Raw genomic sequence first — 60,147 nt, 5'->3', positions numbered from 1 at the left:
CGACGGATGACCAGAGAGTGAAACGCTAAACCCGCTCCCGCTCGATTGCGGAATCGATACGGTACCCCTTCTGAGGGGCGCGCGAGCCAATCGGGCGCGAGCTTGCAAGCCCGCGGTGTCCCGGCGCAGTGCTGTCGATACGAGATCCTTCGGGGGCGGGCAACGGTCCCTCGGCGGCGTGCGACTCCTCAAAATTTTGTCCTTAGCGGCGGACGGAACTTCGCTCGTGCCGGTGTGCCTCCGGTTTGACCCTGGGGTGGTGATCAGTCACCCCGTAGGTCGATGTTTTGTGGAGATCATTTGCTGAAGCGGGGTGTTTACCCAGCGCTCGGGGCCCCGCTATCGGCGGTCTCGTCCGTCGCTGCCGCATGTGCCGCCCGCCTGCCGCGTTGCTCTCGCCAGCCCGCGATCTCTGCTGCTTCCGCGTTTGCCACCCCTCCTTGGTTATCGATCGTCCTTGATTTCCTTCGCCAAATACTCCCTCGAAGGTTTGCCGTGGTGTGGGTGAGGTGCCGCGCGTATTACATTGCAAAAAGAAACAAAAAAAAGTAATCAAAATGCGGAAACGCGATTAAATACGACCCCTGGAGATCTCGTCGTTGCCTCCCTGGTCCGTCCCTGGGCGCGAAATTCCGCGCCTTGTGACGGCGGCGGGGCGCCGCGACGATGCGGCGAGCCGCAACGTCACAATATATATATATATATATATATATATATATATATATATATATATATATATATATATATATATGTATAATGCATAAGAGCTTTCCAGCAATTAAGTGACACAAGTCGACACAAACATATACCTATCTATTTCTCTTTTGGCAATGCTCGAGTAAAGCCTTGTGTCCACGATGCTATAGAAATCGCTCCGAGATCTTGGACGGAGAAAGAATCGCATTGGTCAATTGCCGAATTGTTTAAATGTGATTAGATAATCAATTTCTCTCGAGTTCTCTAGCTGTCTGAGATCTCGGTACGATTTATTCTAGTATCGTGAACACAAGGATTAACAAAGATAAAACGATACTTAATTGTGTCGACTTGTGTCGCTTGCTGGAAAGCTCCCAATATGTATATCTACATATCAAATATCAAATATATATATTGAAAAAGGAATGTGAGTTCTCACGCACATTCTCTGAGAAAAAAATTTGTACCACAATTTGCATTTAATTATAATAAATTATTTAAAAATAAACTACTTTTTAATATATTTTCAAATATAAATATGTTATATATATTAATTATATGTATGAAAAAAATCATGAGAAAAGTAAAAAAGACGTTCTTTTGTGACGTCACAAAATCGTTGCGAGGAACCACAATGACGTCATCATGACTATAGAATTATGACTTTTGATTTTGCACAATACTATTTTGATAATAGGTGCGAACACAGCGCTCCTTTTTTACCTTTTTTTTTTAATTTTGTACGGTATATATTTTTAATACGTCAAAACAATTCTGATGCAACATCCAACCGATATGTGATATAAACGACAAAGCCGATAATACGGAAGCACAGCTCAACTATATTCCTTATCGAAGGAAAAATACGTGAACCGAGACAATCATTTCGAATAGAGATTCTCAAACTCAAAGACTGTGGTATCGTTGAGAATCCCTGCAGGAATTAATAATCTACACATCTGCTTTCCCAAAAGTGCCCTTAACTCTTATCATCAAAGTATCCAATTTTCGTCGCATTTACAGTAAAATTTCGTTCGTTTCACTTCTTTTAAATCCAATCCACGAGAGAATGCGCAGAGAGAGGCAGAGAGGTCCGTGATTTGAGAACCCTGGATGACGCATGAAGTTAGTCGCATCGAGCGAGTGAACAGACTGGCGGTGATTGGCGAGCGGGTACTCACGCTCGACCAATCGTGGCGTAACACGTGCCTGGGTGGCAGTGGGTGGTGATGGTGGCAACCAAGCGTCCTCACTTCACGTCTGTTTATTGCGTCAGTTTATTTCAGTTTATTTGCGTCTGTCACATCGTACAGATGATGTTCGAGTTCGTTCGGGCGATTCGTTTGGGTTGATCGGTCGATATCCGGGCCGAATTCGAATTTGTCACGCGGAGGATCCTGACGCGGTCGAACACACGGCGCGATCGTGTGGCTAGCGCTGGCTAGCGCGAGAAGGTAGAAATCGAGCAGGATCTCGAGAAAGTAGGACGCTTCGCGTTACGTCGCATGGCGGATTATGAGCTCCGTTAAGAGTGTCATCATCACCCTGCCTAAGGGAGTGCCCAAGGCGATCCCGAGGAACGAACCGCGCAACGCGGTGTCCAAACTCAACTTCACGACGTCGATCCTGGTGGACAAGACGAGGATGGACGGCAGGAAGACCGCCCCCGGCGGTCAGCAAGAGGAGACGTGCGACGACGACGTCACGACGCTCCTCGAACCCGTGGACATCCGTGTACGCGGAAAGAAACGCCGACTGGATCATCTAACGTGGGAGGAAAAGCTGCAACGAAAGTAAGCGAGAGAACTCTTATCAGGATTCACCATCTATGTACCGATCTTTAATTGGAGATCGTCCTCTCGGTCCTCAGGAAAGAGAATGGGAAGAGGAAGAACTAAGTTTTTTTTTCTCCAATAGAAATTGTCGCTCGGATATTTCATATTTTGTGATCCTGTAACGGATGATGTGATGGATTCCGTACACATCTTTATTATTTGCTGAAAGACTTTAAAAGACTCTGAGTTTCTTTTTTAAACAATTTTCAGAGGATCAAGATGGATCAAGATAGAAAAGGCAATTTTAACTGTCATGCCATGCACATTTTTCTATAATTCTACCAACTGACGCTTGTTTAACATTGATCTAATTTAAATTGTTAATGGCAATAAAACGCATTTCACAAGCACAAGCTATTGTATTAATTAATTAAATTTGGTCGAATCTGTATAAGATATAGAAATTCTTTTCGAAAGTTCACCCTACAGAGAATTACATCAGCCAATGATTTTTATCAGTCTTGCTCATGGCACTAATTGACGCGTATCAGTTTAGCTTATCCAACAACAAAAGTTGTCTTTTTCGATAACCTGACAGTCTCATGTTTAATGTTCAGCAGGTGTGATCTCTTTACTCAGCTTGTAGATGAACCCTATCTCGCTTATCAGCGTGTGTAATATCAACGCGAACAGTTTGCCTCAACGAATTTATTCTCGGAATCAAGATTCTGAAAGAGCAATTTACGTAAGAGACTTAAGCTGGTTCTACAATACGTCGCAAACGATGGCAACTGCCAGTAGAAAAGTGTTATTTCTGATTGCCGATTGCCCAGTTACTGTCGCCAAAAAAATTAAAAGTTCGCCAACTCTCTTTTGACAACCGTAATTGACAAGCGCAACATGGAAATAACACTTTTCAACTAGCAGTTGCCATCGTTTGCGATGTATCGTAGAATGGCTCTTAAGGATGCACGAGATGCGTGTTCCGCGAATTACAAGGGTATTCCGCGAATTACATCCTCGCGAGGCATTTTTCGCATATCTAATGAACGCCATCTGCTCGTTACGCGTCACTTTGGCGATTCATTTCTACTGACGTAAATGCGATTACGTGATAGTCGCTATATGTATAGCGATAGATCCGGTTAATGCCTGTAAAATGAGTTTGTGGAGTAATCACCGGTAGCAGTTGTTGCGTCATTTTTCTTGTTATCAACTGGAAATGACTTGCCCATAAAAGGTACAATGAAACGAGAAACACTGTTGCATCATACATCGGGAAATAAAATAGATTAACACAAAGAAATGGTAATTCTTTCGAGAATACTAATACACATAATATCTACAGTTTTATCTGAATTTTATGAAAATAATAAAAGAAGGGAATGCATAAATTTTTAATTTTTTATCAAAATTCTTAAATTTTTTAATTTCTGCCATTATAAGTTTGTATCGAAATAATTCGTCTTCCCGTTCTTTTCCCGCGAGATAGAACTTAACTGTTTAAACAGATGATCATTTTAATTATTATTTTTTTGTTCGATTTAACATTGATAGAAAACTGAAGAATCGTGTGGCCGCTCAAACTTCGCGGGACCGCAAGAAGGCGAAACTGGACGAACTTGAGGAGACGGTGAAGACACAAAAGGAAAGAAACGAGCTGCTTACGCAGGAGTGCGCAATGCTGAGATCACAGAATGAATTGCTGACGTCACAGAACGAATGGCTGTTGAATGAAAATAAGAGGCTTAGAAACGAGAGAGACGCAGTGAGGAACACGATCACAGATCAGCAGCAAACGATCTGCTCCACCTGTCGGACCCGTGTCGACGGTGCTGTACCTTCGCTGGGATCTGCAGTATCCCCCAATGACCCTCTGCCGCAGGGTGGGACAGCACAGTCGGCATCGCGCCCGACACGGACGCTACGGGCAACGCTGCTGCTGAAATTTCTGATCTACTTCCTCTGGAAGACTTCCTGTTCAGCACCTTCCAAAGCGCCGAGCAATTCGAAGAGCTGGCAGAAAGCCTCCTACGAAATGTCAGCCCAGAAGTTGAAGCAAATCCTCAGAGATCAAATGAACAAGTGAGTCTTGGGAGTTGCAGTTTATATATAATTGCACCTCATGTTGTATTTTTACTTATTGTCACTCTTATGTTGTATTCCATTTCCTATTTGTCTCGCACCTTTTTGATTGTATCTTTTACTCACAATCGGAGCGAATAACTCATAAATAATGATAGTCGGTATGCATCCTTCCAATAAAGTGATAATTTTCTTTTTGATAAATATAGACGTATATTAGTAGTTTTTAACATTATAATTACATCGTTCGTTATTCTTTCTTGATTCCAATTTTCTGTTCTTTTTCTTCTTTGAAAAAAATTGCATGCTTACGTGTAGTAAGTTGGATATGATGTAGAGATGGATGAAATATTCCGAAGTTGAACGGAGTTCTGATCTGAGTGATGCAAATGCAAGTTTTAATCTCCGGTGAAAATCCGAACGTTTCATTCATTTCCTCTGCAATCGCGCGTCCTCATGATGTAGTCGTTCTCCCTTAATGACCTGCCGATTGCGCTCCATTCCACAGGTGTCCGTCAACGAAGCTCCCGTTAAAAAATCTAACCATCCAGAAGCATTGGTGGGGCAGACATCAGAAAATGTGGAAGCCAATAGAACTGGTGGAAGCGTAAATAGCACATCCTCCTGTCTACAAACTACATCTAATTGGTTTCTCGCCGATTGCGACACAAGAAGCATGACATCATCGATCAAGACCGAGATTAAACAAGAATCAGAGACAGCATCGGATCTCGACACTCTCTACGGTACATACGACGAAACCACTAACTCCATCACAATTATGTATCCAGGCGAAGAAAACGACGGTTGCATGGGTATCCAGGAGTGCGTACAGGAGGTAGTCAGTACCGAGAACAACGTCGTCAACCAGATCACGGACGACGCTACGCATCTCACCGTTCCCTCTTCGGGCGTTCATCTGTGCTACCCGACGCAATTCTCGCCGGCGTACACCAATTCCATGTCACCTGCTATGAGCGATGTGGACAGCTGTGGCGTCAGTTCTTCGGCGAAGCAGCTAGACTGCGCCAGTTTATCGGATGGTGGATACGAGTCTCACGACTCTCCGCAATCACACGTGTCAGACGCCTTGTTCGACCTCTGGTCTGAGAGCTTCAGCGAGCTGTTTCCCACGTTGGGCTGACAGTTCCAGATAAGGCGTGCTGCCAAGGCGAGCGCCAGATCGATGTCGAATCGTTACATCTGTGATATGGAGAATTTTAGCGAAAGTAGGATACAAAAGAGAAAGGAGAGAGAGGCTAGCTTTCAGAAAAGATCATTATAATACGCAGTCTATCATTCATTTGACATTTGATAAAAACTTTCAAGCTTCGATTAGACTTTCGCACATTTCTTTTTATCAATATTGAGCAATTTAGCTTCGTAATAAACGTTTTGAATGAAATGGGTAATCTTGGAAATGTAACTTGTTGCAAGTTATGTAAATATTTTGTAATAAAGACATATGTACTTAAGTTCACACTCAACGTGTGCGTTAATTATATCTGTATAATTAAATTCTTTTACATTATGTAAATGATAGCTATAGGAAGAGACAGAGTATAACTAATTTAAAAAGGCTTTCTAATAAAAGTTATTATAAAATAGCAGAGAGACGGTTCAGGCCTCTATGAAGAGATAAATTTGTTTCCTCTCTCTCTCTTTTGTCATAAGTTTTGGATAGTAGCTTTATGCAGCACAAATAATTAGCACTATACGTATTGTCACGTATTGTCTAATTTGGTTTAAATTAACAGTATATCAAATTATTTGCAATGCAAAATTAATGACATTAAGACGAGTGACTTTAGTAAAAAGAATATATTTTTGTATATATATCCAAGATTATAAATTTTCTTTAATTTATTTGATGTTGTAAGAAGATAAGTAAAATAGTTTTCCATAGACACAACCAGTTAATTTTTTTTACATATACACACGTACACAGATGCCTCTATTTAAGAAATTTATTAATGTTACATGTCTATACATATTATATATAGTGTGTATATATATATTGATTTTTCGATCTTCGCTGTGCAACAGAAATAAATCTGAAACTAATGGTATATCTTTTGTTTTCCAATTCTGTGCGCTAAAGCGTCGTTTGTACATGGTGACGCGAATTTGTTCTACTATATGCGATTCAATATAGCAGGCATGGTAAACTTGTAGCGCTGTTTGCGCGGTAATGTTAAACTGATTATTATATTAGTGCTATTTAAATATCTTATAAATATACGAAATCTTTCTAACGCACGGGAAAAGCTTTCATTAGGGAGATATTTGGTGGCAAAGATACGGTTATACAAATATTACTAGATATCGATACAAATTATTAATAAAGATAAACTATAGCACCCTTTTCTCGTTAATCGTTAAACGGCATGACAAACTCAAACTGAGCGGTTTGAGAATACGTGCGCGATTTATTATATAAAATTAAATAGTTTACAAAACGCACAAAGATCAGAATGTTTTATCGTATTTATTAAATTTTCAACCAATTTAAATTTTTTAATGGAAATTTGATAAGAGAGAAGGTTTATCACGATTTTTTAATTTCAATTTTCAAATATATCCATAAATTAAGTTTCTATTAAAATTTATTCGATATTAATCGAAGGATGGGATTTGAATTGTACTTATATCCATTCAGATATAACAACTTTACAATTTCCTTGAAAGAAGAAATTGTGTAAGATAATACGATCTCATCGATTAAAAAATGGTGACAGGATAATAAATTCTTTAATCTTTTTACAATAATCTGTAACAATCAAAATTCTTATAATAAACGAAAATTAGGCGACCTAACTGGCCAAAAAATTCCTCTATATTAAAACTCACGATGTTTCTTCGACCATAATCTAGTCCTTTTCAAGTGAGAGATATTTAAAAAGGACTCGTGAGTTTTAATATAGAGGAATTTTTTGGCTAGTTAGGTCGCCTAATTTTTTATTATTAAATATTTACTGGCGAAGAAAAGGTCTTTGTCATTGTAATCAAAATTCTACTCTTTTTGCATGCATTCGTTAGTCAATATTGATTAAAAAAATTGAAATTCTAGAAGGCTACTTTAGACAATGTGAGTCCGTCTCGCGCTTTTATATAGACAATCAAAGCAAGTAAGTGTTTATGTCGTATACGTATTTCGTCAAGTATAATAAAACATTGCCAAGAGAAACAGCCTCTCGTTTCGTTATGTTACAAAAAAAGTATTCCGAAAAATATGAATTATTTATCCGAAGAGTTTGTCAAAGCAACCATGGCAGTAAGGCTTGTCGTTTTGCTCCTTGAACGTGCCCTTGTTCAACTGTTTTAGGCAAAACGCGCACACAAAGTGCTCGGGATGGAATTTGCGGAACATTGCTGTTATACAACGACCTGAAAAAAGTGAAATGCAAAAGAGACATGTTAGCATCATATTAAAAATCTTAAATTTCAAATTTGGTGTATTTACCGGTAATGGGCTTGTGACATCCTGCACACAAGGATCCTCTCTTGGCATGATAATGTGTCTCGCAATACGGCAATCCTTCATGATCGAAGAAGGAGCCTCCCTGAAACTTTTGTCTGCAATCCTGCAAAATAAATAACATAGACGTGTTTTGAGAGCATCATATAAAATAAGTTTGATATATACACACACGTACGCGAGAAAATATTGCAAAATTCTATAAATCTTAGAAAAAATCCATTTCAAAATCTATTTAAAAATAAATATATCATGTCCTATAGAAAAAACATTGGAAAAATATACGAGATTTTACATCGTAAACTGGATGTTTTCAATGAAATCTATATCATTAATATCATGACATGACAGAATCCATAGTTCCTGAGAAAAAAATATTTGCAAAAATTTAAAAATTACAAGAAATCAATAGTAATTTGAAAACATCCTGTACGCATATATTCTGTACTATTATTCCTCGTCTCTTATTCATATCTTGGCCTCGTCTTGAATAAAACGAGATACATATGAATTTAAACAAAACTAAATAAAAACGACTAGAGATCGACATTTTGTGTTTATCACTTATAGATAATAATAAAATGTATAGTATTACCAAAAGAATCGAATTTTTAATTACTATGTATTTTTTTTTATTCGCTTTAGTTAGCTTCCTTGACGCAAAAGAAGCTATTATATCTATTCATGTGATATTTAATTATTTAGAAAATTTTTTCAAAGAGAGATAAAACATTCGATCGAGAGAAATTAATCGTCTTACTTTTCCCAAGATAAATTTTTTATATCAATTCGATTCATCTGCTGCTACTATACAACCTAAGGAATGAAAACATCCATCTGTGACGACGGCATCGTCCACACTACAGCATTTAGTTTGGCTCTTCCCCATATCTGTTGCCACAAGACGCACATCTCCAAGTCGCTATATGTGTAGATGCCCTAGTCGACTCTTGGTGTCGTGTGTGTCTTTTTGTTTTAGGGGTTTGTTTTCTTTTTTTGGGGGAGTGGGGATAGAGTGAGGGAGGGATAGTTTATTTCTTTACTTCTCATAAACAATACTAATTCGCGCGGCTCGACAGAATTCCTCTCCATTGTCAAGAGCTCGGCACAATGTCAAGACGCGAGCTTGAAAACGAAAGCAGCTAGCTCGTACTTGTGCTTGCCGAGAGTATGCCCTGTGATGCAAGAGGTGTTGCGTCCGATGCGTGTGCAAAGTGTGTGTTTCCGATGTGTGTGTGTGTGTGTGTTTCACGATGCGGAATTTAGACGACGGTGATTTGCAGTCAGCGTTTCTCCACTCTTGGTTTCCCTCAGCGTCAAGCTAAATCACCTGTCAAAGGATCAGGGGGGGGGGGTGGCTCCGCATTCATAGAGCCAGAGGGCATACAGGGGGCAACATATCGTGCGGGGGTAACTGGGCAATAGTGACAAAGAAAATCAGCGTGAGGAATTGGCATGATGTGAGGCGGCGGGATCGAGCAATGTCCTACGCCTCTTGCTCTTGCTCTTCCTCTTCCTCGTCGTCGTCTACCCCGACACATTTGGGGCACACCGGTTGTCCTTCCATCGCGTAAAAGGACTTTCCGGAGACTGGCTTCTTGCAATCCTGTAATTGTCAAAGTTTAATGTGTCTGCGTTTCTTACGACATTTCTTCCGCGATTTTTCGAGATTTTTAAGATAGCATGAAGGAAACAAAGATGTTGGCGATCTCGTGAAGCTTGAGCTGAAAATAAAATTTGGTGATGAGACAGATAAATTTTGCGAGCATGATACCTACCCTGCACACGAAGCAGTCCGGATGCCACTGACTGTTGAGAGCAGATATATAATTCTCCATGATAGCACGGTTGCAGCCGCCGCACTTGGGCGCGAACATGTCGAAATAGTCCTCGCGGCAGTAGGGCTTGCCGTCCCGTTCATGGAAGCCCTCCTCGCCGAACTGCTTACCGCACTGGGCACAGAAGAAGTGTTCGGTGTGCCAAGTCTTCTCCAGGGCGGTCACGCATTTCTGGAAGAAAAACATTTTTCTCGCATCCGTGAGCGAATTTACAAGATGAAAATTTTGAGGCATTTAGGAAAAAAGTATAGATTGACCCAGAGATGATTGATTGATATTTCTCACTTTATGTTTTATACTTTATGACCAGTATAATTATGTTGTAGTTCGAATTGATGATTTTTAAATTTTAATTTAATAGAGTTATTTTTTCAGCTATAAGTGAAAAAAAGAGTTTATAGAGTTAAATTAAAATTTAAAGTTTATCTTCGAACTATAAATGTTATCAATTTGTGTTAAGAATATTAAAGTTCAGACATTCCATGAATGCCAAGGGATAAAAATTTCAAGTGAAACGACAGTTTATGTCGGGTCCTTTTTATTATTTTCTTCACGAGACATTCTTCGTCTCAGTTGCACTTAGATAGAAACCAACATAAGCTAAGAGGCTTATACTCTTTCCCTCAAAAGCCCCGAGAATGTTCCCGCGATCCTTACATCGAGAATAGGCCCGTTGCAGTAAGCGCAACGAGGCGAGAACAAGTTATGGTAGTCCGTCTCGCAGTAAGGATGACCCTCCCTCTCAAAGAAATTCCGCGTGCCCAATTCCTGGTTGCAGTGGGTACATGTAAAGTGTTCTGGATGCCACGTCTTCCCTAAGGCCGTTATCACCTGTGTAGCAAGAACATTATTAAGTGAAGGAGGATATCCAATCGCCAGATATTAAGATCAAGCTTTCAAAAATCATGATGCAGTTGAGGGCTACCTGGCCCACGATGGGCTTCTCACAAGCGTTGCAGCATCCCTTCTGGGTTGTGTTGACTCCTTGGCGGCTCATGTCGGCCTGGAGATTACCAAGCATAGAATCCAACTGGTTCTGCTTGAGAGGTTGGCTCTCTCCCGGATGGTAGAGATGGGTCGTGTGGGTCTCGGTGATGTGGACGCGAGTTTGCGTGCTCTCGGTGGGTAAAGGGCTCTGCGAACTCTTGGTGGCCTTGTTGGGCTTCGCGTATGGAGAATCGGTCACCGTCTGGTGCTGATGGGTGCCGCTATTGATCTGCAAAGACACGCGAATCGTAGGATCGAGCGCGTAAAAATCCGGGTAACAACTCTCTATCCGAGAGATTGAGACTGAATCCGAAGTGCGACGTAAGCGCTTCGGTCTCGATCTTGTGGTTGAGAAAATGAGGCGATAAGGAATTTAAAGAAAATATTATTTTCCTTGTAGCTTCTCTGACATCCCATCGTTTGCTATTCTAAAGTGTGAAAAGGATTTCCTCAACCTCGAGATCGATAATCTCAATTTCTCGAAGAGCTGAGATAGTTGCACTCGTTGCACTGAACCCTCGAAAAAGGAGGATGTACAATTCTCTGCGTAATTCTACGAATCTGTATCAATCGTGCACGTGTCTGTATGCGTATGTACGTGTCGAGGTGTCGAATGAAAGGGATTGGGATGCGAAAGTTGTTCAAGGGTGAGTATCGGCGTGACTGATTTGACGGACAAGGTGAGAGAAAAGGGTCAGATCGAGATGTCAAGGGTGCGAGTCCGTGAGGTGTCGAGTGAAGAGAAATTAAAACCCACGGGCGAGATGGATGAGGTAAAAGTAGGAGATGTAGATCGCCACGGGCGAGCTTGCAGACTAGCCGAAAGCTCCGGGCATTCCGGCGGGTCGTACCGACGCGCGGGTGCCCCACCTCTCCGTGGCTTCGTCTGCTTGGTCCCCCTTCTTTCGCAGCCGCGGGAAACAGGGGGAGATCGTCGGGAAGGAATATGTAGTGCGGCTCCGGTAAGAGGTAGTCCCCGGCTCCACGGTTGTGGCGAGGTGGTTATTTTCGTAACGTGGGGAGCCAAGAATGGGCAGGAGTGGATTTAACGCCCCAGTGTTTTCCGATTCCACGGCAAATCAAAGCGGCGAACAGTCGGGGGCAGTGGGACAGCCTGTACTTGTTTCGTCGACAGCTACACGTGGATCCGTTTACGGAAAAATGGAACTTATGCGAAAAAAACAATTGTATACCTTCAAGTTCTTTATCTTGGAACGGTAGAGATCTTCTAGATGTTTGAATGTTACCTTCAGACTTAGTTATGTACACAATGCAGACGAGAAGCAACATATGCTTACTCTTTCGGTATGAGATTAAACGTGCGTAAAAAAGTCCATTCGGCTTCCAGCCAACAACAAACCCTAGAGTTTAATTTAGTTTATTTGGTGATTTTTCATGCTCATTGGCAACGTATGAAGGCTGAAAGCCGACGTGGATACCGAAAGAGCTATTTAACCCTTTAGAAACGGCGGCATTCTCTTCAATCTACAACTTTCTCACATTTTTTTACGAATTTCTCAATTTGTCAATATTTACAACATATATTTTAAACATTCGAACGATTTGTCAATTCGTATATCTTCCTTTTAATCAATTAAAATTATACATTTAAATTCTCTCAAAAACAAAATATATATTAACAATAAGATATTGGCCGCTCCGCAAGGGTCATCGCGTTATGTACGCAATTATGTGATTATGTTATGGATGGATGGATACCTTAAATTCGGAAAGCGAAGCCATTAGGTCGTCCAGCTCCTTGGTAGCGTTACTCGCGGTATGACCGTTAGGGTAACTCCGGTGAACTTCGGTTCGACTCAGTGAGCCATGTTGACTGGAGGGATAGCCGTCGTAGACCGGCTGTATCTCCGTAGACGTCTCTTGTATGGTGACTCTCACTTTTCCATCAGTGGGGTAGTCTCTGCTCGAGGGGGAGGGAGGGACAACAGTCCGTTTTACCGAATGCGAATCATCTTGGGGATCAACACCCCCATTAATCGCCGGCGAGTTTGATTTTCTACGATCGCACGAATCGAGCGACAATCGTTGAAGTCTGAATTCGCCGGTTTACAATCAACTCAATCTCGAAATTATTAATCACAAGAGTCAGATATTTAAAAGCAGCCTGCTTGATATACAACTCTTACATTGTTTTGGGATTAATTTGCGGCGACATAGAAAGCTCACCCGTTAGGCACTGCGGTGCTTAATTCCTCGAGCAATGAGTCGACGGTGGGTCGAGAGGCTGACATGCTACTTGGAGAATGAAGCATGGGACTGGTCGCACCTCCGTTCACGCCTGTCGTGGACGCGCGGCTGTCTATAATCATCGAGCAACTCTGTACGATAAACTGCTCCTGTGAAACTGTCTCTTTGCCCTTTTCCGAAAGGCTTAGCAGTACGTAAAGAAAATGAGAAAAAAAAAATAGAACGTTATCGAAATTATCACGCTCTCTTATACAATATGTAGATTCGTTTTCCGCAAATTTAAAGTCGATTTCTATTCAGCAACTTTCGTCGATTTATCTTAGAATAGAGTAATCGACTTTATACATTTTTGAAATAAAATCGCGATTTCTAAAATTTGCTCAAATCGTATCGAAAAAAAGATTGATTGGAAAACAAGATATCGTTAGTCTTATTCGCGTCTATGAGATTTAGAACGGTATTTATAGTCGGTTCTTTCTTCAAGACTGTCTTATGTAATGCCTTAAGATGCTAATACGGTTCTGTGATTGGTTCGTAACATCTTAAAATTGTATTTAAGATAGTCTTAAATATAAGATTCGACTATGAATACTCTCTCTCTGGCCTTAATCTGTGAAAAAATTTTTATGTCTTACACCGTGTGTGACTTTTTACAGAGAGATTCAGAGAGACATGGATTGCAAGGAGTCGCAAAAAGTCTTGCTCATTGAAATTGACTATTCGGGACAGGGTTAAGAGTAAATAGTCAACCTCGTTCTTGATAGTGGGCATTATAGCGCGCGTTGCTCAGGTCTTGCAGGAGGGTGTCCAGCTCGGAAAGATTGTTATTGAGGGAAGGCATCTTGCTCCCGGTGCCGGCCTGGGTATAAGACGCGCTTCCAGTTTTACCCATGGTTTCCTCTATCGCCTCGCGGTTCTGATAAGTCGGCTACAACATTCAGGAAAGACCGGAAAGATGAAGCGATTAACGGCTCCAAGCTCGTTCGTATCATAATTGTGTTCATCAAAGACACCAATCTTTTTATCAATTTTACATAATAAAAAGAACTGTCTTGAAAGGATAAATATAACATCTTATTATTTTTTTTTTCATAATAAGTTCACGTGTGTCTTAAAATATTTATTTTTATTAATTTATTATTTATCGTTGACTGCGCGATTTCGAGCGCAAAATTTAGCCCTGTGTTAGTTGATAATTCTGCTGTTAATTCCACGCTTGTTGACGAAATTCCAGCCTGACAACAAGTGTTATACCTATTTGTTTTAATCATAGAATAGTAAGAATTAACTAACAATTTAAATTAAGCTCTTAAATATTGAAATGTCGGAAACGGTTAGAAAATTTAATGTCAACAATAAAGAGGATTTTCTTCGGATGAATGGACAGTACGGAGACGATTTGAACGACAGCTGCACGACTTTCTGCATCTACCTAAGATTATACTCTTGGCTTGTTAATCGACAAAAAGCGATGGTCTGCCAAGTTTCCACAAAATGCATTATTATTTAGAACCATGATGTCACTAGAATCATTATGCGGCGCGTGTGGAACGTCGTCGTTCAGAACGACATGCGTTTTTAGTCCCGACAGAATCAATTTTAGATTGCTTTTAGTCGCGAGAGTAAATATCCTAAAAATATGATCGCGTCCCGTCTGCTTAAAAAAGATAAATGTTCGATAATAATATTAAATAAGATTCATTGGGAAACATAAGGAAGTTTTTGGCGTGTCATATGATTTAAACAACACGAGTACAATTTATAATATTTATGTAAAATAAACTCATGTCATATGTGCAATAATTTGAGTTTTTAAATAATATTAATTGAATATATATTGTTCTGGATATAACATTTGTCCATATCGTCCAACATTAACGTTAAAGATAAGATTTAACAAGTAAGCCAAAGATGTTTCAATTACAAAATTGGCAACTCGCGAGAAGTCGCTCCGACTTGTTTACCGAAATTAAATTTGATGCTTGACGTCAGGCTAATCGATGGCCAAATGAGATCCGCAACTATCCGTAACGATAAATTGGAGCTTACGAGTCTTTGAAGAGGACTCGTAAATGATGCGTAACGAAAGTAGCGCAATTGAGTCGGTCTCCAATAATCCTCCCCTGCATGCATAAAAATAAATCACCAATTACGCCGGTTATTCTCCTCGCTATTTAAACCACAAGACATCAATAGATATTATTGTTAGTTAGCTAAAAAGTTAATTGTGTAATTTATATCTAAAATACATTAAATTTGTCTCTTTATCTTTTTTCATACAGCGCGTTCACCGCAACTGTCGCAAGTATTTACATTTATATTTCAGGATACTTTTTACAACTCTCGTAAGACCGTATCATAATATTGAAATAAACGATTTTCCAGATCTTCGTTTATTGAATAATTTATGATCTTTCAAATAACACCCAAAGATAATAGACAAATTGTAGTCGAATTTCTGGGAAGCGAACAAGGACGGTGAGATTTATCGCCAAACTCCCGCGCGACTATATTTTTTTTGCAATAAAACATCATTACGGCGCATCCTGCTGGACGGAAACTAGGTTACACGAACCGACACTGAGCTGTCGGTCTAAAAATATATTCGCGGTTAGCCAGCAGAAACATGTCAGTAAGACGTATCGGCGCTTAGCGTGGAAATTTCGGCGGCGACATCATTATTAACGCGACGCAGCATCTGCAGGGGATGTCGTGCGATCTTTACATCAATCGGACGCGAGACGCACCTACCAAATTATCGACAAAAGATTTTTTTAAAACAAATTTAGTTTATTTCTCATAAGAAAAAAATACAAAAATACTCGCCTTCTATGAGTTTTCAATCTGCAATATAAGAATAACAAATTTACCAAGAAGAACTAATTTATTACAAGTTAATTATTTTCGAAATTTTTAACAAATCAATCATTTTCAATAAAAAAATTCTTTCAAAATTTTTCGTTGGTTCCTATCGTGATTAAAACGGTATTTGCGAGGTACTTCACATACTCCTCTCATCTGAGACACCCCACACCCCACGCGTCCAGCATCTGTGTAGCTCCAATCCGTCACGGTTACGTGCTCGCGTTGTTACCGCATTCGGCGACGTTTATGCAACGGGCTATAATGGCAGATGCAGATGCATCGAATCGCGTTCTGGAATCAAGTACTGGCGCGTGCGAGCTAAATTCGCACGTCAAAGGGAAAGCTTGTACAGCCCGAGTGACCTTCGGCAATCCGGCATCCGGTAGGATTTGGCACTCGAACGGTAATTCGGCAAGAAATGGTTATTGCCATTGTCGATTGCCATAATCCGAGACGTTATTTAGCATCATGTAGTGCAATTACGCGTTGGTCAATGTTGCGAGAAACAACCTTGAAATAGCGAAGCTCAGAGATATCTCAAACCGATAAAAAATTTATTATTACGAACGTTTTTTGCTTTATAACAGATTATCCGCGACAAAGAATTAATAACCAACAGATTTTACGATATTTTTAATTAATTTAGTTAATTAATTATTAACCATCTTAAAAACAAAAAGTTTACTATAAATAAAAAGACAATTTTTTGTTATTTATAATTGATAATAATAATAGCTAAAGAAAATTTTTTGCGGTGTAATTTTTAAATGGAAAATTATAATATAACGTACTACATCAAAAACTTCTTGAACGCCTCGCGAAACAAGCTCGTGAGAATTTCGCCTAGTTGGCCGTCGCGAAAATAGGTCTCGGACTATATCTAAACTGGATCGCGTCACATCCGAGAATGACGACTGCAGTGCAAACTTGATGACAGATCGATGCGGTAACAACACGTTTCGAGAAGAGTAATGTGAATGGCGCGACTTATACGAGCGTGATTTGTAAGGGCCAAAGCACATAACATGGCGTAGCGATATACGACGGCCGTAGTCCCCGACCTGACAGATCAGGATACGCCAAAGCTTAAGCAATTGTTTTCAAAAAAAGTGGATAGGACATGGTGGTCCAATTGCATGGTCATCTCGCTCACCGCACTTAAATTCGTTAGAGTTAGACTTTTATTTATGGGGACATTTGAAGAGCATGGTGTACGCCAAATCGGTTGACACATTAGATGAACTGATACAGAAAATTGAAAACTCTTGTCAACAAATACGAAATAAACCTGGCATTTTTTAACGTGTTCGATCAAGGAGAAAGTGTGTCGAATTGTGTATTGAAATGAACGGAGAACACATCAAACATCTGCTGTAGAAAATGCTTTATAACTCGAAAATAAATAGTTTTTGAAGTAATGCTTACTAAGACTTCAAACGACAAGTGTCACGATCGCAGTACGATTACCTGGACTTTAAAGAAGTTCATTGACCTAACGTAGAGTGTTCTCTTTCATTGTTTCTACGCGAATAATGCTAATCAAAACAAAGAAAATGGATAACCAATTAAAAAGTAACAAATCTTTCATTTTTTATAATTATTTTAGTCATTTCAGTTACTTAATTATTTAATTGTTATTTTTTATGAACATTTGTAGAATCGAACACCTAACGTATCTACAATTCATCCCGGGCATTAAAGAAAAAGTATGTATTTTTTTAAGTCCACCCTTCTTCTAATTAAAAATGACAAGACGGTAATAAACTTTCTTTTCGATTAAAAATAAAGTACTCCGTAAGAAGAGCTAAAAGCAGAACTGCGAATGCTACTATCGCCCGTACGGCTTTCACTGCAAAATGCATCGAAATCGATTCGTTCGTCTGTGTACTCGATTCCAGTTTCGCAATAGACACGAGTTTTATTGCTGTGAGGAGAGTGTCAAAGTATGCAAAAGCCAGCAGAAAAATACATATATTTGCGCACTCCTGAATACATGAATACATAATTCGCGACTCGATGTCGCGGCGGAGCTGTCGGGCTAAAGATGGACACAGGTGGTTTGTTACTTTTTTTTATATTGCGAATAAAGCGCAATTCAGCGAGGATTGGCGCGGCCAGCGAACGGCACGTATAATATAGCCTTAGCTAGGCCGCACGTTCGACCGCAAATTTTGCAACCGAAGCGCGACACGAGTCCGAGGATCATGAATAATAAAGACCGCGCTGCCCTAGGCCGAGCGAGAATCGATAAAATCGGCAGGGAACGTAACAGGTGGGGGTCTCCCCGTCGCAGAAAACTCGCGGAAATGCATCGGTCCCGTACAACTTTTATGCGCAGAATATTGTTCGTAATATTGCCATATGACACTTTTATTTGCGTATCACGATATTCCTCGGCCTCGATTCCTTTACTTTTTATTATTTCATTCAACAATCGATAACTTTTAATAATACTTTATTGATACAGGTGATATATCTTCCTTTTAGGCACGATGGAAAGTACACGTCGCGATTTCAAGAAAGAGAAAGAAAAAAGTACCTTGATACAGTATAATTTAAGCGAGAAGAGAAATGTCTTCATATCCTTAAATATAAAAGTTCTTTAAATGATCTCTAATCTCTGATCAGCTTCTTTAATTAGAAGCTGATTTCTGAAATTGTTCGTGCAATGTATTAATTTCAAGTTCGAATTTTCTTTATTCACTGCTCTATCTCTGGCGGCGAAAAAATTCAATTCAGTTTGTGTGCGTAACCTTCGTATCCTCAGGCAATTTCATATCCTCGTGTAATTTCTCTCTAATGAAAATAAAGAGTGCGGGAGTAACTCGAGAATCTCTCCCGACTGATACACGATTCCGCGTCTGCCACGCACGTTTCGACGTTGTTGCCGTAGTGATGCTTCGGGCAGTCAATTTTAGACGCGATATTGATTCTAATTTTAGCCCCGCCGTTGCGTCACACTTATTCCCGACCGTGCTTTATGATTCTTTGGAAGTTTCTCTTTTTTCCTCTCAAAACAAGCGACGGTTAACGCGAGAGAGATAACGGAATTTTGTCGCGAGTGGAAACTGCCTCAAGTTTGTTCCCTAGACTTCTTTAGCTATTTTCATGATTGTAACACGGATGATTCCATGTCTAAACAAATTTAAGCGGTCACGCTTTGAAAATATTTCAGAGCGTCCGCCAATCAAATTATTGGCAATGTTATACCGTTATACGTCTGCAAAATAACAGAAGGTAACGCAGATACGTGTAACAGAAAAGTACATACTACCTGCAAGTAAATATTATTTGTCTTAAGTATTTCATAAGTAGTATATCCGCAAATCTATAAAGTTATCATAAGCATTACGTTTACAAAACATATTCTAGATCTTAGCAAGTTTAGTACTTCAAAAAATAATATTTAACCCTTCTTGGTCAGCATGACTCCAAAAATTTTTCAAAGCAGAATCACACTAACTCCAAACTTTGAAACGGGCCTTGTGATGCTATCTACCAAAAATCGACATTTAAAAAAAAGTCATTTTTTACCTTAACTTTTGTGTTTTTTGTTCAATATGTTAATATTAAATAATTAAAAAAATTAATATTGCGGCAGATTTTACAACATTTCAAGAAGGTTCAGTAATTTTTTCAAGTCAAAATAATGAAAACTGTAAATATACGGTAGCCGATTAAAGTCGCTGGGATCGTTTGACCCTGGTGTAACCATTATGAAACTATAGATAAATGTGACCACAAAAGGTTAATGTAAAAATTTAGTTTGCTTACTATATTAGAGTCTACGGAAAAGAACCGTATACATTAATAAAGATATCACATTTTCTTGAAAAAAAGTTTATCTACTATTTGACTGAAATATAAATTTTATTCATCAGAATAATCGCTTATTTCCAAAAAGAGATTATATTCTTTGTTAGTGCTGCAATATTTAGTTTTCAAAAGAAGTAATTCATTGATTTTAAGTATTTTATGTTCTTACCTAAAGAATTATCGTAAACTAGCCTATGAAACTAAAACTTGTTCTCAGATAACATTGTTTCTAGAAAAAAAATATGTTTATTTGAATTGAAAACATGGATTTACTTGAAGCAAGAATAACTTTCTTTCTTTAAATTAATTCTATGTAATATTCTTGAAAAAAGAATAAATTCTTCTCTTGAGCACAAGGTTTTCTTAAGACTTGTGAAAAGTATATCTTGAAACTATTATTAAGAAAATATTCTTTGTTTAAGAGAACTATTACTTAGAAGAAAAAAAGCATAAGTAATTGCTTTCCTTGGCTGTAGAATAATATTTTTCTGTGTGCAGATAAAAAAATTAATAACTTCTATTTAATATTATACGCACTTTGCATTTCGGTAATGATATTCGTGTTAGGAACACTTAAGATATATATAGGCTCTATAATAAAAGATCTAAACATTTCCGCTTAGAAACATCCGCGTTTGAGATCAAAATTCCATGACAGTTCTAAGCTGGATCCCGCTTAATCGTGAATGTCTGTATTAAGGGTGGCCCTGAAAGAACCAGCTGCGGGCGATCGAAAGACATTGACGAGACCACGCTGTATCTTGCCAAAACATCGTATCGACAGTTATTAACCGTCAGAGAAGAGGTTTATTTACGGATTCCTCCTGTGTCACGCTTTCGCGACCGTGACGACGGATTGCTCTATTTCGGGACTTGTAAACTGGAATCGCAAAACGGTCTTAGTGCCAAAGAGTTAATTTTGTATCCGAAAGGTGTCCGTCACGTACATAATGGAGCACATTGAAATTACGACCCTATATAGCATCGAAAGAGAAAAACCGTGATAAATGACATAGATACAACGAATGCGTTTGACGTTTAACATTTTAGTGGAGAGATGAGAAGAGAGATAGGGTTTATATAGTAATAAATAGAGAATCTTTGTTGCCGTCAATACTGTCGAAAACAGTTTTCTTTATCTTCTATGATCGCGTGTGTATATCCTTTCATATTTATGTCAAACGCCTCTGGCACCAACATCGTTCTGCGTTGGCAGTTTATACTTTGTGGAAATCGCGAGCATTCAGAATAGTCGGGATCGCGCCATCAAACCGCTTGGCTCCATCTGGCGAACCACGTCCACGACTTCAGCAACGTTTCTTCAGCAACGAGCTTCCCTAACTCATCGATCTTGATGTCGTCTTATCATCGGAAACGTTCTCGTGAATCGTGATATCGGCAAAACGGAGGCCTACTCTTCTAAAATTCTCTTCGCAGATCTAGCCCATAAGAAACCACACGGAAGCTTTCCTGATTTGGTGAGCTTTTAATATGTTGTATTCTAGATCAAAATAAGAGATACTCTCATCACTTAATATTTTTTTCCGAAACATAACTTTATTATATGTGGTTGAATTCATAATAAAATAACCTTTAATATGGTACTAAACATTTTTTAAATTTTGAAAAAAAATTTTAAGTGGTAGAGGTAGGTACTTTAAAAAAGAAAAAATATATCAAAAATTTCTCTTCATTATTTTAAAATATTCTTAAAACCATACAAATTTTATTAAAACAATTTTTTCTATCTTTTATAGTTTCGACGGAAAGAGAATACCGATCAAAGAGACATTTTACTCCCTAAATATGCAACTGGGCACGTGAAAAAAAAGTATTCCTTGTTTTGATCTAAAATACAACGTATTAAAAGCTCATAAAAATCGGAGAGAGACGCTTCCATGAGATTCCTTGTTAGATCTGGTGCTGAAGATACGGACTTGATTATCACAATGTCGTACGATCAACTCGGACATAACTGCTCAGATAGCAAGAAGAATTGAAAAAAAATTCTTTTTAAATTCCCGATTTATGAAATAAATTATTTTTCCATATCATTTCTAAAAAGACTCTTAAGAGTGTAAAAGAAATTTATTTCTATATCATCAATTCTAAATCCTTCTTCGGATACAAAAGACATTCTTTTTCTACTCCATAAGAATTCGCAATAAATTCGAAATTATGCTTAGTTAAATACTATTCCAATGGAGCTTTTTCTGAATGCTATTTTGTATCTGAAGAAGAATAAGAAAGAATCCTTCATAATTTATCCAAAAACGATTTATCAAAAATCTTCTAATCCAGTTTTTGTATCAGAATAAAATGTACTAGTGCATTTTGCTATTTCTGCACTGCACGATATCTCGGAGATATCACGAAAAAAAATATTAGTATCTCACAGGCTCGCCTTGTATCCTAGCGCGTGAAGATTTTTGCTTACAAGAAGGTACCTGGCGTATGTAGCCGCGTCGCGGCAGCGCATGCTATTAGCGCTCGCAGTCTTTTTTGAAATATCAAAAAGGAATTATTTTTCAATTAATTTCGAACAAATTATGCAAATTCATAAAGAATTTGAAAAATGATAAATCCTTTTTGAGTTCTTTTGATCATAACGATTATCTGTGCTATTTGGACACGCAGAGTCTGAGAGTTTTCAATGTGAATCTCTGGAATTAGGCAAACGCGCACGCGAGAGGCGCATCCTCCAACTCCTTCTAGGTCTATTAATGCTCTAATTGTGATCGCAAGGCTCGACATACCGATTGCGGCGGCAGTGGCGATGTTCGATTGTCGTAGGATCTATAGCCGGTGGTCGTGTGGATGCGCGCGCCATTCAGCGATCCGTAACCGGGCGTCGCGTTACCTCCGACGTGATTTCCTTCCGACGACACAGTATTCTGCAGATCTGCCAGAAGCGCATCTGGAAATACAATAGGTCGATGGATTAGTTTCACGTGCAATTTAAATTGCAGACGGACCAAACCAATCTTTAAAGGAAGTTTAAATCTATCTCGTAAAAAATCAACTCGTGTAATTTCTCATATAATCTCATACCTGTCAAGGCATCTCTGCTATTTCGGACTTTTGCCGCGATAGTTAATTCTTATTTTTGTAGAAACAAATAGGCGGAAACTACGTTCCCGCCGTACATTAATTCCTTCACTTGTCGCGATCAATATATAAAAAATAAATGAAAATGGTTTAATTAATGTCCATTTCTATTAAATACAGATTAACTTTAATCTCGGTTTAACTTACTTTTTGTCTTTTTCTGGTTCTAACAACTAGAAAAAGATAAAAAGTAAGTTAAACCGAGATTAAAGTTTATCTGCATTGAGATGGAAATGGATATAAGACGGACATTCACGACTAAATGAGATCTAAATTAGAATCGTAAAAATTTTTAGTGGAAATATTTCTAAATTAAAATGTTTAGATTTATTATTTAAAGAGCTCTTATCTTTATTTCCTGTTTATTACTCCATAAATTAATAACGGTTGAAGATTTCATTATTACATACTACCAACTTCTTAACTATATTGCAGTAATATATTCTTATTCAGACTACAGAATAATAAACAAGAAATTAAATATAATGGATAAACTTCCAAAAACCTCCCACACCCAAAGATAAAATTTTACAGGCATGTAGTATCCACTAAACATAGTCGAAACCCATAGTGTTAAGTTCCGCAAATGCTTAGTTTCCGAGAAAAAATTTAATTTTTCGATCAAATTAACGTCTTTCATGTTCTTGTAATAAAAAAATAGTATATTGTACAACTAGTGGAAAAAGTGGTTGATTCTGAATGAGTGTGAAGTTGGTTGCACGAGCGAAGCGAGTGCGACCATCACACTCATTTTGGCTCGACCACTCTTCCCACGAGTTGTTCATACTATTTTTCTTAACAAGAGCGTGAAACAGGTCGCTTTTCGCGCTTGTTTTACAATTTCATTTCTCCACTAGTTGAGAAATGGCTCCATGTTTCAACGCTTACGTCATCATTGCAAAATGGATCGTTTTGCTCACTTAAAACAAGCGCGAAAAGCGGCCCATTTCATGCTCGCGTTGGGAAAAAATTATATCTCACTCTATGAATTGAGAATAACATTAGAAAAAAGATAACCAATTGTTGTGTGGATATGAAAAAGTGCATGCGTGGATGGAGTAAGTAGGTTCCGCCCCCTGCGGGGGCTCGACTACCATTAAGCTAGACACATAAGTGTGCCTTGCAAAGTACATGGGTGAACTTTCCACGCGTGGAAAGTTGTAAACCCATGTGGCACCCCTGCAGTGGGCGATATGGAGTGAACCTCGTTTCGCGTGGAAAGTTGTAATGAGTCTATCACATACTAAATCATAATTTTATAAAAATTAGAAAATAATTAAATAAAAATTTAAAAAATGCTTAAAGTTTTAATTTTTAATAGATTTATTATGTCTTCAACCAGAATATACTTCTTTAATTCTCTGAAATTAATTTTGAAAAGGATCTAAATTGTGTTTGACTATATACAACTTTATTTCAACATTTTATGCCTTTATCTTTCTCATCAGTAAAAATCCATTTAAGGGCATTCATTTGGAGGCCATTTGAAACATTTCCATCAAATAATACGTAAATTAAACGTAGGAGGTTTTCGGAAGTTCATCCAATATAATCGTTCTTTTATTTCGATTATAAATACTTAGCTTTTGATAGTCGACAGATTGTATTTCTCAATTTGATATAATATATTTATAATATAATTTTGTTAAGCAGAATAATAAACATAATAATAATTATTCTATTATTATTATTGTAATTATAATTATTGTTGCAAGACACAAAATTATATTCTATACGAATTGATATCGCGTTATTGGATCAATCGGGCTCACTTATTTAATTTCGAGCTGCTGTAGGTAGGTATGTAAAAAAAGAAATGTCACGACATTGTTTCACGATGACGCCATGCCTACTTCATCGTCGTCCTTGGCAGGCGCGTGATTGCTATATGGCGCGCTTAATTTATTTAACTTAAAATCTCAGAAAACACTGTCAATTTGCCTGCACGTGCTAAATGCTACATGACATCATATACTTCACGCAAATGCGAGATTCACGTAAACGACAAATACGGGTGAGAACAATGCTAAACGTAAATTGCATTCCTAGCAGATGTATGATGAAATTAAATTTTATTTATGTTTAATTACGTATTCGATGTTGAATACACGGAGAAAAATACGAAAGATTTGGTGCCATGAAAAGGGACGAGGTAAGTATAAACATTTTACCATCGTGTGAGAAATCCGTTATGACACAAGTCGAAGGAGGCCACGTAAATCCCCATTGTTGCAAATTCACGTTCTTTTCCGATTTACGTTTATAGCGGATTTCTCGTGCGCGGTATCGACGGTAAAGGATTTGCTTCTCGTCCAAACTTTCTCCGTTCACAAGAGAGAGAATTCCTTAAAAGCCTCTAAAAACTTGGAAACTTCTTTCTGAAACCACCGACTCGTTTGCCCCGCCGAGGTTATCAGCTCGTCGTTCAAGCCTAAACTTAATAACTATTCAGGGAAATATGTGTTTACCGAGAGTAACGAGGTTGCTGGTAGCTCTCTCGCGATTGTACACCTGGTACAGATTCTCTTCTTCGGGTACACGCGTCGTCTCCATCGCGGGATCGCGAGAGAGGTCCGACACACCCACTATTTCAGGAACGTTGAACCCCGCGAGCGGGCGCGAGTTTCGGGCCGACCTCGGCGAGTAGGAGAAAGCGCGAAACCGGAGGGACAAATCTGCGAGTGAAAAAAAATCACAAAACTGAAGGTTCCGGGTTCCGGCGCGACTTTTTTCACAAACGGCTCAGTTGGCGATTCTTCCACGGTTCTTCGCCTATTGCGTAAAATAAGTATGTAAAAAAAAGTTAAAGATGTAAGAAATAAATAATTATTAAAAACTTTCGTGGGAGATTTCACAAAGTAACTAACGAAAAATTGGAATTAAGAAAAAATGTATGTGTAACTCTGAGAGGTTATACCGAGAAATGTAGCAGCGAATTAGTTCACCGAAGCGAAATATGAGAAAAATAAAGCGAGCCGAGATACCGTGATGCTCTATCGCGTGAAAAACTGACGCTGATAAGAAAAGCAAAGTGTTTATCGAGCTTTAATCAAATTTATCGCGAATTGCAGCGCCTATCGAGACAATTGTGTACATTCTGGGACATTACTATTGTTGTTATTGTCACCATCTCGTCGCGCGTCGTCGTCTACGCTTCGGAATACGGAAAGAGTTACAGAAATACGAGATAAATGCAAGAAACGTTGATCGAGTGCCGAGATCGAATCGTAATTATCGCACAAAAAATTCTCGAGAACGATAAAGTCAAAGTGCGGCTTTATATTGTTGTTTGCTTCTTTTCCCGTTCACCTTGCAGTAACTTACACTCTCGCCTTTACTCGCGAGAAGTTCCAGACGATTTCGCGGCGAATTTTTCCACGCACTCCTGAGGAACAACACGTGTTTAACGAGGCGGGTGCACGCATGCGAGTGACGCAGTGCGCACGGGAACGTCGACGGGACTGATTGTCATTGAAGTGCGCAGGAAGGCGATACCGCGAACTGGAGGAAGGAACGAGACTGGAGAGGAGGAAGGACATTAAACAGGCATTAAGACGGTAGTGGGGCATTCCCGTACGTTGGACGGAAGCTGCGGTGTTCAGAAGAAACGGACGGCTTATGCGGCTGGGTGTTCCGCGACGTCTGCTTACGAGGAAACCGATTACACCGCATACAAACACGCCGTAGCTTCGAGGAAACGTTCAGCTGTTCTAGGAGAAAAGGGGTCCTAGGGGGGAGAAAATATAAGGTGTCTTACTTTGCTCTTTTAGAGGAATTTAAGAACTTCTCAGTTCTCTGTATTTTAAATACTTATTTTAAATGTACTTTTAGGTAGCAATGGGATTAATATTTTTATTTTTGTGTATCTGAGCTAGTAAATTATCTTATTGGATAACTTCTATTAATGGTGAGTAATAATGCGCATTATATTGTAATTTCAGCTTAACCTCAAAAAGCTATATTAATTTTTTATTGATTACACACCCTCTTGTACCATGGAACGAAAGTGCTTCCTGTAAAAAAGGTAAAGAAAGACAGGTAAAGAAAGATAAAGAAAGGTTCAGCCCATGTAGAGGCTCAGTTAAAATTTTATAAATAATTTTTTTAAAAAACGTTGATATTAATTTGAAATCTGTACACTTATTTTTTAAATACATGTAACATTTTCTTACTAACTATCATGTTTAAATTGAATTAGCCTCCCCTTCTTTCAAATCCTCAAGTTTCTTGAAAATTGACTTGAAAATATCAATATTTCAAGGGATGTTTCAAGGTATGTTTTAAGGTACAAGAGGGTGTGTTCCAAGATATAGGTACATAAACATGTTGTACCTTGGAACAAAATTTGAATAAAAAAAATACTTGCTCGAAGGTATTTTTTCCATTGCTTTTAAATTATGTATATTGTTGTTTCATTGTACACACTGTTATAGCCGTATTCATAGTTCTTCCTTGAGGAATAAGGATTCCTTGTTCCTTATTAGTTATTCTACATTTCATTAACCTTCCTTGATCGATCATTCCTTGATCGACCTTAAAATTTATGAAGTGTAGAATGAGGAACAAGGAATCCTTACTCAAGGAAAAGCTATAAATATGGCTATAAAACCCTATTCTCATATTTTTGTAAAAAATTAATTTTACTTCCTAAAAAAATTAAAAACAAAATATTGTTCCAAGGTACAACAGTCTCTCCTACAATGTATAAATAGTATATTGTACAACTAGTGGGAAAAGTGGTCGATTCTGAATGAGTGTGAAGTTGGTCGCACGAGCGAAGCGAGTGCGACCATCACACTCATTTGGACTCGATCACTCTTCCCACGAGTTGTTCATACTATTTTTCCTAACAAGAGCGTGAAACAGGCCGCTTTTCGCGCTTGTTTTACAATTTCATTTCTCAACTAGTTGAGAAATGGCTCCATTTTTCAACTAGTGGAGAAATGGATTGTTTTGCTCACTCAAAACAAGTGCGAAAAGCGGCCCATTTCACGCACGCGTTAGGAAAATATTATTTTTTAATGAATATTATTCCAATCATAGAAAATAAAATTTGATTATTGGATTCGACTTAGATTTTTAAGTGCATATTGAATCTGATCCCATCTCTACTTCTTGATGAAATTCTTCAACTTGGATCTTAATCAGAAATCTAGTTTTTAAATATCTAAATTTATAATTTTAGAGTGAAGAAAGTTGAGGAAACTTCGACGATCCAGGTTCAATTATTTAAAAACGAGTTTGGGTCGATGTACAGTACGTCTTGTTTCGAGTCTTGTTTCTCTGTAGACGAGTTTTTATAAACCTTTATTTTTAGTAATCAACCGTATAAAAAAGGGGGCATAAAGCCGTAACAAGATGTTTGTGTTAAGTTATTTAATAAATAAAATTTACATACGTTTCGGCCAATATCTGGCCATCCTCAGTGTAGAAAATAACAATACAGAAAACTAACACATTACAAGTGTAACGAACGCATGGCACGCAATCTTTCTAACGTTTGTGTCGCAATTCTAAGTCGTAAAGTGTAACGAAACGCATGGTACGCAATCTATCTACATTAGTATCGCATTCTAATTCATAAGTTAAGCCTAATTCTTTATTTTTAGATTAATTTAAAGTGACTTTTCTTTGTCCATTAAAAAAATTTTTTTTTTACTAAAATAATTAGTAATGAATATTGCAAGTGTGAGAATATTAATTTGAATTAGAGAAAATTCGAAGGCGAATGGCGGCAAATGGTCTTTCCGAGTAGCTATTGGGTGAACTGGTTACTTAAAGCACATTGTAGTAGAGACAAATTAGACCAAAAAAGTGCGTTATCTCGGAACCGGTTAAAACTACTCGGATTTAAACGTTTTTTTTTTAATGGTAGGTAGGTAATTAAAAACACTACAATGTTTATGGGTTAAAAATTGACGCTTTAAATAGGAAATTCAAGAAAATTTCGAAAAATTGAAATTCTAAGACAAAACATTTTTTAAACGTACTAGCTTGCATTTTTTGCTTATAAACTTAAAATAATTATAAAAAAAAGGTTTTTCAGATAGTTAATTATGTTTTTATTGATTACAATTTATAAAATTCGAAATGTAATATTTTACAGAATAATTTGTTTATTTGCAGTTAGGGGCAAGCTACAAAATCATACGTTGCAAATTCTGGTAGGGCACGGTTCATAGAATATTTTAAGACCAAAGAGAGCCGAGCAACAAATTCTTTTAGTTAGTTTTTATCCATCGAAGTCGTATTAGATAACGGTCGACGCGGAGATAACTAATTTGTTTATTTGCAGTTAGGAGCGAGCAACAAAATCGTAAGTTGCATATTCTAATAGGGCACGGTTCATAGAATATTTTAAGACCAAAGAGCCGAGCAAAAAATTCTTTAATTTATTAAATAATTATTAAATAAAAATTTATTAAATAAACAATTAGCGTCAATTTTTAACCCATAAACATTGTAGTGTTTTTAATTACCTACATTTAAAAAAAACGTTCAAATCCGAGTAGTTTTAACCGGTTCCGAGGTAAAAACCTAATTTGCCTCTATTATAGGTGTGCTATAGCGAACAATCTTGCAGTATTCTGTGATGTAAATATATCGTAAATGGCAGAAGAAGACTAAACACGTTTCAATATAAAATATTACAATACACTTGTAGTTTCGCGTTTTAAACGCACGTATTAAATATCTTATCATCATTAAAAACAACGTCAGGTCAGAGTAAATATTCAGGTGAACGAGTATTACACAAGTGTCGCGACACTAAATTCTCGAGAGATTGGGTCTATCGAGATCTCGATAAGATCGATAATGCTCGAACATATTTCAAATACGTAAAATTTTCAAAAATACTTGCGGATTTATTTAGATAAGATCGGCTCGCCCGTTCAGATGCATCCGCGCGTACTTCCCTGCGCGCGTTGCACGCGTTTTTGCGCTACGCTAACGCGATCTTTTTTTACGTCCGCGAGAGCGGATTGGGATTCATACTGCGAGCCGGACATCAATATCGCGCGTCCCGCGAGTGCGTAACACGCGCGTGCATCTTGCGTAAACTATGAAGACGAGGACAGAGAACTCGCGACGTTAACTATATCATTAACGGTTATCTTCCCTCTTATTGCCACAACATGAATTCCCATCAATCTGAATTACTCGCGAGCCTAATCGCGGCCAGATGTGTGGCATTAATGCGAAACTTAAATTGACCGAACGAAGAAGAGGCAAATTTATTTATTTTAAGAGACCAACTTGAAATTATACATTAAGGTATGTAAACGTAAAGAAAAGATCATACAAGTTGCTAGCTTCTGAAATGTCATTTTTTGGAAAATATAAGGTAATTAGAAAATAATTATGATATTGTGAAAGATAAGTCTAATTTTTATTAGTCATAAAAAATTTCTGTTATTTAAAAATGAAAATAAATCAGAAGAAGGTGATGCGTCTTACATCAAGAGAACAATTGGTGAGACAAGGCACATTTAGCCGATAAAGAGACGTATGCCGTACGCGCTGTCAGAATTAGGGTTTAATTATAAGCGATTTCTCAGTACTTACTAACGTATTGCTCCCACCGCGCGTGACGTCGAATCGTCGCCAGGCGAATCGGTGAAATCGGCGAGACAGGTCTCATCACATCCGCCATTTTTACACGTTTTCAACAACGCACTCGGCACTTTCTCTACGCGAGGAACAACGGTAAAACGCAAGATGTTACAAGTTGGCCGAGAGATCATTACTGCGAAGATATAAAAGCGAAGGTCAAGTTATTTTTTAAGCCTCATTGTTTCTCTTATACATATGACATGTTAACGAATTTATAAAAAAAAATATATATGTATATAGAAATTGCAATCAAAATGTAAATCTTTTTCACTCTTGAATCAATTCCTGTAATACACTGTTAAATTCGTAGTGTCAAATTATATTCAAATTGAGTCATTTTTAATCACATTCCTATATAAATCGCCACTGCTCCTATTCAATATGTCGTTAATTTAACTAAAACAATGTTAATTTAACTAAAACAATGGAGTTAAAATAAACACTATTTTGTGTTAAAATAATAAATTTTGACACACATGGTTGTCAAAAATAGCAAAATGTTATTTAACTTATTTAGGGAGTTTTTGCAATATCGTCTTTCAGATACGGTAACCATATCTCAATTGTTCAGATAGTGAATGTATCTGAACAATTCAGATACGGTTACCATATCTGAAAGACAGTATTGCAAAAACTCCCTATTGATTTAAATTTCATCCTTTAACATTTAACAGTGTAATATCACAGATATTAAACAGTTTCTTATAAGAATAGCTTCTCGCAGTAGTGATATCTAAGTCATCCCGCATTCTTATCGATGCCAATTGGACTTTAAAATATGATTTTGCCAACGAGAGGGGGAAGCGACGAGCAATACGCAATGGGCAGCAGAAGTGACAGATGGCGGCTCGGGGATATAAACAAACGAAAAAACTGTTACGTTAAAAATATCCGTTGTTCGTTATCGGCAACGATAACCGTTCCCGTCCGGATTTTCTGTAAAACACGCGCGAACTAAATCCACCACGGCGTCTGTGTTGTGCTCTCTAACTTGTACTGGCTGCGGGGTAAAAATAAACCTCAAATTAGAGCAGAACTAGCTAGACTCGTTCTCTAGCTGGATACTTTAATCCTATTCCAGAAACGCAGTCGCGAATCTCATTTTCGCGGATCGCGTGACGCGGGATTCATTCTCGATCGATCATGACGCACATCGGAAATGTTGCGCGTCTCGAAAAAGGTGTGGACATCCGATCTAAAAGATTACCATCTACGAACACACAACGACGACCTTCTTAACTCGAAAAAAATTGGTCTAGATTCAATTGTTTCGACTTCAGAATTGATCCATCGGATTCGTGAAGAAGTAAAAAGAACCGTGGCTGTACGTTTGCACACTTCGACTACAGCTGCGAATAACGCAGCCGCGGAACGAAATATAGAACAACGACGCTGATAGAATAAAGGCCTTCACACAATGAAAAATATAAGGAACAAGGAGCAGATATTAGCGATTAGGACTAAAGAATCAAGAATAAAGTTGGATGCACGATGAAAAATACAGGCAACAGAAACATGGAATAACACAGGCAATAGATTTTTAACCTGTCGAAAGCCGTTTATTAATGGTCCACCAGCTTTATTCCTAATTTCTTATTTCTAATCGCTAATATCTGTTCCTTATATTTTTCATTGTGCGGGGGCCTTAATTTGTGTCCTAAATGGACGAGATTGCGAGGTCAAAGGATCACAGCCGGAGACGAACGGAATCGACGAAAATCGACGAACGTCCGGCTCTATTAAACTCTGTTTATCAACGACGATCACGTCGACGATCCGTACTACTAAAACTGGACACGTGGAGCGATACGGGCACGTGCGTAAATACGTCGTAAGGATGATTCGCGGAGACGGCAAGATGATCGATCGGGTCCGGATGTCTGGCAGGACCAGTACCTACTGGCACCACGTGCTGTTGCGACTGCCGCGCTTACGAAACCTCTGTTACGTGAGATCTCCCTCCCTTCCGCGCCACTCTTCCGCCGATGCGATTTTAACCCTAGAACACACATAGTATGAATCTGCCAGACCCAAACGAAACTTCGCTTGCTCGCTGAATTTTTTATTTTCGATATTTCGTTTTAAGTTCATAACATCATGATGAAATAACACTTTTCGATATTAAAACTTATTCAGGCATATTCCTAAATCTCAGAATAAATTTAAAAAAAAAAAAAAAAAAAAAAAATATTAATCTGAACCAGAGTTAGAAGTTAGAGAGGTCCCCCAGATCCGTGGTGTATGTTTTCAGGATGCTCAGAAAACTGTGAATTCTAGGGTTAACATAGAGCATCGAATGGGCGAATCAGGAGCAAAAAATTATCGAAAAATTCCGATCGAACAAACATATTGGGGTGGCGATCGATAACGAAATATCATATTTTGAGCACTGCAACTCCTAAACCACTGCAACACACCCGGCGCATATGCGAGCACTGCGATTAACATCGGAATTGACTAAAGCGTTTATTTTATGTTTGACAATATTTCATACTCGCAAAAAAATGCGGTAACTGCGTAATACCTCAACTCGAAAAAAATCCGAAAGTTTCTTTCGTTTCTTCTGGTGACTATCGATAACCCGCGTTTCTCGCAAAGGATATTAATTGCAAAATAATTGCGAACAACACGGACGTGGCCCCTTTTCCCTCTGACGGAATATTTTTTTCACCGGTTACTCGGTCAATCGATCGATTGGTATCTAAACCGGCCCGAGTGTGCGCGATTCCTTTATCGCGCCTTCCTACATATTTGCGTCGCGAGCGAGCGTAGGAGGTAGAAACCACGCGAAGCTGACCTCATATGGAGGTGCGGATCCCCCCAAGGAACGATCGAGGAAGAAGAGATACCTACGCATCGGCGTTCACCTTGAATTCGTACGGCGATCGTACGATCGATCGTCAAAGAACACGCCGACCATGTCGTGCGGCAATCCCGAGAACGTCGCATATTTAATCGTACGCGGGTGTAACCGGATCGCCGATCGATCGAGAGAACCGCCGACGGATATTCTGATGGATGTCTAATTGCATCATGTCTGAGATAAGCAGCAAACGTAATCTATCCGTAAATGTAGATAATAATACCTTCGGACATGTTCTCGCAAGGCATTTAGAAATTAGTTCTGTTCCTTTACGTCGTTATTCGTATCTGCGTGTCTCACAATCAGTCACTAAACTTTTTTATTCATAACTTTGTAATAAACAACGAGTGACGGCTAAAATCTTCTGAAGGTTATTCAGGAGAGTGCGCTTTACAATATATGTGAAGGAGAAGGTCATTGAGGGAGGGTTCGTAAGGGTAAATATTTACCCTGAAGAACATCTCAAAGTCGATTAAATCACGGTATTTCAAGGACGGTAATTTTTTTTTAATCCCGAGTTCGCTTTTTAAGCAGCGTGGAGTCTTTTAAGGATCGATAACGTAGGACAATTCATTCATTTTAATAAAATAGCGCTAGAAACTTGAACAATTCCGAACATAACAGAGCTCCGTCTGCCTTCGACGGAGCAACGAGCAACCTTGATGACTGACTCCAAAACTATCAATCGCTTTCAATAATCGCTCTATTGTAAACACGAGTGTCATTCATCGAAATAATCTCTCGTTATAACGGCTGATTAAACCGCTAATGACCGAAACAAATTCGAATTATATTTACAATAGCGAATATAAAACGTAAAGCCTAAGATCTCAGACAAGAGACAACACGCATGTCTCAAATCGAGACATATACCATCTTAAAGACGTCATTAAGGCGACTTATGTCAGTTATGTCCCGATTTGAGACATTCTGTTATCTGAGATGTAAATCGATGCGACTAAAATCCTTCTTTTGTAAATCTTCCAATCTAACAATAAATGCTGACGTTATAACTAATAATAGAAATTTTTATATCTAATTAATTGAGCATTGAGAGTCAATACAATAAGAATTGTACAATTAAAGCATCAATTCATTCTCGGGAAGGATCGAGCATTCGCGTTGTTGTCATTCTTGCGGGGCGAACGTCCCGTTTGAGAAACTTACATCCAGGTGGCGAGCCCTTCTTCATGGTGATCCTATAGGGCTGATAAGTGTCACCCGGCTCCACCTTGCCGTACATCGTCCGATCCATCGCCATCTTCGCTCTATACTTACGTGCGCACGCACACACTCGCGTAGGAGGAATTGGATGCGCGTGCGTACGCGTGCACGTGTTCACTCACGTGGCGATCGTCGAGTAAACGGTGACATAAGCCTCCCTCCCGTCACCCCGGGGAGATAATTACGGTACTCGTTGTTGCGTGACGGCGAATTGACGCTAATTTAACGGGTTAGCGCGATAGGAAGACTAGCTTTCCCAAACATACAAGTTACAAGTTAACAACGAGGCACTTTATCTTTTACTGAGATTCTTACTCGCATATAAAATAAAAAAACTTGCGACATGGTAAGAAAAAGAGATGTAAAAAAATGAAAAAAAATCTGTAATAGGTAACAATGAATACGGTTCAAGTCGTATTTCTTCCTCCTACAGTGATCAATCGCGGAGATGATATTTCGCAAGAATAAACGTTTGTTTTCCTATCATTCTTTACGACTACGAGGAGGGCAACGAACTCTAGAATATTTAGAAGTAAGAGCATAAAGAAGAAATGAAGCGTCCCGAAACACTGTGTTGAGCGAAATGATTTACTCGACGGTTCAGCGGAAGAGCTTGGTCCTTAACTGTATTAGTAAGGTTCAAGTGGACCACAAGGCTAATTTTAACACCGCGTAAATTTCACTCGGGCCACCTCATGGAGTTCTCTTCGGGGAAATCAATAGATTGTGATAAAGCACGTCAGCAACCCTCGATTTATTCGATAACTGTTGCTATATGCAGATTTCAGTAAGATAGAAGGTGACTTTAAAGTCTCTCACACTTCACCATCAGGTTGAGCAATAACTATGGCTTTTCTTTCAAGACTTAGGAAATGTATTTTCCCATTAATCAATGCAATTGAACGACGTTCGAGACTAGAAGTCGATCGGAAAGAGAATCGTTTCCACGGATGGGGAGTTTCAAAGAGGAACACCTGACTGTGTAACGCGCGTCCGCTATCGTGATCATACGATTCCACGCGAACGAAATTTGCACCGAGGCATCTCCGTGACGGATTATTTGTTGAAATGGAATCAGACGACTCGATGTAATTTCCCTCCGGAACGCGAATCTCAGAGTAACGAGGCAGACACGCGGACGCGCGGTGGAGAACGCGACGGGAAATTTGTTGCGACTGCACGAGCAACACGGACGCGCGACTCTTTGGTGACGGTGCCGCCGGCTTGGTGAACGCCGGCGAATAAAAGCAAGACGAGATGCCACGCGCGGGTATATTTCCGGCGCTCACCCGCGCCCAGTGTCACAGAGAAAGCTCTCTTTCGGTCTCTTTGGTCCTGGCCGCTGTCTCCGCTTTCATAGAAAAGGAAACGTCGGAGGGAGGAGAGGGATACAGAAAATCGCTGCGAGAAAGATGAGTAGAGCAAGAGAGAAAGAGAAGAGAGAGAGATGACTAAGAAAGGGCAGGTAAATAAATAGATGAAGAAAGAGAGAGGGAAATTGGACAGCGAAGGAAAGACAAATGTGGATATAGAGAGAAAGACGAGACGTCGCGACGCCACGAGAGACACGGACGGAGAAAAAGAGAGAGAGAGAGAGAGAGAGAGAGAGAGAGAGAGAGAGAGAGAGAAGAGAGAAGAGACCCTGGTGCATAATATCCCGTGGCTTCTGGAAACTCTAGATTGATAATGACGAAATCCAAATCCGTCGATTTATTCCCGGAGCAATAAGAATATATATATCGATCAGATACGGCGTATCGAGTCGCCGTATGCAAACATTGCTATCGTTATCAGGGTTACCGTGTTATCAGCCTGAATATCCCGTCGACCCCTAAAGATTAGCGCGCTCCGCGAATTAAGTACGCGACATTGATCTCTCGCGAGGAAGACTCGTTACGTCACGTACGTCATCATTTAATTAAAGGAATCTCTCATTTACGGTGAACGGTTCAACATTGGGTAACATAGGAACGGGTAACATTGTAATAAGTACGACTCGATTATATCCACGTGAAATAGTGATTAGATTCTCGACATATCGACAATGTTTAAGATTACGATGTTTAAACGGCAAAGAAGGTGCGGTGTGGATCAGAGTTTTTTCTTTCGGTCGTGTCGCCCCATGTCGCCAAGTAACGTTAACAACCGCGAATAGACGTCGAACAGAAATTCAAAACTATGCAAAAATATCGTTCACATTCAGCTATTCTCATCGGAATGCGCATATGTGGCTCTTTCGTATTTACTCGAAATACACATTACTAATACCCTTCCCTCTCTAATTTAATCTTCATAAGCTGTTGGAATTGACTTTCCACTAGAATCCAAACTGTGACCCTTACCTCTCTATTATACAATTTATCGCAAAGGACATTTAAAAAATCCAAATTTTGGAAAATAAACAAAATCACGTATTGTAAAATAAAGTCAATAAATATTGAGAATAAAAAATAATTTAGATTTTAATTAGAAGTTAGTAAATTTTATGATGGGTCCAAAATGATCCTTGACAGCCTATGAAGATTATACATTTTTTCATATATATAAATCTACCATAAATTCTGTATCGTGCACAAGGGTTTTCTCTCCGATTGTCCGGGATTATCTTTCAAGCACCTGACGTCTTGTATTTGCGATCCGCGGATAAAATGTAACGTCTTTTCTCACGTCACGAATGTACCGAGTTGCGACACCATAACGAGTGCGTGACAAACTAATGTGCAGCTGGTATAACACTGATGCAACGAGGCCTCCTCGCCATATAGGAGTACGAGATAATAGTCGCGATCGCGACCATGCCCCTCCAGCTTCTCGTGACTTTCCTCCCCATTCTCGTCGCGGACATTTAGCACGCTTTATCCGCGAATCTCTACGCGGATTCGCGATGATGTTAGCAACTTGGAAACGAGTCGGAAGTCGGCTAAACGAGAGAGCCTTTCGGTCGTCACACGGATAGGATTAATCTCCCCCACAATGCACGCCATTACATTTATATAATAGATATAATTTAAAATAACTTCTAATAACATAATTATTTCTAGTAAATGTTTGAAAGTACTACTCCACCAAGACCCGCAGTTTTTTATAGCAATCAACAAAACAAGCTATAAAAATACACACACACACACACACACACACACACACACAAGTTTTTATAGCTTGTTTTGTTAATTATTTTAAAAAACCGTGGTTCTTGGTGGAGTAGTACTTTCAAACATTTACCTTATTTCCGATGATAAAATAATAAAAATAATAATAGTTCAAGGTTCGAAAAATTAAAAACGAAGGATGTGCAAAAGGGGGTTAACGAACCAAGGTGTACGCACTAATAATGTATTAATAAATAATGCGAACAAATGTTTCGCCCTGTAATAAGATCATCTTCATTGTGATATAACAATAACCGTCACTTACAAATTAAAATCGATAAAATATGGTCAGATTATAAAATTCGCAAAACAAGTATGTAGAATACCAAATTGTCTGGGCTCTCATGGTGTAATTGTTAAAGTGATGCATAAGTGTAGAACTGTAAAGGAATCGATTTTTGTTAGGAACAGAAAGATTGAGAATAAAAATAAAAAAGCTGGTATTAGTTATATATTATAAATGAGAAAAAGAAGAGTATATACAAGAAGTAATAGAAACGTAGAGAAAGATAATTGTTGTTAATAAAATAATAATTTAAAATAATTTCTTGCTTTTTAAGTATACGCGTGCTTCGTATAAACTGTGTGAACACAATGTCTCAAATCGAAACATAACATGTCTTAAAGACGCTATTAAACCATCTTAAAGATGTCATATCATGAGATGTCTTGAAGACGTTTTAATGACATCTTTAAAATGTCATATGGCCAGATTTGAGACATGCATGCATGTTGTCTGGGAAAGATCTGATATCAAAAACTGGCGCCAATTTGTAGTTGGCAATAAAATTCGATTCCTTGCAACTCGTTTATTATTCTGCATTTACTGCTTATTTACTGCATTATCATGCAGTAAAATATATATAACGGTATTCGTTGCTGAACGACAGTATAGTATTTCAATCTCGCGTCAAGATACGCGTCTCAAAGCAATGACATCTTCGATAAACGCTCAGAGAAGAGGGGAACGACGATATTCATACCCCAACAAAATTCCAGCACTCCTACCTGGCGAATGGAAACGGGAGTGCATCTCGAACTGTCAACGTTCTTAATGATAGCGTAACGGTGCTGTGCGCGCTTCCGATTGCTAAATGCTAATAATAAGAACCAACGTTCCTATATACATACACTGCGGACGCAAACGAATATATACGTCTCAAAGTGCCAATCACGGTCTTCGATAAAAAACAAACAGAAGAAAACGTAACCTCGATTCCAAGAAACGTCTTTGACAGGTGTGAATGGAAACGAGCGTCGCTCGACGAAAGAGTACCTATCTAGCGCTCGGCGACGTGGGTGTCCACGCGATCGTGGACCGACGAGCCGCAGCATCCCCACGTTGCGTCGTCCTTGTGACAGGCGAGCTAGGCGCGCCAGTGGGAGGTTAACTCGGCGTCTGGCCGGATCTTTCCGGGAACTTTACTCACCCAGGTCATCCATGATGCGAGCCAGGAAGACGGGACTGCCGTCCCACAAAATTCCAGAGTATTGCGGCCGCCTCCGCCCGCCTGAAAAGGTCGTGTCGATTGTCGAGAAAACGCGGCCCTCACGTCACCGCGCACTGGACAACTCAGTCCGCTCCGACTCGCGGTACTCGCACGCCCGCGCGGCGAACGTCAAACATGGAGGCTCCGGCTCCGGTCCTCGACCGGACCAGGAGCCGCCCTAGGCGTCGCGGAGCCCCCGAGCGTATCTGAGCAAAGACTTTTATCTTTTATCCAGAAAATATAAAATAGCACGAGTTACCCTAAATCGAGTAATCTCATGAAGCGCTGTAAATTTAGTGCAAAATTAAATCTAAATTTAACTTTAAATTAAAATTTGCGACAAGAAATGATTATTAATTTAATAAAAATTCTTTATTTAATTTCTCGTTGGTATATCTTAAGCTTTTTTAAGGATTATATTTTCGACAATCGGGGAATCACATATTTACATTATATGTAATAATCAATGTTCCTCATTTTGTATGAGTTATATACTATTCGATTTTTGTCTTTTAACTCCTCAATAAGGACTTTGGAATGCCAGAGGCTTTACGTATATACAGCAAACTGTCAGAAAAATGATACATACATACATACATACATATATATATATATATATATATATATATATATATATATATACCGGGTGTCTCAGACCACCCGTATCACCCAATTTATTCGTAAACGCAACATTTTAGAAAAAAATGTTCCAGACCAAAGTTGTATGGTTTCAAGGGGTACGTAAGATGGTGTCATTAGTTTCACCTTGAAAAGTTGCTTAAAGGTCACGTAAAGGTCACCTTCAATTTTTTAAATAGAACCACCTACTTTTTATTGCATATTCTTGTAGCTTATCTTGAGGGCTTTCCAAAACACTATAAGAAAGTATTTTTTCATTAAGAACTTTTAGAATTATAAAGCTTGAAAGTTCTAGTATTTTGACATAAAATACAAAATATCTTGTAAAACATCAAGTTTTCGGTAATGTTACCTTAATACTTTTATGCACAGAATAATGAGACGAATCAATTGATATGAAAAAAAGACATAGTTGCTTTTAAGAAAAAGTATGCAGATGCGTGTTGCAAATTACATATTTTTTCTTAAAGGAACTATGCTTTTTTTATACCAATTGATTCGTCTCATTATTCTGTGTATAAAAGTATTAAGGTAACATTACCGAAAACTTGATGTTTTACAAGATATTTTGTATTTTATGTCAAAATACTAGAACTTTCAAGCCTTATAATTCCAAAAGTTCTTAATAAAAAAATACTTTCTTATAGTGTTTTGGAAAGCCCTCAAGATAAGCTACAAGAATATGCAATAAAAAGTAGGTGGTTCTATTTAAAAAATTGAAGGTGACCTTTACGTAACCTTCAAGCAACTATTTAAGGTAAAACTAATGACACCATCTTATGTACCCCTTGAAACCATACAACTTTGGTCTGGAACATTTTTCTCTAAAATGTTGCGTTTACGAATAAATCGGGTGATACGGGTGGTCTGAGACACCCGGTATATATATATATATATATATATATATATATATATATATATATATATATATATAGTAAACTAGATTATGTAAATGTTATTCTAAGTATTTTAATAATCCATTAGAAGGTGAAAGAGGAGAAATCTCCGTACGACTGCGACGGGACCTTCTTCTTTTTTGCAGGCTCCGCGTTTCCGCCCCATTTGTTCAATCTGGAAATCGAATTAAAGGTTGCATAAACGGACGAAGCTGACAAATCTCGATTCGCGAAAGCGCGATAGAGATCTTACTTTTCCTGCTCCAATTTCACATATTTTCCTATGCCCGAGCGATAGATCTTCTGGGTGTCGTTTTTATCCGTTTTGTCCGCCGATTTACTCTGACTCGCTTCTTGGGCTAATCGTTCGGCTTCGGCGACTCGTTCCGCGGCGAGCTGATCGTCGGCTTCCTGAAAAGGATCCACGAAGACCTGGACCGCCTGGATAACTATGTCTTCTATCGGTCGATCTTTATTGTCTACCTCCACTCTTTCCATCGCGTTCAACGTGTCTAAGCCTCCGACGATCTTCCCGAAGACTGCGTGCTTACGATCGAGATGTCTGCACGATCGGAACGTAATAAAACTAAAACGACAATACGAAATTCATAAGAAAAGTTACGGCGTAATTATGCAAAATGCCAGTTCTTCGTTTTCTCTTTAATCTTACAATTGGGATCCGTTGGTGTTTGGACCTGAGTTTGCCATAGACAAAATGCCTCTGCCTTGATGAACCAGATTCGGCTTGAACTCGTCCTCAAATGGTTTGCCCCAAATAGATTTGCCGCCGTTGCCCGTGTTGGTCAGATCACCGCCCTGGATCTGCAGGAAAACGGAATATTTCGATCATTTCGTGAAATAAAAAAGTCAAAACAAGAAAGTAAAAAAAGGAACGTGCGAAAGAACCTCGCCCAAAATGGGCCATTGGTGCACAACATTGAATCATATGCTATTTTGTTGTGGTATTGTTGTGTACGTCACTAGAAAAATAAGTTTAGGTTCTAGTATGGGCGAAAAAAGTTATGACCATTTTAGTTAGTCCAGGTCTACAATAGGTGTTTTAAGCCCTAAGCCTTAAGAAATTGACCAATCACAGTCGATTATTTTCCTCGAATTCGAATATGATTGATCAATTTCTTAAGGCTTAAGGCTTAAAACACCTATTGTAGACCCGAACTTACCAGTCTTAAGGCTCCTGGTACCCTGGCGAAAATGAGAAGTTTCATAAACGTTTGTTTGATGTTTACGTGAGCGTTTGCGGAAGTTCGTTAAGAGTTTAGAAACGGTCAGTAGAAAGTTCGTAGAGCGGAAATTGCAACGCTGCAGCGTTTGAAAGGCGTTTGTATATAACGTTTTTGAGAGTTTGCACAGCGTTTACATGACGTATGATGTTTGCTGAGAGTTTAGAGGTCCTCTGTTAAGCGTTTATAATAAGTTGAAAGCGTTTGCTTTCATCATTGGAAACTGCGTGCAGCCTCTATTGAGCGTTTAATGGGCGTTTAAGGTCAATCCAGACAAACTTGCATAGCGCATAAACATAAGCATAAGAGATTTGATTGGTCCATATGCATGTGCATAAAGAAATAGACCAATCCGTTTCTTTATGCATATGGTTATGCACCTATGCAAGTTTGTCTGGATAGACCTTTAGGGCCCGGACACACACTTCTGCACAACGCATAATGCGTAACCATAAGAAAATTGATTGGTCCATACACATGTGCAAGGAAATAGACCAATCAATTTTCTTATGCTTACGCATTATGCGTTGTGCAGAAGTGTGTGCTCCCCGCTTTACTCTTGTCGTTAGAAGAAACAGGGGGTCTGCTTATATACGCGGCTATTTTAAATGCGAGAAAGATGCGCCGCCTAGCGGCATTGTTAGAAGAACGTTTGCTGAACGGAAGGAAAACGCGTGTTACGGAGTCGGGAAAAGCGTTTCTTGGGCGTCTCCAAGCCGTTTGCGTTAACGCCTTACAAATCGTTCACTGCGCCTATACAATTCGCCATCGGAAGAGCGTTTGCTGAACGGATTGAAAACGCTTGTCTTACGACGTTGGGAAAAGCGTTTGCTGAACGTTTGAAAAATCTGACAGCAAACTCACTGTACGCAGCGTATACTGAGCGTTCTCTGAAAAGCGTTGCTTCAGCATTTCAGAACTTTCATGAAACGTTATATATAGCGTTTCTTAAGCGTTCTGGAAGCGTTCAAAATCCAACGACGTTGTGTAAGCGTTCTTATAAAGTTTGAAAGCGTATAAACTCTCAAAAAACCCTCATTGAACGGTTGTCAACGCTTTATAAAGCTTCTTAATTTTCGTCAGGGTACTCGCCGCTTCTATTCTTGTTTAATGACGTCAGAAGCGAGAAACGTTAAGAATTGACATATTGAGAATTCTTGCGTGCCATTTCCAAATAAAAAGATATTTGCATGAAATAACACTTCAGATCACTTCAGCACACTTTGAAAATACTCCGAGGTCCCTTTCCCTTAACAGTTAATAAACAGCTGTAAAATGAATGTAATATAAAGCCTCAAAGGAAAGAGATAAACCTCGGAGTATTTTCGAAGTGTACTAAAATGATCTGAAGTGTTATTTTATGCAAATATCTTTTTATTTGGAAATAACACGCAATAATTCTCAACATGTCAATTCTTAGTATTTCTCGCTTCTAATGTCATTAAGGAGGTTCGCCTATTACTTTGGAGTCAAAAATGCGATTGAATAATAATGTCATTACAACGATCCCGAATCATATGCAATATTAGTATAATGAATTGTTGATGCTAGTTATGTGCTATATTCTTCGTAAATTATTAGTGTATAGAATATTAACAAATATATGCCGAAGTATGAGAGCGTCAACGACTCGGGTACTTATTATCCAACATTATAAAGTAAAAGAAAAATCACAAACAATTTATAAAAACCTATATGAATAATTGTCAGAGAATATTAAAGACTTAAAATGATTAATACATTGATAATTGCGTGTCGTGGATTCATGATTAGTGGTTAAACACTGTTCGTGAGGTTGGGTTCGCATCAGCTATTGCGTTAGCAATGGCAACATCTGTCATTACTAATTCGATCCACGAGATAAAAGTAACTTCGTGACAATAAAGCTTTAAATCCACACGGTAAAATCCTATTTTTTAAGTTTTTATGCAATCCTTGATAAATTAATAAACAGCCATACGAGTCAAGCGCGGTACGTGGTGCGCAAGTAAAGAAATTAATAGTTACAGAAGTAACGAATTACAATGTATATAATATACATATACATATATTCCAACTTAATAAACTGCGCGCCGATTATTTGCACGGACTTGAAATACAGCTATCGTTGGAACATTAATACCCTTCCCTCCCCGAAATTAAATCAACGCGATTTAATTATTTTAAAAAACTGTAAAGAATATTCGATAGCTGTGTTTCAAGTCCGACAAATAATCGGCGCGCAGTTTATTAAGTTAGAATATATGTATATGTATATTATATACATTGTAATTCGTTACTTCTGTAACTATTAATTTCTTTACTTGCGCACTACGTACCGCGTTTGACTCGTATAGCTGTTTATTAATTTGTTGACATTTTCACGAGTCTAATGACATATTTGCAATCCTTGATGTTTCATCTGTCAAATGCTAGTTTTTCAAAGTCCTAAGTTGGCTAAGTGTGTGCTAAATCAGTGATCATTTACCTCAGAGCGACCGTTTCTCATGAGGCGATAGGCTCAAAGTGGTCAACTTCTGAATATTACAAAAAAACTATCGGTCAATATTGCTTAACTTTTAGGATTATTTGCGTAAAGTGTTTATGTAAATCATATAAAAAAATTAAGACTAATTGTAAATTGACTTTCGACTAATAGGCGAACCTCCTTAAACAAGGATAGAAGCGGCGAGTACCAGGAGCCTAATACCTATTCATTATTATTATCTTCATCGTTAAGCCCGTATCAGACTACGGATTGAGATTGAGATTGGATTGAAATTTAATCAATCAGAACAGAGAAAACTGATCTCAAGTTTAGTAAACTTTGCTCTGATTGGTCAAACAATCCAATCTCAATCCCAATCCGTAGTCTGATACGGGTATTAGAACTGTCAGAAAATGATATAAAAATATCTTCAATATGCTCAAATGGCAGCTTAATTCTTGCGTTTGAGTTTTATTTTTTAACCGAAAAGTGCAAACCAGCCGCAGGCCTGAGTCTTAAATCAGTAAGTTTGTTCGTTAGCGCCATCACCACGGGAAAGTGCCCTAGGCGCAAAGGAAGTCTGAACGATATTATAAAATATATTTTATATAAGATTAGTAATATTATATTTAAGTTAAACAGTGCAAAATTTTTAATGCCAATTGCTAATCTAACATATGGTAATATACAAAATTCACGCCCAAGAAAGTCTTTCCCCACGTTTTTGAGACTTTGAGACTATGTTATTATTATTTTTATCAACCTCCTCTACAAATGCATGCATATACAAGTCAAGTGTGTGCGTTTATAGCTCAAAACCTCTTAATAAAGTGGGTGAGGTTCTTTAATTCTCGAAATGCATTTGTATTTTAAATGCTCGCCGTCGTGCTCAGTGTACTTGCCATAAAATTCCGTATCGACCTGTGGAACTTCGTGCCGTCATAATAACCGTTCTGGCAGTGCTTCGTGAAGTTCTCGCAAGTTTTCGGAACCAAGTCACAGTGGAGTTCAAGATTCAAAGCCCCGAAGTTCGTGAGTAATCTCACATATCCTAAGTGAAAAAAGATAAACAAGAATAAATTAGAATTATTTCTACTTTCGCAAGTTCGAGCGACAATCGGCACAACCACGATTACCTTTCTTCTTGATCCTCTCGTAACGTACCAGATCTTCTGCGATTACAGCCGCCTGATGGGTAGTCTCTGCCGGCATTATTGTCGAAGTAAATCCTGCAGCAACCGCACCGGTGGAATAGTGCGCCTAAATAATGCAAGTACAATTAAATAAGGAAGTACTTCTCTGACATTCGGAGGAAAATTCTTGCAAACAATATACGAACAGCGTTAAATTTGTCAGCCTTCTGTATAGATGCCTCATCTTTTTCGTTTTTCGACGGTTTGTAGTCTCTCTCCAATTCCGCCAGGATCTCTTTAGTCTCTGCCGATACGGTTTTTAATTTTGCATTTGGATTGTTCCTTTCTCTCACAGTCTCTGAAAAATATCGTTCATATACATATAGCTTACAAAAATAGAGAACTGTAGAACTAATTCCTTTTGAATTACAAAGCCTACCTTCATCTTCCACTCTTATGTTATTTTTAATGTGATGGAATGTGGACAGATTAAATTTCATTGCATTATTCGGGTCCTGAATCGTAATAATATCCTTGCGTGTGAATGGTTGATCGTTTATCAAATCTTTCCAATTCCCAGTTTTTATATTCAACTGTTCAACAGCCTGAAAGAATAATTAAAGAATAATTCTCTTGTTATGTTTTGTACAAAGAGTTATAAATAAAATAGCCTCTAAAATGAGATAAATTAATTTAAAAAAATATAAATATTTATACTTTATACACTTGCCTCGTGAGAGAATACATTTCCCGTGGTTTTAATGGCGACAATGTGCGAATGTTTCGTGAACAATTTAAAAAGTACAGGGCATTGGTATTCACCCTGCGGATTCTTGTAAAAATTCAATTTGATTAGACTTTTAGCGTCCAGTGGTTTCCCTGTTATCGGATTGTGCCTGTATTGCTTTATATACTGCAAAATAGCTTCTAGTTCATACACATTGCCATGCGGGTCACAGTAGGGATGCTCGAAGGGCTGCAGAGACAAGCAGCAATGATCGTACGGCAATCGCCTGAACGTCTTCTCCTCACTCGTTTCCAGATTTGTTCCAGATTTCCTCCCGCCATACAACGTCGACCACTCCGTGTACGTTAAGTACCTGAGAAATCAAAAGCTTGTTAGACGATTGGAAAATAAGAGCCAAATACCTTTATAGTCAGAAGTATATGATAAAGTGGTTATGTGGACAATAAAGCAACTCACATCTTATCCTTCTGATGCTGGCGTTTCCCCATTTTGAAGTAGCTCTACTGTCTTACACAAGAAAATATCGCAGCAATGTCAAACAAATAATAATCGAAGAGCTAACCAAACATAGCACAAATGACAAAACTCCGAATTTTTCGGATACTCCTTGCTTTGCTTATGGTTTGTCCATCGAATAGTTAACCATATATAGAGATGGAAGTCTTGTCGAGACTTCCGATTCTATTGGTCCACTTTGAATTGGAACAAACATGGCGGAATTGACCGCGACGTTCAATAACACAATAACACTTTTTTAATTAAAAAAAAAAAAAAAAAAAAATGTAAAAAAACAGCTTATATTCTAAAAAGATTACTATTCTAAATCATTCAAATATTTATAACGTTATACTTCTAACAGAGACAACTTTACGAATCCCATCGAAACTATTGAAGATACAAAATAAGAAATTGTACATATGTCGAAATTTCTTTTTTTTTTTTTTTGCATGAAAATCAATTCATTTGTCGTGCGTTTAAAACTATATACCGCAATATGCAAGATACTCGTTACAATGCAATAAAAATAAAAAAACCTATATGCTTAAGTCTTCGAAGTTTTATTTTACACGTCTTCGTGTAACTCAACATTGTTCATTTTCCTTCGAAGGGTTCGTTCCGAAGGCAAAGGAATATTTTGTTCTAAAATCTGTTGGTACCCGACGCTACCACACGTAAGCCTCAGCCGAATAGCCCGCTTAATCGTCTCATCAGACCATTCTCGGCTCACTCCCTGATTGATGAGAGCCTTAATCTGATCCTCATTGAAAATCTCTCTCAATCTAATCTTTAACTTGTCGTAAGTTTGCCTTTCTTCTCTCAGTTTCCTCAAGCGTTTCTTTAAAATCTGTCCGCATCTGTAACTCTTTTTTATTATCCTGTTAAACAATTCCTCGCGCCTTTTCATAGCGTCCTGAAGTTTCTTGCATTCACTTTCGCTCTTTGTCAACAGATGCGTCAATTCCTCACATCGTTTCTTCCAATCCGTCTCTTCTTTCATGTTCACAGACGCAAGCATGCTTGAAGAATCCTTTGATGGTTCATTCTTCAGTTGTTCAATATTGTCAGAATGCAATTGATACTGAAAATTTATCTTAACTTTTCCTTCGTCCGTCAGACTCGCGATGAGCATGTTTACGACATTGTTGTCTTTGTTAAAGTTTTCCAATGAAGCAGGAAAGTCGTCCGGCACAGAATGAGACGCAAAAATCGTGGGCACAGCGTTCAATTTCAGTTTGCGCTTGCCGTCACAACGGTCCTTCTCCCACATGTTCTTGGCAAAATGCGCCTGTTCGAAAACGGATAAATTTCTTATTGATCATTCTACAACCGACACAAGATACAAGATCCAAGAAAATCATACCTCGCATACGCGACTGTTGACACTGGGTTCCCAGTTCGGTATACCAATATTGGCGATCCATCGTTCTCTTCGCTCGCGATTCGTAGGGAAGCTTCTCAATGAAAATCCCTTGGTCGTCGAGTTGCTGCAACCAGGGACGCAGCAGCCAGCCATTCCCGTATTTCCCGTGTAGACTTGATCGAAAAAAGAAAGAAAAAAACAACGCGAACTGCACACTGCACGTCTGCCGCCGTACTTCTCGCTCTGAAAGCCAATAGTGGATCTTCGTCGTAAAAAGCGAAAAGCGATGCTTCTCTCGCGCGTCTCGTAACGACCGACGTTTGTCGCGCCTCGCAAAACTGACAACAACTAAAGAAACTCTGCGACTCTGCTGTTTACCTTCTCGTTCTCGGTTGTGCGTTGTGCGTGCGCCTCGATCAGGTTAGGTTAGGTTAGATTTTCAGTTTGGACGGTTTTTTAGTTTAGGGTGTTCGGACAGCCACAACAGTTATAAAGATGTCGAAGACAATGGGAAGAATGAAAATGGGCAGGAAACTGATCGAGAAGATCGATCACTCGTCGAAGCTGCGTGTGGATATTCCCGCAGGGATGGCGTCGTCCGCGCCGCCGCTTGGATCCCAGCTCGGACAGGTTAGGATCGCGAATACTACTGTATACTATTTTATAATACCACTGAATATTAATTTATAATACTACTATATATCAATTTATAACATTGCTGTATATGTTTTTATAACCGCTGTACATTAGTTTATAATACCGCTGAATATCAGTAGAATGTTCGATTTCTTGGCTTGTTTGCAGGAGTTTATCACACTTCCCAGATTTACCGTTAATCATGCGAAGTTTGCGAGATCTGTTCCGGTCTTCAACACGCGACGTTTAACATGAGTGACTTTGATTTCAGAGGAATATCAACATTGAGAACTTCTGTAAAGACTTCAATAAGAGAACAGCCAACATCAAGGAGGGCATTCCTTTACCGTGTCGCGTGAAGGTGCATTCAGACAGAACGTACGATCTGGTGATCCACAAGCCGCCAACGACGTACTACTTGAAACAGGCCGCTGGGATACAGAAAGGGAGGATAAAGAAAGGTATGCATACAAATTCCTAGTAAGCAAACTGCCTGCAGTATGACAGCATATTTGCTCAGATATTGCAACAGATTTGGTATCATCTGCATTAAACTCATGTTTTGCTGACAGAGCCTATCGATATAGTCTGATAGCAGATTGTTGGCAGAAACCGAGCAGAATCTGTCATTTCGTAAACATTTAAGTGAAATAAACCATTTGAATGATTATGAAATGACAGATTCTGCTCAGTTTCTACAATAAATCTGCGATTATATTCTGTTAGCAAATTCTGTTATATTTCTGCTGGCATTCTATCAACAGAATTCACAGCAGATACTTTTGAAATCTGTTCTCGACAGATTTGGCTATCCAGATCCTTCCCTTTAATTTGATTCTTAATTTCTTCTTGGTTCTTAATTTATCGTTTTGCCCTCGAGTTGTGAACTAATTGTCATAGTCTCTTGATACTTCAACAAAACTAATTTAACATACAAAAAAATTATGAAAACAAATTCATGAGTATTTTCTTTCGTAGGTGAAGTAGCTGGCAAAATAACTCTGAAACATTTATACGAGATCGCCAAGATCAAGATAGAGGATCCACCCAATGCGTTGCTGACTCTAGAGCGGATGTGTGAATTGATAATCGGCGCTGCTCGCACATGCGGCATCGAGATCGTGCGCGATATAGACCCGGTAGAGTACGCGCAATTCCTGAAAGATAGGGAAGCAGCAATCGCGGAATATCAGGAGCAGCTTCGATTAGCTAAAGAGAGCAAAGTACTCAGAACAAACTAATTTGTAACTAGAATATCTAAACTTTTGTCTCTATTGTAATTATTGTATATATACAGATATAAATATAAATATAAAATAAAAAACGCGAGAATCTTTCGACAAATGTATGTTTATTTAAAAAAATATAAGTTTGAATGCAAATAATTTAATCTTCTCCAATGGTGTTGACTAATTAAGAGGTAGACGTATAAAAAGAATGAATAAAATGTACATATTTTATAAGTTAGTATATACAGAGTATGGAATTATGCTTATCTATAGTATTAGTAAAAAAGATTTCTGTAGGACTTTTTTGGGAAAAAGAACTTTCTGGTTTAAAAAATAGACTTTCCAAGGAGCAACAATTCATATCTAATCGTATTAAAAACGCATTTAGTCTAAACTAAAGCCTTCATTAAAACGGGTAAAAATCTTTCGTCCATAGAGAATTGACCGAGTTGTTCAGGTCGAAGTGTATCAAGCCTAGGTACACATAATAGAACGACAACTTGAGAAGCGCCCAGCGCTCCGCCAACGAGATCCAGCATTTGTCCCACACATTTGAGCATTGCCTGAGCTTCTCGCTGTATACGGAACGCACGCAACACTTGGACATCTCCATCATGGCCGACATTCTGAACTGAGTGCGCAGCGAGTACTCGATACCGCGCATCAGATCGTTGGTCTTGAGGATCAGCAGCATCTGCCGGTTGACGCGATCCAGCACGGTGCTGATTTGCGGCAGCAAGTTCGGGATGTTCTGTTGAAACATATCCTTCTCGTGGATATTATAACGAGTTTTACGTACGCCCGACATGATGGTGTCCCATGTTCTGCCCGACACCATGCATGAAAGAAGACCGTAGTAATCGGCGACACCGAGACGCGTGCAGTATTCCTTCATAGCCACCCGATCGCCGTCGAGGATCGCCAGCCACAGTTTTGAGTAGTCCCAGCGAAACTGATCGGACAGATTAGCGTAGAGACCGTGATCCAGTAAGATAATCTCCGCCTGGGAGTCGCGATTGCGCACCAGGATGTTACCAGGATGCGGATCCGAGTGAACAAAACCCTCGATGAAGATCATTTGGCTGTACAGTCGACCAAGCTTGCTGCTGACCTCGTACGGATTCAGCTGATGGGCGCGCATGTACTCCAGATCGTTCACCTGTCCGCCGTCCAGGAACTCCATCGTGAGTACGCGAGACGATGACGCGTCCCAGTGTATCTTTGGTACTTTCAGCCATTGATAGTTGCTGAAAATCCTCTGCACTTTTTCGGCGTTCCTGCCTTCAAGGGCAAAATCCAACTCCTGTGGGACGTTTCTTTTCGTCTCACTGACTAACCAGTCAAACTTAAAATCCGGAAACACCAATGACGTGATGCTCACCAAAGCCGACATGGTTTTGATGTCGACGTAAGAGTTGCTTTTGACAGCGCGATGCTGCACCTTCACAGCCACTACATCGCCGTTTCTCAGCACAGCTCTGTGCACCTGCGCGAGGCTGGCAGTGCCCAGGGGTTCCGGATCGATGCTCTGAAATATCTCATACGGATCTTTCTTAAAGTCCTCCTTGATCACGGTCAGAACATCCTTGAACGAGGACTGAGGCGCGGAACTATGCAACACCCGCATGGTGTGTACATACTCCTGAGGGAGCAGGTAGTCCAATGCACCTACATGCTGTCCCACCTTGATGTACACCCCCTTGTTGGCGCAGCAGAGCTCCAATAGTTTCTGCGCCCCATACTTGTGAACGTTCGATTTCACCTCCAAATACTCCGTCGACGACTTGTCCAACTTGGTGTCATACAATTCCCTTTTGTAATGACGGCCTATCTCGAATACTGTGAACGCAGCACGGCCTAGCCTTACAATGCCAATGGCACCGACGTCATACTCGTTTACCCTGAGAGAAGCCAGAGTACCCAACCCTATCGTCCCAATAGCGGCGGCTTTGAGCAGCCTTCTGGATGTCAACATTGCCACTTGATTGACAATTCCTACAAGAGGTCCTTGCTTTACATTCCCAACAAAGTTGAAACGCATCATAATAATTTTAATCGGAAAAAACAACGAAATTAGCATATTCTTTCTTAGGATACATTATAAACGTTACATAAGCATAACTAATAAGTATAACTAATAACGTTGCATAAATATAATTAATAAAGCATAATTATAAAATTGCATAATGCACTAACCTATTAAAGAGTATAAAGTAACGATTAAAAATCCTCATAAATTCGCCTGACACGAGAACGGCGTCCCGTGACATCAAATCCAGCGATCGAGGAATGTTTCGGGAAGCGGTTAAGCTAACCTCATCGTAGCCTACATAGGTATCTCCCGAGGCGAGTCTACCAAATTCTGTGCCAATTTTGTTACACACTTTTGGCCAATATCCTAAATGTACGATACTTTCACTAACGGTTGCTAAATAGTTGGATCAACCCGGATTTATCGGTCCTCGGTTCAACCACGTGGACGAAACGCGTCAATAGAAAATTAGATAACCGTAAGATAATCGTAGATAACCTAATACGAGAAGATTTTTTTTCGGAGCAATGAACCGGAGTGCAAAACTTACCTTTATTATCATCAAGAGAAGGTAAAAAAAGCGCCAAGTATATACGCGCTCCGTATTAACTGTATTCTATTTGTATTTTTTACCACAAAAACAACGATATTAGGGTAATTATGAATAAGGAGAGGGGCTTTTCCTCACCGATCATTTTTAGCTGAAACTTCACAATTTTGTGTATTTTAGTGCGTAAATAAACATGAATCTGTAAGTTAAAATTGTGGCTCTCCATTAGGAAAAAAGTTATTAAATACTAGTTGACAGTTGCGTGGTTAGGATATATGTGTGTCATTTATCATATACTTTGTATTTATAGACGTACTTTTCAAATATGCCAATTATTTTCTGCTTTTAAAAAAGCATAATAACTCTATTTCTTTTTTTTTTTTAACAAAAAACAAATTATTTTCTTTGGAAAATATGCAGTTTTGTTGTACCGAATATGTCATAATATGTATATCGAATTAAATGGTTAAAAAAGATAATAGAAATAGAATTAAGTATTATGCTTTTTTTAAAGCAGAAAATAATTGGCAAATTAAAAAGTCTATAAATACAAAGTATATAAAGTAAATGACAGAACTGTCCTAACCATCACGCAACTGTCAACTTTGGTACTTTATATACTTTTTTCTTAATTGAGAGCGATAATTTTAACTTATATATAAGTCTATAGATCTATCTGTAGATTCATGTTTTACGCACCAAAATATATACACAAAACTGTAAAGTTTCAGCCAAATTGGTGAGGGAGCCCCTCTCTTTCATAATTACCGTGTATCGAAAATTACAAGAGAACATTGACAAATGAAATCGTAGATACTCTAGTAAATTTTCTCATTTTTGTAATTTTTACCTCGTTTGAAGATACACAAAATCGACTTTCTGATTCATGTTTCTTTATATTATATACTTAAATTGTATGTACCTCCTGTTTTTATTATTTACATGTTACTTTTGCTGTGTTTGTTGGATGTATGTTATTTAAAGAAGAGAAAGTGCGAGTTTGTGGAATACCCTAAACCATTTTTTAAGATAATTTGAAAACTATTAAAAATAGCTATTCAGTTTTCACTGACAAGAAAAGGCTCCCAGATACGTATCTCTCTCCGATTTGAATAAAACTTGGTGGGTTTGTAGAGGATCAAAATATTCGATACGTATTTTTTTTATCAGCTATTAAACATGTTTAGGGGTGCAATCAGCCCTCGAAAATCGGCCAAAATTTAATTTTTCTATAACTTGTGAACTATAATAAGCACATAGCGTAATTTCGTAAATGACGAAATGTATAAAATTTCAAAAACTATTTACTGGTATAAAAATAAATTTTTTTGCATAAAAAAATACGAGTTATAAAACTCAACTTTTTTATTTTTCCACTAATGGACATGACACCTTTTTTAGTGAAAAAGTTTCATTTATAGGAAAATTTGTGATATTGCAGTTTTGTTTCTATATATATTAAGGGGATGCTGGAGCCGTAGCCGAACTCGATCGGCGTCGGTAAAGAAGACCGGCGAACTATATCTGTCCTTGTATAGACAAAGATATAGACAAGGATAGCACGCTATATTGCACGCACACATACGCACGATGCACGTCGACATTATACTTTTATATTACGCTTCCAAATCTTGATTTGGAGGGTTTATCGATGTTTTTCTTGTTGTGCAATTCGGGGGAACTTGTTTTCGCGTTCGTACCAATGGTATATCTCTTATATGAAATACATCTTGTGACGAGCTGACAGCTCGCCGCAACTCGAGACGCCATATTGGGATAAAAGTAGGATAAGGAAATCTGTACTTCCGTAATTTTTTCTCGTTTTCTATATAAAATCAGAGTTTCCCCGAATCATTAATGTATGTACTGCAATTCTGGAGAAGGATTTTTGATTCTGTCAAATTAATACGACGCTACGTGCCGACAAAAAATGCCGGTAAAACAGACGGCTCCAGCATCCCCTTAAGACTAGAAAAAAATGTATTTACCTTCGCGCGACCAGTGAAACGTAAAACTGCGAGCCGCCACGCCGCGCCGCACCGGCGCGGCCACGCAGCCTATATTGGCTACTTCCGTAAGGAATAATAAGTTTAAGTATTTATGGGTTGACTGCAATAATATTTGTCAAAAAATGGTTTCATATAATATATCAAGATTTACGACACTATGTACATGTTAGTTATTATTGACAAGCGCGTTAAAGGGTTAAATGTAAAAGACATTTCGATTAGACATTTATACGTATAGAATGATATTTTGTCCTTATTTTGGAAACCACGTTTAAAGCAAAACAGTATTTTTTCGTATAGTTTCATGTGATTCTTAAAATAGAAGCAACCACTTACAGCGATTTAAAAATTATCTTAAAAAAAAATTCTTATTCTTTTACATATATAACATATATTACATATTGTATAAGCATGCTAGGATTACAAACAGTCAAAAATATAAATATATATGTAATTTCCTCTTAACAGCTATTTGAAAAGAAAATATTCGGTCTCAATTCTTAGAATACACATATAATATATAAATTCTAATAATATCAGAAAATATACATACATATAAGGTAAATATGTATCAATGCTGGGATACTTTAAGACCTTTATTTATTTTAGTTTTTATATAAAATAAATATAACGCGAATTAAAATCAAAACTAAAAATATAATACAAAGAAAAATATTTTTATCTTTGATTCTTTGATTTTAATTCGCGTTATAACTTATTTAAACACTAAAATGATAAAATGTCCAGACATAGGTACGTGTCCAGGCATTGGTACATTTAACTTATTTTGATTGAAATAATGGAGGAAGAGGAGAGAAAAAGAGAGGGGCCGAAAAAATAATATATATTGTGCACAAGGAGAGAAGCTGCGTTTTTCAGACGAGTGTGAAGTACTGTGAAGTTTGCCGTCCTCGCCTTCGGCTCGGGGCTCGGGTGGCAAGTGGCAATCACAAGAGTCTGAAAAAAGCCTTCGACCTGTCCACATGATATTTTTCACAACAATTTTACGGAAATGTTCGACTTTTAAATGTCTATAGAGCGAGTCGAAAGTGGCCAATTTTCACGCCGGGCTTACTTTCCTCGACCCTAAGGAAGGATTGATGATCATCATTTTCACAGCACCTCTACGGAAATGTTCGACTTTTAAATGCCTACTTATAGAGCGAGTCGAAAGTGGCCAATTTTTGCGCCGGGCTTACTTTCCTCCCTCTCGCTCTAAAGTATGGCATTTAAAAGTCGAACATTTCCGTAACACACATATATGCACAAGGCCAAGTGCAAGCATACACGCAGCGCGGAATACAGAGGAAAAGAACAAGAGAGACAATAGTGTGAGAGAGAGTGAGAGAGAGAGAGAGAGAGGGATGGAGAGGGAGGGAGAGAGGGAGAGAGCAGAGAGCAGCAGAGAGTGTGTATACTACATTTGTGTATGAAACTGTGTTTATAGTATGACATTATTGTCATAACCCTGCTTAGAAAATGCTGTACTCTGATGTCAAAAATAGAAAAGTTACGCCGTTATCTAACGATATGTAATATATAATTTCTTACTTAACAAAAATTTAAAAATTTGAATGTTGCGTTTATGATATTCCGTTCGTAGCTAGGGTACAGACCAAGAAACTGATTAAACTTTCCACGCAGTTATCAATTGAGACTACTCTAAGAGCAAAAAGTCGACTTTCATCGAAACTGACTTGGTAGAAAAGTCGACTATTTTAAGGACAAAAGTCGACTTGAAGTCGGCGATTGTTCCAAAAAACGCTGACTATAAAAGTTGACTTTCCGTCATGACTATAATAAAAGTCGACTTCCCGTCATATGACTAAAAGTTGACTTCCCGTCATAACGAAAAATCGACTTCCCGCCAACTTTTAACGTCGATAAAATAAAACATACGTCTGGAGGTCCATTGTGTATCGAAACGAGGTAAAAATTACAAAAGTGAACAGATTTTACTACATTTTAATAAATAAAATCGTAGATACGGTAATGAATTTCCTCACGTTTGTAATTTTTACCTCATTTATCGGAGGAAGTCAACGGGAAGATAATGCGATGACGAACTGTGAATGACGACTGACGACCACGGTCGTGCTGACGACGACGACGACGATGTTTCGTGGCGGTGGTCGATAGCGCGGCGCTTTACGACGTCTCATCGTGTCCTGTCTCGCGGCACGTAGGTATTTGCTAACGTTTGATTTGGGATTGGAACTTTGAAATTGAGACAAAAGAGAATAATATAGCTCAGACTTTCAAGTTCTTTCAAGTTCAGACGACTTGTAGAATGTTGTTTTTACTCGTAATAAGTTGTAGCTCTACTTGGTTTCATTTTCGGTTTGTCTGCAAGAATTGTCAAAGCAAGTAGGTTTTATGAAGAAAGTTGTATTTTCTACGATAAATTTCAACAATTTGCGACGGGAGCTAGGCACTGTAAAAATTCGTGATTTCTCGTAGAATTCATGTAGTATCTATATCTATCTAGAAAAATTATGAGAAACTACGCTCTAATTAGTTTTGACTTTTTTCTTTCAAGTTCAATAGAATTGCAGATTATTGTTGTAATTCGTAGAAAGTTACAGTTTTAACTAAAGATTACAAGAAAGTATGCCTGTCGAGTATTTTTCACAATCGGTCCAAGTCCGTAAGAGTTGTCAAAACTAGTAGTTTTCCTTAGAAATTTATATTTTCTATGCTAAATTACTACTGTGAATGTCTTCAAGTAGTAAATTTTTGGTGGAGGCTAATAATTGTAAAAATTCATAATTTGTGGTACAATCTTGTAGTATTAATTTACAGTACAAAATTACTTTTTTCAAAAAAGGTAAAAAAAGGCGCCAAATACACGCAATGTATTTTGTAAATTCAAAAATCTAATCTAAGTGGTAGCTTTATTTCTCCTTCACAAAATTATGTTACCTAATTTAACTCAAGTAACATGTATTAAAAAAAAATGTAAAATCTTTAAATTAAATTGCGTCAATTGCAAAGAATATGTATAAATTCAAAAATCCAACCTAAGTGGTAGCTTTATTTCTCCTTCACAAAATTATGTTACCTAACTTAACTCAAGTGACATGTATTTCAAAAAAAGATGTGAAATCTTTAAATTAAATTACGCCAATTGCAAAGAGAATATGTATAATGCTTTGAAGAATAATTGTTGTGCAACTACTTTTAAAAAATAAAACCCAAGTGGTATCTTCGTATTCTTATTCAAGGGTCTTCCTATTCTAAACCCAAGTGATAATAACTTCTTAATTGTATTGCGCGCCTCTTCCTCGAGATCATATGGTAGTAGCCCCTACTATGTACCGATGTACCACAGTTTTAAAGTTCTAAAACTTTCCGCTAGGGTTAGCTTCCCGTTCCGTTGGTCATTCTTTTACTTTGTGCCGATTAAGCCACACGCGTGTTTACGAGATTCCGAAGAAAATAGAAGTAAGGAAAGTTAGAGACGGTTCCTCGAGTTCGGAAGACGGCGAGGAGGTACAGAAAGGAAACTATAGCGACGGTGAGGTAGCGTTCGTCGTTCTCATATGTATACGGTGTCACTTACATATGTCACATATGTGTACGGTGCGAGGTTATGTGCCGAGTGACGACGAACGACGGCTACACGAAACCGGACCGTTGTCGTCGTGACAATGGTTGACGCTGCACTTCCACGGCGTTTCCGTACGTTCGTGGGAAACAGGTGAAGTGAAGGGAAGCGCGTCGTTGTTGCGAGTAATCGCGAGCACCGCGCGCGAGGCATCCTCTCGTCGTCGCCGTCGCCGCTGTGTCGTGATCATCACGACCATTACGGTCGTGCTCGTGGCTCACCGTCGTCATCCTCGGTGCCAAGGAGGCACCTGACGGTTAGACGAAAGTAACCGAGCGAGACGCAGCAGCAAGATATAAAGGTGTCTATATCGACTATATGTCAACGCAGTAATGCGTAAAGGAAGGTTTCAGGTGTTTTGGTCCAACCAATTCACCTTGAGAATGCAAATTGAGAAACTTCAATTGTGCATAACCTCATTGCGGAATGTCCTACGATAGCCTAACCATCGGGCGGTAGTGACTTCAAAAAGGTAAGACGCATAGGCGAGATTCAGGTGTCTTGGTCCAACCAATTCGCCTTGAGAATGCAAATTGAAAAATTTCAATTGTGCACATAATCTCGCCGCGTAACGTCCTCCCAGCTAGCAAGTTGGGTCGGGGCGGTAGTGATCTTAAAATGGTAAGATGCATAGGCGAGATTCAGGTGTTTTGGTCCAACCAATTCGCCTTGAGAATGCAAATTAAAAATTTTAATTGTGCACATAACCTTGCCACGTAACGTCCTTTCAACCATCAAGCCCGTTCGGAGCGACTTTAAAAATAGGGTAAGATGCATAAGCGAGATTCAGGCGTCTTGGTCCAACCAATTCGACTTGAGAATACAAATTGAATTTTAATTGTGCACAAAACCTCACCGCGTAACGTCCTCTCAGCTATCAAGCCTGTTCGGGACTGTACTGACTGTAGCGACTTTAAAAAAGGGATTTAGTCTTGGTCTAACCAATTCGACTTGAAAAGACAAATTGAGGAACTTCAATTGTGCACATATAATACGCATATGCAAAGCCAGGTGTTTTGGTCCAACCAGTTCACCTTGGAAATGTGTGATTGATAAAATTCAATTGCATACATAACCTTTACTCATAACATCTTGTTTCAGAATATCATCAGAAAGGTAAATAATTTCGACCAGACTGCCAATCGACAACTATTGACTAAGGATGGTATCTAAAATTTTTTAGAAATTATTGCGGAAAATATTATCCGTAAATATATGGTTCAACCAATATATTAAAAAACAATCCGAGTATAACTCGCCTTGAAACTATTAGAAAGACTATTTTTCCTCGAATACGAATATCCTTACAGGCGATATTATGATGCCAATAGGAAAAGCTGTAGTCGTTATTATTTGGAAGGTCTTTCTTACGACAAGGATTTCTTAAGAACTAGTGCGTATCTGTTTCTTAGTACGTTTAGCAGCGATCCTTAAGATGAGGTTTAAAAAGACGCTTGTAAATCTGCTTAGCGTCGAGACGGTAAGAGTCGTGATACGAGGAGTCGCTCTCCTGTTTGATCGTAGATATGTTCAGAGATTGCATTTTGCCTGATAGAATCCTAAAACCAGCGGGTTACAAAGATCTTGTAGTCAGGCGGGAAGACGTCTTTGTAAAAGATCTTCCCTTGGAGGAGCGAAAGGTCCTGCTGAAAAAGTTATTCAGGTGTCTTGGTCCAACTAATTCGCCTTGAAAATGCAAATTAAAAAATTCCTCCGGAAAACTTATGCGGTAATAAATCCACTAAATATAAATTTGGAGGTTAAATCTGTTTTAGACAGCACTATTGTAAGAGGACGAGCGTATGGTTCAAAAACCAAAATTGTGCGGCAATCAATGAAGCACAGAACGACTGCTGCCATTGCTGGAATTGCAAGGGCCTCGAGTTCTAGAAACTCGCGAGGC

General features: G+C 38.5%; 6 protein-coding genes and 1 long non-coding RNA gene across 17 annotated transcripts; 3 read left to right on the top strand and 4 right to left on the bottom strand.

The window, feature by feature from the left end:
• Positions 1–1,943: 1,943 nt before the first annotated feature.
• Positions 1,944–6,625, top strand: Xbp1 (X box binding protein 1). Of its 2 annotated transcripts, none has more exons than XM_071794212.1 (3): positions 1,944–2,489; positions 4,029–4,556; positions 5,022–6,625. In XM_071794212.1, the coding sequence occupies exons 1-3, from the start codon at positions 2,212–2,214 to the stop codon at positions 5,698–5,700; spliced, it is 1,485 nt and encodes a 494-aa protein (XP_071650313.1). In that variant the 5' UTR covers positions 1,944–2,211; the 3' UTR covers positions 5,701–6,625. The 2 variants fall into 2 exon arrangements, with proteins under 2 accessions (XP_071650313.1, XP_071650314.1); XM_071794213.1 differs by having other exon boundaries at positions 1,948–2,489; positions 5,065–5,262.
• On the bottom strand, positions 6,510–39,300 carry Pax (paxillin). 10 transcript variants are annotated; one of them, XM_071794204.1, is made up of 11 exons: positions 37,111–37,260; positions 34,501–34,808; positions 22,505–22,665; positions 13,818–13,995; positions 13,047–13,179; positions 12,579–12,780; positions 10,798–11,088; positions 10,530–10,703; positions 9,813–10,043; positions 8,020–8,140; positions 6,510–7,943 (listed from the first exon to the last, which is right to left on the bottom strand). In XM_071794204.1, the coding sequence occupies exons 2-11, from the start codon at positions 34,592–34,594 to the stop codon at positions 7,798–7,800; spliced, it is 1,731 nt and encodes a 576-aa protein (XP_071650305.1). In that variant the 5' UTR covers positions 34,595–34,808; positions 37,111–37,260; the 3' UTR covers positions 6,510–7,797. The 10 variants fall into 10 exon arrangements, with proteins under 10 accessions (XP_071650305.1, XP_071650299.1, XP_071650300.1 ...); XM_071794198.1 differs by having other exon boundaries at positions 12,579–12,876; positions 37,111–37,244; XM_071794199.1 differs by lacking the exons at positions 34,501–34,808; positions 37,111–37,260 and adding exons at positions 30,423–30,546; positions 31,351–31,461 and having other exon boundaries at positions 12,579–12,876.
• A 246-nt stretch (positions 39,301–39,546) lies between these two features.
• LOC139822470 (RING-type E3 ubiquitin-protein ligase PPIL2) lies at positions 39,547–47,092 on the bottom strand. The gene is made up of 9 exons (XM_071794210.1): positions 46,777–47,092; positions 46,303–46,672; positions 46,012–46,177; positions 45,779–45,930; positions 45,576–45,699; positions 45,342–45,490; positions 41,402–41,553; positions 40,985–41,317; positions 39,547–40,906 (listed from the first exon to the last, which is right to left on the bottom strand). Exons 1-9 carry the CDS (start codon positions 46,806–46,808, stop codon positions 40,816–40,818), a joined length of 1,569 nt encoding a protein of 522 aa, XP_071650311.1. The 5' UTR covers positions 46,809–47,092; the 3' UTR covers positions 39,547–40,815.
• Positions 47,093–47,244: 152 nt separating this feature from the next.
• LOC139822474 (THAP domain-containing protein 1-like) lies at positions 47,245–48,334 on the bottom strand. Its single transcript, XM_071794215.1, has 2 exons — positions 48,182–48,334; positions 47,245–48,106 (listed from the first exon to the last, which is right to left on the bottom strand). The coding sequence occupies exons 1-2, from the start codon at positions 48,332–48,334 to the stop codon at positions 47,384–47,386; spliced, it is 876 nt and encodes a 291-aa protein (XP_071650316.1). The 3' UTR covers positions 47,245–47,383.
• Positions 48,335–48,676: 342 nt separating this feature from the next.
• Mrpl11 (mitochondrial ribosomal protein L11) lies at positions 48,677–50,161 on the top strand. Its single transcript, XM_071794217.1, has 3 exons — positions 48,677–48,811; positions 49,089–49,278; positions 49,796–50,161. Exons 1-3 carry the CDS (start codon positions 48,677–48,679, stop codon positions 50,056–50,058), a joined length of 588 nt encoding a protein of 195 aa, XP_071650318.1. The 3' UTR covers positions 50,059–50,161.
• Adck1 (aarF domain containing kinase 1) lies at positions 50,150–52,526 on the bottom strand. The gene is made up of 2 exons (XM_071794211.1): positions 52,243–52,526; positions 50,150–52,041 (listed from the first exon to the last, which is right to left on the bottom strand). The coding sequence occupies exon 2, from the start codon at positions 52,019–52,021 to the stop codon at positions 50,453–50,455; it is 1,569 nt and encodes a 522-aa protein (XP_071650312.1). The 5' UTR covers positions 52,022–52,041; positions 52,243–52,526; the 3' UTR covers positions 50,150–50,452.
• On the top strand, positions 52,525–59,153 carry LOC139822478 (uncharacterized). Its single transcript, XR_011734524.1, has 2 exons — positions 52,525–52,649; positions 56,677–59,153. It is a non-coding gene; the product is annotated as an uncharacterized lncRNA (long non-coding RNA).
• The last annotated feature ends 994 nt before the right edge of the window (positions 59,154–60,147 follow it).

The sequence above is a fragment of the Temnothorax longispinosus genome, chromosome 11 (assembly GCF_030848805.1).
Source record: "Temnothorax longispinosus isolate EJ_2023e chromosome 11, Tlon_JGU_v1, whole genome shotgun sequence".
NCBI classification, from domain to species: domain Eukaryota; kingdom Metazoa; phylum Arthropoda; class Insecta; order Hymenoptera; family Formicidae; genus Temnothorax; species Temnothorax longispinosus.
This window is presented reverse-complemented; position numbering and strand designations above follow the sequence as displayed.

What these genes read in the sequence shown, in the direction of transcription:
- LOC139822474 (XM_071794215.1), bottom strand. Translation starts at nt 48,334, where the DNA reads ATGGCTGGCTGCTGCGTCCCTGGTTGCAGCAACTCGACGACCAAGGGA. An exon ending in TCAACAGTCGCGTATGCGAG is followed by an intron (nt 48,107 to 48,181) that starts GTATGATTTTCT and finishes GTTTTCGAACAG; the next exon opens with GCGCATTTTGCCAAGAACAT.
- LOC139822470 (XM_071794210.1), bottom strand. Translation starts at nt 46,808, where the DNA reads ATGGGGAAACGCCAGCATCAGAAGGATAAGAT. An exon ending in GGTCGATACGGAATTTTATG is followed by an intron (nt 41,554 to 45,341) that starts GCAAGTACACTG and finishes GTTTTCCTGCAG; the next exon opens with ATCCAGGGCGGTGATCTGAC. An exon ending in AACACCAACGGATCCCAATT is followed by an intron (nt 41,318 to 41,401) that starts GTAAGATTAAAG and finishes TTGTCGTTTTAG; the next exon opens with TTTTATTACGTTCCGATCGT.
- Xbp1 (XM_071794212.1), top strand. Translation starts at nt 2,212, where the DNA reads ATGAGCTCCGTTAAGAGTGTCATCATCACCCTGCCTAAGGGAGTGCCC. An exon ending in GAGGAAAAGCTGCAACGAAA is followed by an intron (nt 2,490 to 4,028) that starts GTAAGCGAGAGA and finishes TAACATTGATAG; the next exon opens with AAAACTGAAGAATCGTGTGG. An exon ending in CTCAGAGATCAAATGAACAA is followed by an intron (nt 4,557 to 5,021) that starts GTGAGTCTTGGG and finishes CTCATGATGTAG; the next exon opens with TCGTTCTCCCTTAATGACCT.
- Pax (XM_071794198.1), bottom strand. Translation starts at nt 34,594, where the DNA reads ATGGCGATGGATCGGACGATGTACGGCAAGGTGGAGCCGGGTGACACT. An exon ending in TGCCCACTATCAAGAACGAG is followed by an intron (nt 13,180 to 13,817) that starts GTTGACTATTTA and finishes CGATGATTATAG; the next exon opens with ACAGCCGCGCGTCCACGACA. An exon ending in CTTCGCTTTCCGAATTTAAG is followed by an intron (nt 11,089 to 12,578) that starts GTATCCATCCAT and finishes GTGTCTTTGCAG; the next exon opens with ATCAATAGCGGCACCCATCA.
- Mrpl11 (XM_071794217.1), top strand. Translation starts at nt 48,677, where the DNA reads ATGTCGAAGACAATGGGAAGAATGAAAATGGGCAGGAAACTGATCGAG. An exon ending in TTGGATCCCAGCTCGGACAG is followed by an intron (nt 48,812 to 49,088) that starts GTTAGGATCGCG and finishes CTTTGATTTCAG; the next exon opens with AGGAATATCAACATTGAGAA. An exon ending in GAAAGGGAGGATAAAGAAAG is followed by an intron (nt 49,279 to 49,795) that starts GTATGCATACAA and finishes TTTCTTTCGTAG; the next exon opens with GTGAAGTAGCTGGCAAAATA.
- Adck1 (XM_071794211.1), bottom strand. Translation starts at nt 52,021, where the DNA reads ATGTTGACATCCAGAAGGCTGCTCAAAGCCGCCGCTATTGGGACGATA.